This window comes from Pterocles gutturalis, unplaced genomic scaffold (genome assembly GCF_000699245.1).
Source record: "Pterocles gutturalis isolate BGI_N339 unplaced genomic scaffold, ASM69924v1 scaffold40448, whole genome shotgun sequence".
Classification (NCBI taxonomy): Eukaryota; Metazoa; Chordata; class Aves; order Pterocliformes; family Pteroclidae; genus Pterocles; species Pterocles gutturalis.
Window position 1 is genome coordinate 1 of NW_010119430.1, and position 54,383 is coordinate 54,383.

At 40.6% G+C, this 54,383-nt stretch overlaps 1 protein-coding gene across 1 annotated transcript; it reads right to left on the reverse strand.

The window, feature by feature from the left end:
• Positions 1-20,387: 20,387 nt before the first annotated feature.
• EPM2A (epilepsy, progressive myoclonus type 2A, Lafora disease (laforin)) lies at positions 20,388-43,789 on the reverse strand. Its single transcript, XM_010076568.1, has 4 exons — positions 43,696-43,789; positions 42,522-42,696; positions 22,073-22,314; positions 20,388-20,668 (listed from the first exon to the last, which is right to left on the reverse strand). The coding sequence occupies exons 1-4, from the start codon at positions 43,787-43,789 to the stop codon at positions 20,388-20,390; spliced, it is 792 nt and encodes a 263-aa protein (XP_010074870.1).
• Between the last annotated feature and the right edge of the window lie 10,594 nt (positions 43,790-54,383).

Genomic DNA, 54,383 nt, shown 5'->3' on the forward strand with positions numbered 1-54,383 from the left:
ATTAGTGAAAAAGAATTTTTCAACAATCAAATATGTTTGGCAAAGTGACATTTTGTCTCTGTGTACTCATGATGACCCATCAGGAGGCAGCTGGTTTTTGTCTGCCATGTCTATCCTTGGGGAATCTAAATTACAACACCCTCTTTGTGAACCCCAAGACTACCCAAAACGCCATCATCCACTTCAGGGACTAAAATTCACTTTCCCTAATTAGTCCATTTTGAAAGTTAATTTAGTCAAATAGTCTTTTTATATAGAGGCTCTAGAATTAAATTATTACCTAGTAAATGTGAAACAGGCCAAAATGAGTACTGGTATTTATGGAGGCACTGCCATGGACATCAGTGGAGACATATGTATTTACAGAATATACACTTGGTCCAATTAGAACTGATGAAAAGAATGAGACTGCATTTTAATTGACATCCTGACACCCTAATTACTTGGATGATGGTCTGCAGCCATAAGAGGCATGCATCTCCCCCACCTTTGGTTTTACCAGACAGTTTTACACTTAAAAGGAAGTTAATTTCTTTAAGCTTTAAAGATAAAGCTTTTTGCTTTAATTTTTAGCAGGAAGAACTTAACTGTCTCTTACTGAATAAGTAATGATTCAATACATCTTAATCACAGTATATGTCCTTCAGAGACTGAAGGTCTTGTGAAATTTTACCTGCAGCCCATTTGTAATGTCAGTTTCACGAAGTTCAGCATTTGTTTGGTACCATCAAAAATGCAGACTCATTTTGTCATCTTCTCCCTTATGTTTTCTTTGAAGGACATAAAGTTACAAGCCCAGATCTCTTGTCTGGTTTAAATAGGTATGTATAATTTCTCGCAGCAGTGATACCCATTATTTACTACCCCATTTCTTGTATGGTCTGATAAGGTACCCAGTCACTGTTGATCAGTGGTGCGGTGGTTTGACCCAGTAGCAGCAACAAACACCACGCAGCTGCTCAGTCATGCTCCCCCCCCTCCCAGGGAGGCAGAAGAGAATTAAACGGGTAAAGGGAGAAAAGACTTGTGGGTTAAGATAAGAACAATTTAATAACTAAACTACAATAACATTGAAAATAATAATTATGATAATAATAATGATGATAACTATAGTAATATATACAAATATACAAACATACAAATATACGAATGAGTGATACACAGTGAAACTGCTCACCACCCAAAGACCAGTTCTCAGCCCATTCCCAGCTAACGATCCTGGAGCAGGGAGAGTCCTGAAATCACAATTCTGGAAAAAAGATAAGAGCCCAAGCACCCAAGAGACTGAGCTGACCGACAGAACGAGAGACAACTCCGAGAGAGAGGAGGGCAACCCAGAGAGAGAGCTTCCTGAGAGACTTCATCTATATACTGGAAATTATGTGCATGATATGGAATATACCATTGGCCAATTTGGGTCTCAATCCTAAATCTGAGGTCAAATCCCAGGCTAGTAGTTGGGGTTGTGTTCCCTCCCAGCTTCTGCTGCCCCTGCAGACACTGGCACAGCAGAGAAGCTGGAAAATCCTTGATGGTCCTGGCAGCAACTGTAAACATCAGTATGTGATCAGCTTCTCCTCAGCACAAATCCAAAACACAGCTTCTCACTAGCTACTACAAATAAAGTTAGCTCTGTCCCAGCTTAAACCAGGTCAAATGGGAATGTTTTTATACTATCATCCTATATAATTTACATGGAGCTTGGCATCTTTGGCCCTAGTTTTCCATGACAATGGAAATACCTGTTCAAGTGGAAACTCTACTGTAAAGGTTTTTAAAAAACAGTTGTTGAAATATAACTCAATTTTCAATGTTTAGTTTGTTCCACTTAAGAAACTTTAGTTTTCCTCTCCAAGGAATTAGTCTGTCAATTAGTTCAGCCACCCATCCTTATTCAGTGAAAAATCATTAATCCTCCAAAAGCATTTCTTCACAGCATTGAAAGATTTCATCAGATTCTCTCCATTATTATGAGGTGTTTTGGTGGGACTCTGGTAACTGGCAGATATCAGCGTACCATGGACATGTTCACCAGCAACTTCTGAATCCAAAGTGCTGCAACAGAAGCTGAGAGCTCAGCAGCCCAAAACCTTCACTGAAAAATAGCCAGTTCAGTACAGCAAGTGAAAAGTCAGGAGCTTCAGCAAGGGAGAGTAATAGATTTGCTTCTGGATGAACATCATCATCCTGCAAAATGTCCCTTCAGACTGATTCTGCACATATGAGCAAAAGGCTCAAAAAGACAAATTTTGACATGCAAGTGAGTCATCGGTCACTCACTCTCCCTCAGTTTTACTGCTGCTAGCGGGCCTCATATGGGTTTTGCCGGCATGCAATGTAAGGGTTTGTGTAGGGTTTTTAAAAGGCTGGATAATTTCATGCAATCATTAACCACCTCTTGCTGCTTGGCATGCTGAAATTATAAGGGTAATTGAATATCACACTTCTGGGTGTACGCTAATTGCCTGCAGGGCTCTGGAAGGATGTTTCTTCCCTGTACACTACATAGCATAATTGGGTAGGTAATAGGCATTATGGGAGCCTTCCACCTTCCTCAAGAATATCAGTGCAGAAGGCAAAATGTCAAGTTAGATGAACAAATGATTTAATCCAGTATGGTGAGCCCTCTGCTCCTATGGTGCCATGGTGAGCAACCAGTTGGATGGCAGGATATGCACCTGCCATTGTGTAATGAGGTCCTGAGTAACCTGGGTTATTATTTTTAACCTGAAATGACAACAAAAGCCCCAAACTTCTCAAAGTGCTTATTTCTATGGCAACCCCCATTTAAAGTATTGTGCAGTTGTGAGTTAATATGTATTTATGCTTAAATGAGAACAAGGAGCAACTATTCCTGGTTTTACACGTACACCATCCCCTGAATCCCTTTAATCTTCTCTGTGTGCTGCTGAATGTCAGGTAATGGAGAGGCACAGTGTGAGCTCAATTAGTTTAAAATCTTATCAGTGTAATTGGGCAGGATGAGCTGTATTAAATTGCCAAACAGGACTCAACACTTTAAAGTTATTTACTCAATTTTGTATTCTTCCAAATGCAATTAATTGCCTAACCATTAGCAACTGCTATTAATTAATTAATGGGGTTCCAACATAACTGCATGTGATAGACATCACCAAATGAGTCCTTTGAGATGACTGGAAGGTAGGGAAGAGGACTGCTGCCATGAATACCAAATCTCCCCAGCAGACTGACTCACCTACAAATCACATCCAGGAACAATTAGAAAAATGGCCAATGCTAAAGACGACTCAGAGCACGCACTGCCATACACATGGCCTCAGCATGGAGATGCGGGGTGCTATTAAATCTGAATAATCTTGGTGAAAATAGGACTCTCAAAAACCTCTCTACAAGAAGGACCTTACTACTTTTGTCTGCCTTAAACAAACAGCATTTCACTGACTTCAAGAAATTCCTGACCTTCGACCTCTGTTTTACTAGCTAAACGTTCTTTGCTCCAATTTCAGTTAATTGGGGCTGAAATCTTTCTGTGCAACATTTACTCCAGGGATTGTTCGCCAAGAAGCCCTGTCGGTGTCTGCCAGCACACCGCTGCTCCGTTTTCTTCCCTTCACCACCAGAACAGCCTCCAACAGAGCAAAGCAAGCACAGCAAAGGTCTGCTCTGGGCTGCCGTGCTTGCTGCCCTGTTTTCTTGTAGACAGCAAGGCAGAGGGTGCACCAGTTACACCACTGACCATCCAGTTGCTGAACTAAAGTCCCAGAATGCTGTTGCTATGATGCCATTAGAAGTGCCTTCGTTGATAGCGGCTGTAACCCCTGAATGCCTGTGGTCATCTCCGGTCCTGAACCACCTTACTCGCTAGAACAGACTGTTATGATCCTGACCAATCTCCTGACATGTGTCTGTCATGCACTGGCTGGGTGCTGCTGTAATGATCAAATTTTTCAGGAGCAAGCATTCATTTGACGTTCCTGACCTGGGCTATCTAGGGAGCCTGTGTTTCGCTGGGATGAGTACGTGAGGTTGACTCCATCAGTACCCACTGATTCTCTGCAAGGACACAAGCAACTCTGAGACTCAGAAAGCACCTCCTACCTAAGCAAATTCAGAAGCAACTAGAAATTAAGGGCTTTTGATCAAAATACTAGCTACGGGGTGTGACAGGTAGACCAGATACCTTTCACATGATACCTGCAGTACAAACAGGCAAAGGATGAGATGAAATGAAATTTATTTTCAGAAAATTATTAGTTGAATATTCATTCTTAGCTACACTTTTATCTAAAGGTTCCCTGCTGTTTCTGCTGGATTCTACCTTGCTTCTGCCCTTCACTGTGGGACAGTGCTGTTATACACAATTAAGCACATTTCCAATTTGTGCTCCTGAGACTGTGGCAGCTGTACTTCAACAGAGACTGAAGACAGACCAGATGGATAGAAGGTGAAGTGCTGTCAGTCCTTTAGGATTGAAGATGCAAAAAGAACCTATAGTTCGTAAGTGAAAATAATGTCCTGACAGTCTGATGAAAGACTAACTCAGAAACCCCTTGTCCTCCCAAAAATTAAGACCTGGGAAGACTGATAAGGGTGCACTGTCAAACACTTACTCTTTTTTGTCCTTTTTTAGCTTTTTTTTTTTTTTTTTTTTTTTTTTTTTGTAAGAAACCATACCAATCTAGCCTGAATTAGGAAAGTCACCTTCCCTGGTACTCGGTTTCAATTTCCTCAAGCGATAGAAATGAAAATGAAAATTCCATTTTAAAAACGTGAAAAGAGGAACATTCTCATGAAGGTAGAAAAAACATCTTCAACAGGCCCCCAAGTAAAACTCCTTAAAACTGTCACTTACATCCTTTAAAAAATGAAACTCTGTGAGTCAGGCTGTTCAAACCCTGATGTGGGTGCTATATACTTTTTTTCTCAAAGACCAGTAGAAACTGCAGTGAATAAATGCATAGCAAGGGAATGCTTGAGAAGGGAAGGAGGGAGCAGAGACAGAGACGGAGTCAAGTTAATTCAGAAGATGATTTAGGAAAAGAATCAGAACACTGCTACTACAGTTCTGGGACTCCCAGTTCTGCACATTGGTCAGTAATGAAAGAAGGTGCTGATGTGTAGATCAATATTAAAATCCATAGTACTTCTGGCAAAGTGTTGCTATTAGCTTTGTGCTTTACTTCCCACTTTTTATCCTGTATCTACTTCACATGCATGCATTCCTATTTCTCATAGGCCAGATGTTGCACATCCAAAGCAGTGCTAAATCCTGTGAGATCAATGAAACTTTTAGTCTGAACTACAAAGCAGGGTATCATTATGTTTCCACGCATTAATCTTTATGATCCTGAGCAAAGCGACCACCTGTGGCGGCGTATAAATTCCCTGATCCCAGCAGTAAGCGACACTTCACCTTGCCAGTTCTAGCCAAGCCAGAAGCAATGAAGTGTGAATGTCTGCTCCCCTGTCTGGTTTACAGATCTGCCCTTTGTGGATATATTACAGCAAAGATTTCCAGTCAGCTAGCTTGACATTCTTCTATGAATTGACTCTGAAATGCTACAGATAAAGGGCAGTATGCCCAGGAATGACCAGTTCAAGCATGGAGAATATTGACTGAAAAGGAATATTTCAGATTATGAGAGGCTTGCTTGGATTTTTCCATAAACACCTGAGACATACTCAACGTTTGCATTCCCCACATTCCCACCTGCTTTACAGACACGCCATCCAGCCCCAGCAGCAAGAGGAGCTCACTGCGCTGGCTGCTCTGTAGACAGAGGTGAAAAAATTGCCCTTGCTCAAAACCATACAGAGAAATCTGGGTTTCTACTGGCTTTACCCAGTTTCAGAGAGGTAAAAGGAACAAAGGAAGTAAATCCTGTGCTGCTGAAGTCAGCGACCTGAAATCTCCAGGGGGAGAGGCTGAGCGAGGCTGGAGGAAACCTGCTCTCACAGCACCTGGTGCCCCGCAGCCCTGGCACAGCTCTGCTCTGCCAAGTGGGATCAAGACAAAGATGCTTTTAGGTGGGTCTCTCAGGAACGTGCCCTTTCCACAGCAAAGCATTTCCCTGCAAAATGTTATCTGAGCTCCCTGGGCTCTCTTGTCAAGAACTCCCCATTAGAGAGTTAATCACTGAAATTATGTGAGGTATGAGGTAAACTGTCGGGGAGGCTCATCCTTCCTCCCTTTCATTTTAACTTAGAGATGTTTTAATGTGAAATATTATGATAGAATAATGCATTATTCACTCAGGAATATCTTGGGGGAAAAGTAGAAGAGAATATACCCGAATTTAAGGAAATTTGCCAGTTACAATATGGCTACTTGCAGAGTAAATGGCTGCTCTTTGCCAAGTGCAAAAACATTATGATACGCTATGGAAGAACAAGTTCATGGCAAAGGCAAACTGTAATCATCACAGAAGGTAATATTAAAAACAGGATCTTCTGTGGATTTCTAGATTTCCCCTAGATCATGTATATTTTTCAGAACAAAATAATAAAAAAAAAGAAACAGCATTTTGTATTTGGGCCTATATATGGTCAGCAGACTTTGATGAGTATGTGGGTGACCGACATTTTTATTAGGATCCCACAAACACAAGGATCTGTAAAGCTAGAGCCTTTTTTTTCACTGCCTTCTCAATATCCCAAACACATTTTGTGACGACTTTCAAAACCTTGCTCACATAAGGAGGCTCGGGTGGGGTTTTTTTTAAGCATCAGTATGTCTCTGGTTTTGTGCCAGGCTGCAAGAGCTGAAATTTCTGTAAACTCTCCCTAACGCTGGTCCTCATGGAAGGATGCAGGGGCACGCCGCGGTGAGCGAGGGGCTCCCTATGCCAGCTTTGCTCTGTTCTCACCTGTGCTGCGCCCCAGGCGAGGAGTCTGGACTGCCAGCGCCCACAACACCGCTGCAGCAAGCACTCCCCAGCTTGGTCCCAGCATACTTAAAGATCACTTACAGCTCTGAGACGAGGGGCTGGTCTCTGCTGTGAGGCTGCCATCAGATCTGCTCCTCCAGCACATGGTGCTTCCCCCCAGGAGGGCACGGCTCATTTGGGCATGACAGAGCTCTCCCAGACTGCAGTGAACTCCCACAGCAACCAAAAAAAATCATCCCTCACCTTGACATCCACTTTCAGGTCATGATTTTGTGTGTCCTGTTTTTCATGAATATATTTCCTGAGGGACTTCATTCTAGTTCCAAATTCCCCCGCCGTGGCACAAGCTGTCTGAGGGCAGCAGATAAAGAGTGTGGGAACTGCTGCAAAGGCGTGTGCCCTTTCCTTTTCCTTCTTTCCCCCAAAGCTATCATTTTTAGAAAACCACCAGTAAACTGGTGTTTTCTGTGACTGCTCTGCAAATAAAGATATAGTTTCCCCTTTAAATTTTTTATTTAAATGTTTTGATCATTTGGGGAAAACAAGAAAAGGACAGCAGGAAAAACAAATTCCTTACATTATAAACCTATAATCTTTCTGTATTCTGAACAATAGCTTTAGCTGGCAGTATTACTTCCCACTCCTCCACTACAATGTAAGTTTTCTTCACCTTTTTCATTCTAGCAAATGTTTGCAAGCTGTTGAATAAAACAGGGATTGCACAGACACACTTTTTTGTCTCTCACAACAGATGACAGCCTCAGAAGGAGCTGAGATCCAAAGCTCCCCTGAGGTTCTGGTGCACCAGCGGTGCTGGCATGGAGCACATACACACCTTGTATACATCAGCCACTGGGGACAGAATCTACAACACTATAAACACTTCAGAGAGCTTAGGCTTCAGAGCACAAATATCACTTACCAGCTGTGGGTACCTTAAATGCTGATGTGAGCGTATGCCACCACTCCTCTCACTTCTTCTGAAACACCAGAGATTATTGTGATATCTTTTTCATAATAGCCTGCTCATAAATACACTTGCTTTGGAAACGAGCATAAAATCTGCAAGTTGCTGTACCAATAAGCTCCAGGCTAGGCTGCAGTACGGTGGGAACAAATCACCCACTGCCCCCCAGCCCCAGCATCATGCATGTCAGAGCTGTGCCAGTGTGCAGAACAGATCTGAAGTTTCATTGGGCCAGAGAGAGGGGAAGCACAACAGAGATATTGATGGTGGGTTCTGGAGAACAGGATGGCCATGGGTGACAAGGAGCCTAGAGGTGTCCTTCCCACTCTCCTGGATGTTTCTGGCTTGTAAAGCACCTTTACCATAAAGTGCCTTCACATGCTATACAGCTCAGCATCTAGGGCCACATCCTGGAGACATGGTCTTGAAACAGTTTGGTCTAAGGAGTGAGTTGATCTTAGGGTTCCATTTTCTAGCCCAGCGTTTTAAGCCCTGGATAACCACAATGAGCACTAAAGCCGTCACCCTCTCCCCACCACCCTGAAAGAGAAGGGTCAGTCAGTAGCTTCATTTCAAAGGAGAAGTGTCTCCTCCAGAGACGATGCTGTGCCCTGTGTTCCAGGCAGGCAGAGGTGCTCAGCTGAAGTTCTTCCAGGCTAGGGGGAGGCATCAGGTTTGCCTCTGCCCTTTGCTTTTCTAGTAGGTGTCTCCAGGTGACTCCTCGGTCAGCACACAGGTGGCACATGGGGGCTGGGGCAACTAACAATATAGCCTCATCCTTGTCCCTAAAACTTACATGGTTTGATTCAGTTTTTAGCTGGTAATTTTAAAAAATCTTATTAAGAAACTTCTTGCTTCCAGGTCTGTAGCGGGGGTATTACAACTGCTGCAGGTCACATACCCAGGAATGAAGCTCTGGAACGGGGACTAGGACACAGACTTTAGGGGGCATTCATCAGAAACATGCTTGGGCACATACACAAGGACTCTCATTCCTTTATCTTCCATTACTTCTAGGTCTTTTATCTATGCACATATGCATTGGGATGTTTATAAACAAAATAATTCACCAGAATTACAGGAGTGCAAGTACCGGAGGAGTGACACAGCAATGCTAATGTAATGATTGCTTTCATTTGGTGGTTTAATCACTCTGAAGCACCTTTTGGTGCCTGCAGGCTTTTTGCATCTTCAGGCCTCTGCAAGACGGCCAGACAAGTGCAGGTGCTCACTTCCCTCTTCATGCTGGTGGCCTCTGACCAGGGGCAGTGAACAAACGGGAATCAGAGGCAAGCAAGAGCTGAAGAAGAATGAAAGCTGTGTGCGAATGGCATGTACAATTTATTTAACACCTTAATAAACCAGAAGGTTTTTGAGGCAGCAGATAACAAATGGGGATAGAGGGGAAAAGTTTGTCTCAAGGAAAGCAGAGGTTTAGATGTGACCTTTTAAATATCTACAGTTAAACAAAGGCTCAGAGCAGGGAGTGCCACTTTAAAACAGAACAAAATGAGCTTAGCTCCACAGCAACACTTTCGGAGCCTGCGTGCTTAGCAAGGCATTTGGGGATGAGCTTGTGTTTAGGTTTGGGCTAAGGTTTTGTTAATTCCCATTGGACTTCATCAAGTGCTTAATACTCTGTTACGTGTGTGCTTAACAGAGCACATGCTTCTCTGATGCAGAACGTGGAGAAAAGATTAACTACACCCTGACTCTTCCAGTACAAAAACTAGGGGCTATGAAATGCACCACAATACAGACAAAATAATGTGGTTATTCCTGCAGTGTGTAGCAGGCTTGTGGAGTTTTTTGCCAGAAGACACTGAAAACTTGAAGCTTCTGCCCACAGGAGACAGCGCAAGCACTTGAATAGAGATCTATTATAGATTACTAAACAGAGAAACTACACGAGCTCCAGAAATCCCTTGAGCTACAAATGGTCAGAGTCTGGGGGGCAGCACAGTACCCTCTACGTTTGCCCTGGTCCAGCTCTGCCCTTGGATTCTGCGTGCAGCCACCATCCAGGTCAGGGTGCTGGGCTGGGCGAACCCTCAGTGCAAGGTGAGGGAGCCTCCCTGGGCAGCTACAGCCTGTGGGACAGCACCATTATCAGCCTCGCTTTAGAAACACAGAAGGCACGATTAAGTCGCAGACTTATCCTGTTTCCAGGATAGCTCCGGGATGCAACTCATGGTTTTGAGCTGAGCAAACAAGGTAGGCCAAGGGATCACCCCAGAAGTCAGAAAAGAAATTGTATTCTTACAGGCTCCTGGGAGACACCAAGTATAAATTAAAGCAATCTCAAGCTGTTGGTCATCAGTTCTCAACAACTGTCCTCCTTTAGCCCCCCACTGCCCTACCAAAGCTCCACTGCCAAAGAGAGGCCCTTGGACTTCTGCCACTGCCCCTCCAGCATGGACAATGGGAGCACAGAGCAAACTCACTGCAGCCCATTGACTGTGCAGCACTTCAAAACGTCTCTCGGAAATCACCAGGTTACAAAATGCTAGCACACCTCTAGTAAAGAGCACTGCTCGTCCTCGCATTTGTGTTGGGTTAGCTGTTAAAAATCTGAGTCAACATTTTATGATATCAAACAGCAGAATAGCCTTGAGCTCGATTCTGTCAGGATCAGGAACTCACCTACACCCTGACTCCTCAGCAATGGGGGGAATCTGCTCCTGCGCAGCCACGGCATGCTGCGCTCACGGGGCTGCTGCCGGCAACAGCCGGGAACACGGCCTGAAGGAACGAGCAGAGGGGAAAAATAACCAATGGCAACCAGTGAACAGCTTCAACACATCTGTGCCCAAACACAGGCAATGAAAGAACTAGATACATAAAAATGTAAAAATAAGCAGAGATCCATTCATAGGAAACTGCTGTAGCAGTTGTAGTATTTGTGTGCGGAAGAGACGAAAAGGCCATTCACAACCATCGCAAGTTGCCAAGCGTTCTTCAAGACTAGCTCTCTTCACTGAAGAAGAAGGAAAAACATAAGACTTTCCTAAGTAGCAATTGGTGTGGAAAAAAACATGCTAGTTCACATTATGTCCTAGCCAAAGTGATGTTTCTAAATCATGTTTCTAGCGTGCTTGTTGTTTCTAGTTGACTTCAGGGTTCTAGATCATGTTCTAGATCACTTGACAGGTCTAGACCATGTTCTAGATCACATTCTAGATCAAGTTCTAGATCACCTGAAAGTTCTAGGTCACACTGTGGTTCTAGATCGGTTTCCAGGCTGGCTCAGGGCTCCATTGGGTTCTGAGGGGTGGAGGACCTACTTCAGGCAGCTGTTTTGGCATCTCACCAGGACTTAGAATACAGGCTGATGATCACAGCAGTCTTAATGGGATTTTTCCTTTTTTATTTCCTTTTTTGATGGAAAAATAATGTTCAACTGTAGTTTTCAGATTCTTCAGCAGGGAGATTTCTGTCTACCTGTCTGCTATGATTTCTGCACATCTCTTGGAGGTGATCCAGAGCCATGCAGAATCATGACACAGGTTTGTGCTTCTCCCCACTGGGTTCAAAAACTATGAAGGAACAGGTGAAAAGAAGGAGCTATGGCACTGAAGTGCAGTATCACTCTGGTATTTGGCAAGTCTGGAACAAGCAGTTACCAAGACAGGGTAAAGAAGCCCATGGAGAATAAGAATTCCACAAGTTTAATAATTTTCCTCAAAATTTCTGTAGTATTTGAGTCTGTTTCAAATGGGTGGAGAAGCTGGGGCAGAAAGCAAGCGGAAAAGTACAAGAGTAAATGTGTAGAGACTAGAGAAATGTGTACAGACTAGAGAAAATCACACGCATAACACAAGACAACTGTTGCTAATAACTGCAGGCTCTCCCCAAGACACTGCAGAGCTCATTTGTGTTTCCAGCCATCATGTATCTGACATGTATGCATTCATTCTTGTTATTTGCAGTCTTGAAAACTCTGATCTTTGGTAGATTTGCTCTTAACTTTATTTCTTTTCCAGGCAGGCGTGTGGCACATGAACACAGATGCTCAGACATTCCTGAAAAAAAAGTTGGCAGATACTGTATTTGTAATAAAGTTCCAACACCTACTATCACCCATTCCCTTGAAAAATGAAGGGATTTCACTTTATCACCTTACACAGCTTGTTTGAGTCACAGAGTCATGTAACAAGCAAGTGTTCTTATCCTTGTCTAAGGGCTCACAAGTTGTGGCATTTGCTGGGGGCATTTCGGTTGCACCGATGCACCAATTTAGAACTTGTATCATCAAAAATCAAGGCGGAGAATGCAGCAAAGCACTTAGGCATGAAGTGTAAAGTTTTCAACTTGAAATCCCCAGGACTATTCTCGTACTGAAATTTCCACAAGCGGTAAGTGCTTTGTTAGATCAGTTTCTATCTAAAGGCAGCAGCCCCTGAGCAGAGCCTTTCACAGCGCAGAAGGAGAATCAGCAGATCATCTGCCCAAACCCACTGCTAAAAAAGGGAGGAAAGGTATGTTGATGTGTGTAAGCATGTCTTCTGTTTGACTTTAACAACTTTTTTCCAAATCGTTTTCTCTCCTGTCTTGTCAAATGAAAAGCAGATAACAGCAGGATAAACATCCTGGTAACCACTGCATTTCTCACCAGTTTGTTTTACAGGTGTGGGGTTTTTAACATAAATTTTAACACAGTGAACCCTGGATTTTCACAGCAGCACAAAAACATGACCGTTTCAGAGACAGTTTCAGAAACAGTTTCAAACCTAGCTGTTTTTTATATTTTCTGTGCTAACCAAGCATATGTTTAGTGTGGAATATAAGACAGTGGTTGGGTAAAAAGAAGATAACTGCACATCCAAAGCTCTGTAATACTCCAGTAAACCAGGATGATCATAATTAAAAACACATAAATTACCCTAGATATATATCATTTACATCAATTTCTGATGAGATTCTTTGGGGATTTTGTGGTGGTTTTTTTGTTGTTGTTGTTTTGTTTTTTTTTTAAATCAGAGTGCTGCTGAGAGACACCTTGAAATTACTGCTATTCAGGAAAGCAAAATAAAACCATGTTTACAGCTAAAATGAAGTTCTTGATTTCAGTTCCATAAGCAGAAATACACAAATGGTAGAGCTCAGCATTTTCCAAAGCATACTCAAGTCATGTTCCCAGCAATCAAGAGAGACCTAATCAAATTTTTTCCTCTCAAAAATAATGATCTTGGCAGATTTTGTTAAATAGCTTGCCAGGCATTGCTGTTCCTGTGGATATTGTGTGCTTTTGGTGATTGCAGGATGCTGAGCTGTATTTGTGTCTCACTGACGCATTTCCTCAGTCCCCGTGCTTGTGTCTGCTAACTGCTGAATGAGATATTTCCATGTGCACTGAAATACGAGTGAGATGTGGCTGCTGTGGTGGCACCGCTGCCGCAGGGAGCAAGCCCAGCTCACACCTCACCTCTGAGCCTTTGCCCCTGCTCCCGGCTATTTCCCAGCCGCTCTCGGTTCACGCAGCTCTCCTGGACCACCTCCACTCCCTGTCCTCAGCCTGTGTCGCAAGCCCTCACGTTCTCCTTTGCTTCTTTCCATGTGACACAAGACCCCTGGAAGACACATCACCTGGCCACTTGCTCTGCCTTGTCTCAGCAGACCACTCCTTTCTGCAGCTGCTCCTGCTGGTTTAGTATATCTACTTACTGCTTTATGAAATGTTTTAGCCCTTTGCATGAAAATTACTGCAGGATAATGCATTTATTTTACCATTTAGGAAGAGTGGAAGATGTCAAAAATTCCAAGCAGCAGTTTCTATTTTAGTTGCCCATAGCTGGGTATCTAAATGACACCACAAATGAGATTTTCGGTGGTGCTGAAAATGATTGTTTTCATTATTCTCTGAAGACGACACTTGGATAAAAAGTGCCATATAAGGCACCCAGAAAACTACAGTAAGTCTGACTGAAGATGATGGCACCTGTTCATGCATCCTTATTTTCAGGTGCAGCCCAGTTGGGAAGAAGGCCAGATCAGGGTCCTGGTTCTCACTGATGGACTGTGTGTTGCCTGTGAGTGCCATCAAACTGCAATACTCACACATGAGCCAGGAAAGTACACTGGGGACACAGACAAGTAACTCCCAGGGAAATTTAAGCAGATCATCTAGCCCATATTAACATCGAGCTGCAAAGTACTGGAAACAGTGTCTGACCCACAGAGCTGCCGTGGCTGCAAGCACTGAGAACAGCCCTTGTCCCATCCAGTCACTGGCAGGGGACTGAGGTTAAGCATCCTTTGTGTCATGTTAAGAAACAGAATAACTCAAGCAGAGCAATTAAATAATCCATTTCACCTGCAGAGTCTAACCGGTACCAGGGCCACAGTTCCAATTCCCTGTGCTGGTGCTCCGGCTATAAGCACCGGTGCTGCAGGGTGAGAGACCTCCAAGAGGCTTCACTGTTTCAGCAACACACATGTGAAAAGAAAGACTCCATCAAGATATAAGTTTGTTTAGAATTCCTTCTGGAGCTATCATTTCAGTATATTTTAAGAGGTGTCCTTCCCATTAGTTCTTCTAAAGCATAGACTTATCGATCCTATCTCAGAACAACCCATCTCTACGCAAGGGATTTGACTGCCAAACCACAGTGCCCCAGCAACCACTTCTGTGCTCAGAAAGCTTTACTGGCCTGAGTACACCCCATGAGCCAGGGTATCCAACTGCTCTGTGTTTGTGAGAGCTTACCCTTCCACATTTCTTTCTTTATACAGCTAAATACTGTAACTGCACTTTAAGCCTAAATAGTTTGGTGGTATCCCTTTAACTGGTTAGTGAACTTTAAATAGCAGCTATACCTTTATGTAACGCACTGATTATGTTTTCAAGCATTGTGGTGTTTGCTACCCCACCACAAAATATTTTTCCCCTTGACACTAGCTAGGATTATATTTGATATATTTTTGCCTTTCTCCAAATACTATCTCTATATTCATTTCTTAACCTCTGTGTTTATGCATTTTATTGAATTTTTGAAGATTGGATTCATTTTCAGCATTTGATTTGTTGCAGTGACTTCAGGCTGGCTGCCCAACTGAACCATGGCTGCTACCCTTGGATGATGGCCTGACTGTTAATTATTCCCCTGCTGAAACTGCATTACCACAAACCAAATTTTGTTGTAATGACATTAAGTAAAGACCATAGAAACCTGCCCAGCATTAGAATTTTTTTTCTTGGCAGCTGTTTTATGCTTTTTTCCTCACATAATTTAAATCAAGGGTGAGACATCATTTACTATTTTACCAGCTCATGAATAAACAGCCCTTCTTTTTTCCTTAATGTAAATATAACAACATCAGCATTGAAGGAATTATCAAATCACAGACATTATCCGGCAATCTTTATAAATTCAATCTCCCAAATAAGACAACATGTTTAAGCATGAAAAGGTTGAATTACATAGGGCTAAGGTTCACAGTGTCACCATCCTTGGTTTACAGGGTATAACGGTTCTTACTTCCTCATCCCCAGACAAGCCTTGATATGTAAAAAAAGTTTAATAAAATATTTATTACTCATCTTTGCAAATATGGCAATTTTTAGCCAAAAAAAAAAAGCATTTCTAAACCAGTCAAGACTGGAATGAAGAATCATGAGGTGAAAGGGCAGAGCAAAAGGAAAATATGCCTAATTAAGGATGAACACCCTATAGGTTCACTGTTAGCACAACTGAACGGACAACAACATGTATTTTGGTTGCTTATATCACAATCATGCAATTATGCTAATATAGGGTAATGTTTTTGCCCTTGAAAAAATTTGTTTCCTCTGCTAATTTAGGAAGAAGATCAATTACGAAGTCATACAGTTTGGTGTTGCTGTTGGTGATGTCGTGTTGCTGAGCAACAGAAAAAGGATTAATTCTGCTACACTTCCACTGTTCCAAAGTCTGCTCCCTCAGAGCAGCCCCTTGCCCTTTAAGCTATGTACACATGAAAAATAAAACACTATTTTTTCCCGAAGAATATTTTTAAAGAAATAACTGCAGAAGTGTTGATTTACCACTGAGAATGTAAACAGTTAGAGCCAGAGACACTCATCTATATCCTGTCCTCTGCTACATCAATGCAATTCCATTTTAGCCAAGGGCAGCCTGATGTTCATTATCCTCCAAGAACGTAGGGCTTGCTTGCCAAATATATGCTTTTGCAGTAGTTATTATGCTTCTAAATATTACTTCATAGTTTCCTGTTGCCCAGTCCCAGTATATTTTTTTAAAGAGTCACATTTTTTTTTCTAACTTTATCATTGGTTTGAAACTTCTCACTGCAATTTTACGATGAAGAATAAAAGAAGCAACAGGGTAATACAGTTACAGCAAATGTCTTTCACTACTTCAAATAATTTTTTTTTTCCTTCTCAATTACAGACTGGTCAAGTCAGTGGGTTTTATAAATTAGAAATCAAAAAGGCCATCATAGCTGGTTATTAAGTAACTCTGACTTTTTGCATTCTTGTTTTAAATAGGGATTTTATTATCTGCTCCTGCACATCCGTTTCCCTTTATCTTTGCCCAAGAGGACTTGTCTGGCAGTCTCCAATTTTAATTTCACCCCCGAGCAGACACTGTTTTGCACATGTTGTTGTGCAGCATACACAACTCTGTTCCCAGCTGTGAGACTTTCCAACTACTCCAGAGTACAGCCTGGTATAAAACCTGCAGTCCTGGCCACGTCCAGAGCTTCACTGTGCTTGGTGCCATACAAACAGTGAGGGAAGACCATAAACTTATAACCCAAGCAACTAGAGCAGACAAGTGCCAGAGAGGTCAAAGTGTGAAATGACAGGTAAGGAGTAAGGGAGAAAGGAAGGCATTCAACACTTGTGCCAGGCTGCATTGCCTGTCTAAAAAAGTCACACAGAAGATTCTCATCACTACTTTTCTGATGTCAAAAGGAAAAATATTCACAAAATGATACCACTCAAAGCCTGACCCATTCCTCAAGGGGCTGTGTTTGTTAACAAAACCACCCCTAAGAGCTAGGATTGCTTACCTCCTCCTCGTGCATAGCCCTGGGAAAGAATATATGCTATTGTTTGGCCTGTTAATGACATTGAGATAATCTAAGTACCTGGAATTATAAATGCTCCCATTTCATGCAGCAAATTCTACCTTCTTATTTCATTTAACAGAGGTAAAAACCTGGCTGTAACAGGGCAGAGAACACTGATGCTCACACCAGCAGAAAGCCATTCTCCCCAGCTGATGCTTCTCAGTGATGAGTTATCAAAATGTTCCCACCTGGTTCCCATTATTGTGCGTGTATTAGTTTGGCTCCTTGGGCCCACTTTAAAATAACCTTTACTCTTTATCTGTTTCCAATTCTTTCTCTAGGAGTTGTCCTTCTCTAAATTTTGTAGCACTTTTATGACTAAAGTAGCAAGGAAATAAGTATATGAAGAGGAGCCTATCTTCATCCTTTCATCCAAATTGCATCAAGAAGCTAGTCTGTGGAAAGAGCTAATGCTCCAGTCACTGTAAGAACATATTACAAACTGGAATTCTATTAGATAATCTCTAGATGCAGATTTATCATGTAATGATACAGATGGAGAAATAGAATCTTTTTATACGATTGCTCTTTTCTGTTGCTGTAGCCTCTTACAATGATCTCTTTAGTATTTAGATTCCTGTTGCATTCAACAGACAAGGCTTGGAATGAATGTTACTCGACAGGATGGCCTCCAATGAGGAAGGCAGGAAGGTGGCAATGAGGAAAAAAAGGATGCTACAAATAGGTACAAAGGGACTGCAAGCTACGGGATCTCTTTGCACTCTTTGTTAACATGATGTTGGCAAGTTGTTTTCATGCAGCTCATCGGCTAATGCAATGTCTATGGTATAGTCCCCCAGCAGTACAGCAGCAAGCAAACTGAAACAACAGTATGCAAAGAATCAAGCAGCTCATGGGCTAATGCAATCTGTCTATGGTATAGTCCCCCAGCAGTACAGCAGCAAGCAAACTGAAACAACAGTATGCAAAGAATCAACAACCCCTTCCTGAAATTACAATAAACAACTAATTAACAACTCCTTGCTAGGGCTTCCTTGAATCTGCGGCTTCGGTATCATTTGAATTCCTGCCCTACAAATGAAGCACCAGTCTGCTTCCATCACCGATAGAATGGGAATTAGGAAATAGCTGCTGCAGCACAGCTATACTTACTTAGTCATGTACTTACTTGTTTGTGCCGCTTATGCACTGTTCAGTCCCAAAAGCCCTAAAAGAGAAATACAGTTACCTGTGACAGAAGAACCAAACCTGTAAGTACTTGTCCCAACATATATCACAAGCTGCATCTGATGGAAAGGGCTGTCTGTCGGGGATCCTTGGAAACACATTTTAAGCTTGAGGCCTCAACTATATCTCAACAGAAAGGTAAAACTTCAGCGAGTTCTGCACTCCACTTCTTATGCCATCCTCCTCCTCTCAGAGCTTGATTTGGAGAAGCATGAGGCAGCAAATTTTTTCTGTACCATTTTTTTCTGTAAACTCAGTCAAGAAAGGTAACTCCTGGGTGGTCAGCTGTAGCTCTGCGTATTTGCACGAGAGCTCAACAGCCAGGCAGCAGCTCTGACACACTCCCTGTGCTCTCTGCAGCAGGCTAGGAGAAAAATCCCTTTTTGTTTGGTTGGTTTTGGAGGTACCAGAGGTTCCATATCATCCACACATCTTTGCTGTGCTGTTTTTTGAGATTTCCTCCTCAACAGCCCATCAAAACAGACACAGCACAGCAGACAAGAAATGGGCTGCTACCATTAAAGTGGCTGGTCCCACCTCTCTGTAGAATTATCAGCCACGACCCTTTTTGCTACTCATGAAATTGGGAGCCAAAGACATATGACAAAATGGGCTGCTGGAATTGTCATTATGTTTTTATTTCTTTTCTCATTCATTCATTTTCTAAACAGGCAGTGTTATGTCAAAAAATCAGAAACAAAGTCATGATCAAAACCACACATACAGAATAACTTAAATAAACATTTTTCCTTTTGAAGATGATTGAAGTACAGAATAAATAATACATATTATAGCATTCTGGACATTGTCCATAAACAGTTCATATCTAATAGTTTCTCTATCAGGTATTCAGATAATCAATTTATATCAGCTAAGCTACTCTGGCACTGACTGGGTCTTTAGAGGAACAAGTTGGCTGGAAAAAAATGAGATTTCACTGAGGAATAAACCTATAGAAATTGGGTTTCTTAATGTTTATGCATCCTTAATCCTCTGTTCCTTAGGAAATGCTTTCTCTCCCTTCTCTCTTGGACTTAACCTACAGTAAATTGGTTTTACCCGAGCAGAGCTGGAAGCTGTTGGTGCCACTTAGTTTAGCTAAGGGACTAAGCAGCACTGGAAAATGTTAGAGACCAACCACAAACCCAACATTAGCCTACTGAGGCTAAGCTCCTGTGAAAGCCTCCTCAGAGTTGCTCTTCCTCCTATAGAGAAATGTATTCACTCCGCTCACCCCAGAGGTAGCCCAGCATAAGCTTCAATCGTCTCTATCTAGCACCTGTGAACATCCACACACTGCTTGCACAAGGAGAGACTTTTGCGATCGTGAAGAAACTACTCTAGGTCAACAACACAGTGGCTGTGGTGTCAACCATGCGCAGACACATGGTTCCTATAGAGCCCGGTTTAGCCCAGTGGTTACTGTTCAGGTTGACTTGGCACCTAGAGAGCCCACCGTGCAGCACTGCATGGACCTGAAGAGAAAAAGGTATCTTTGACTTAAGAGGTAGCCTAGGATAGGCTCACAGCCTAGGATAATGTAACAGTAGTAGTAGTCCTTCCCTGCAACAGAAAAAGACTGCAGTAAAGTGCAGCTGTTTCTTCTCTTCATGCCACCTCCCAGCATAGCCCCAATGTCATAAAAGAATATAGCCATAACTCATAATATTTAACAATAACTAGATGGGCAAAGAAAGCAAATTTTAGTTCACTGCATTAGACATTAGCTTTTTGTTTAAGAAACTGAGCTGAAAAACCAGTTTCCTTCTGGCCTTTCTCATTAATACCACTTGTCTGCAAAAACACTAGAAAACACTTCAGTAATGTACACTCCACCTAAAATAACTGAGCAGCTTTGATGATGATCAGCTCCATCCTAACCTGAACCTACCCAGTCAACCTTTGTATCTGTTTTTCTGAGAATGTCTTCTCTTTCTCTTTTCAATGAAATATTGCCAACGCTAACTACTTCACTTCACATCTTATTTAGTGTCTACCCTAAAACCTCAGTTCCTGTAGGCAGGTAGTTAAAAGAAAATCTTAGTTTCTCTTTGCAGAGTTTCTAGGTCTCATACTTGCAGCAAAAGGCTTGAAAACATGAATCATATCAGCTTAAAGAAGGCAAAAAAAAAAAACCTCAAAGGCACTTTTTTAACAAAATTCTCACAACTTTTATGACAAGCTTATAATCTGAAGAGGAGAGGTAGGCATCTGGCTCATGATCTCTAAGTCTTCGGGGTTCAAATGTTAAGGATTCCTCTTCACCTTCCTTTGCCTCTTCCAGTTTTCTACTCTTGTATTTTGCACGAGGAATGAAGATGCCCAAATTTCTGGTAGAAGTCATCTTCAGCACGAATCAGAGCTTCCTCGTCTATGTAGACAGCTGGTCTCCGGGAAGCCAAAAAGTACTGCACCTTCCGCAGGCTCCAGCCCATCACGTACTTCAGCCAGCCGCAGACAGCAGCTGTAGACCTGCCAACGCCAGCGTTGCAATGAACGTAGACAGTGTGTCCATTCTCCAGTAGCCCGTGCAAGAGGCAGACAGCTTGTGGCAACATCTGTATTCTTCCTAAGGTTAAAATCAAGACATATTAATTTGCATTTGAGAAAGCTATGTTCATGGTTGAGATAATGTCCGTACAGCCTGATGAACTGTGGATCCTAACTGTAAACCTGACATATTTTGTGTTTTTTCTTCTTTTTTTTTTTTACAGATGACCTTCTACCCTAACTTTGTTTTTTCTTGCAACATGGATTCAGATCACACAAAATCTGTAAAATGCCCCAATCTTCTCTAAATATATATTCTGACTAACATTAGATGTGTGTTGCACATAAGTTTCACAGGGACTGAGACAAGGCAGCAAATCACATCAAACAGCACATCTTACATGGCATTAAAATCAGCTAGCCAAAAATGAATGTTTGTTAGTACCAGAGGTTTGTGAAGCTACCTATGTACTGCTGCTTTCCAAAACATCGTAGTGATGGCCATTATGTCAATAATAAGTGAGGGAGGGAGAGAAGAGTATTTTCCTGTACAACTTAATACTGTTACAATTTAACTGTGTACTAAGCATATGGTTAAACAACAAAATAGCCTTCCTCACTCACAGAGGGATGAATATACCGTATTTCATGACACCTTTCTCCCTGTTACCCCAGGAACTGAAGCTGCAGACATCAGAGCCTAACTCTTCCTCATGGAACAGATGAGCACTGACATCAAGCCCTTTCAAATTCCTTGTTTTAAGGTCACCTGTCTTCCCTGATGTCCTATTACTGATATGACAGTTCTCTATTTGTGGCAGCAGTATTTCACTCTATTGAAAGCACTCTATTCTGGTGGCAGGCTACTCATCTGAAAACACACACACTTTCTAACCTACTGGTTGGAAACAAGAGTTTGAACTGAGAATTCCCACGGAGGAATTAAAAATAATACCAATTTATGTTACAACATCAGGTGCTATGGGTATTCTAAATTAATTCCAAATAATTATATAAATGACTCCATGGAGATGCATCAGACTGGGATACTATAGTCAAAGAAAAACTATTTGCTGGGGGAAGGGAATAGCAGACACAGACAGACAGCACTGTCTATTTTTAACCACCAAAGATGGCAAGCTGTCCTGCTGTGCAAGCTTTCAGTCTTCCACCTACACAGCATATTTTCATTATGCAGGCTGAATTCAAGCTGAAAGCAAAAACAGTCAAGCAGTTATCAGCGTCAGAAGGCTTTAAACTCAAATACACATATACTGCCAGACACAAAGTACTTTAGATGGTCTCTCTGCCTACAAGAAAATAATTTGTTAAGAGACAGCACACAGAGAAATTATACCTTGTGTGTTAGCTATATTTTTATGCAAAATTTATATGGAAAAAACCCCCAGTCATTAAAGTGGCAGATTAGTAACTCAAAGGGTTTGTTACTATTAATTTACTGCAAGAGTGGCCTGAGTGTTACCTTCAGTGCTCATGTCTGGTGTTGGCATCCAGACGTAGGCAAGACCTTCCTCTTTATACAGTTTCATGAGGATTTCAGGGCTCATGGGTTCCGGGTAGCGGTTGCAGCCCCAGGAATTCTGGACAATGTCCCATTCGGTCTGGAAGTTCATCACAGCCGTAACACCCAGCTCGTGCTTCAGCTTGACGGTCACGTGCTCCAGCTGCCGAGGGCAACTTCCCAGCCAGATGTTTGGCAGAATTCTAGGATCGAGAAAACATTGCAGTGGGGTTGATTAAAAGATCTTTACAAGGAAACTGCCAAGTTCAGTGGCGTTCCAGCTCCAAACCTGCTCAGCATCATCACACAAACACTGCTAAGCGCAGCCTTTTCACATCATGCAGTACACAGCTTCTTGTTTCATGACACTTGAGTTGGTAATGTTTGATGCTGGCGATTGAATTCCTAACCTACCACAAAGAGCCAGATGGTCCGAGAAAAAATTCAGAGCATAATTAGTAGCACAGGTCTCCAAGGCATCCATCACTAAGCCTGCAGTAGAAGCTTACTAACATCACAGGTCGGAATAAGAAAACTCTGAAGATTCATGCAATTTGCACCAAAAAGAAAAAAAAAATGAGACCTAAAAGATTCACACAATCCAGATCTGAATTACTTTAGTAATAAGTCAAACAAATAGAACTCGTCCAGCTTTGTAGCTACCACTGTAACGAGGAAAGTAGACAGAAAAAAAAAACAAACCAACTTAAACTACCCTTCTGTGAGGAAACTCAAAAATGAATGAGTAATTTTCTTCTCATTTTTCTCTGCTCTTGTGGAGTCTAGTGGGAACCAAATGCAGAATTACAATACATGTCTAGCTTCCCTCGAGGTCTGAAGAACCAGAAATTCTTCAAGAAAACTCAAGACATATGTGTAGGAGGGATAAACATCCATATTTCTGGTACTTACCTAAATCAAACTTCAAGACTTCTACGGTTTTCCCATTGCTAATTATCATAATACTATTGTATACCTCAACAGGTTTTGACATAAATAGAAGCCGAATATTAAGAGGCTTGTTTTCAAATGAGGATGTTTAATCTGCACATGCAATTAAACTGATGGCATCTACAATGGATTATTTATAGGCACAAATTATGAGTGATCTACTTTAATTTTTTTGTTTGTTTGTTTGCATAGACTTCTATTTTGAACATGCAATCCACAAACTACACAAAATATCCCTGCAGTGGAACATACAACTTTGCAAACATTATTTACTGAAAAAAAATGAAGCCAATCTACAAAGAAAGCAAGATCATCAAAAATAAAATATCTGCCATGCATTTCTTATGGTCTATTCGAATTTTAATCTCAGAGAAAATAAGAAAAGTTTTAGGTTTATTGACGAGCAGTTACTCCTATAAACAGCCCTTAAATCATCAGGTAGCTATTTCCATTCCACTGTCACACTAAATAAGGGCTTACTGGCATTTAATTAAGACCTGTAACTGACAATGTTTAAATCCTGATATGATACTACTGAAAGATTTCCAAAAAGAAAAAATCAAATCCAGGATGTATTTTTTATTATTGTTCCCTGTATTTCAGCTGCATCCACAATGAGTCACATAGCAGCCACAAAAACACAGACTTTGGCCTTAACAGCCCCTGTTTCAGAGAGATAACACACTTCATCTCAGTATATGGTAACTGAGTCCAATTGAAACAAATACATTATATAGCAATTAACCATTTCAACTCTGTTTCAACAGTGAGACCGTTTGAAGAGATTTGACTTAGCTGCTGTTTCACACCCATGCTCTAGTCTAGACTGTGGTAAGAGTATTCCCCACTGCCAACAGAAAACACATTTGTTCCTAAGCAGCAAACAAGCTTTAACGCAAAATTTCAAAAATTAAGATTTACACCTTGAAATAATTTCCTTTGTCTCTTTTCTCACACATCTGGACACTACCTTTATAAAGGAGAGAAGAGAGGGAAAGAAAGAAGTTCTAATACATAGGCTCTGGATTTCTTAAGCTACAAATTAAATTCAGTTCATATATTAAGAAATATCAATACTCAGTCAACAGAGGACTCCACAGCAACCTGAACAAAATGCTTCCTGGTACAGGAAGGGAGCTTCTCAAAATTGCCCAAAATGCAGCATAATCAGCTCGAGCCTTCCCAATGACCAGAGGGGCTGACGAAGGTCCACTACAACAACTGCTTCTCTGCCCCACTTCCCGCACGCCAGCCCCACAGCAAACCCCATCCTCACCTGAAAGAGTGACCGCTGTCAGGCTTCTGCCACAGCAATCTGCCGCAATGATTAGAACATCGCAAGGCGGCAAATGTAAGTTAAGGTGCCCTAACAGACACTGATGAATGGCTGGAGATGAGCAATGCCCACAAAACTCCACAGGCGGGAAAGAAAAATGGCAATATCACTAATACCTGGTGACAATATGAGGACATTCTTTCAAGAACAAGAACTAGTATCCTTCCTTCAAAGACTTTCCTGGAGACTCATACACATATAATTCTGTTGATATTTTGGGAAGCATCTAATACAAAAAGTTACCTTGTCAGGAGAGCAAAAGTGTGTTTTCTAGCATTCGATTGAAACAGAAGTGACTGAAGCATTCCTGAGATAAATAAAATTCTGGGTAGCACTCTTGCCTACAGATAAATCAATGCTTTATAATTTTTTCCCCAATGATTATTTAGTGGGCAAACATCATAGCTGCACTATCTGCAAGACCACTGGGATACACACCACTGGTTTATCTTCTTCTTGTAGCCTAAAAGGTCTTACCCATGACAAGACCTCCTGTACTGCACAGTAATAATTGCACTTACTGAACAATCTGATGCATTTCACAAATATTTATCACTATCTTTCCCTGTAATTAACCAAGCTAGTGGTAACATTCAGAGAATGACCAAAACAACATATTTAGGACAGCCAGTTCTTGTGAATTATGTTTCTGGTTGGGTCCTAGAGTTTTACCTTTGAGAGGATCAAGGTGCAGCCTTGACATTGGTCTTCAAGCCTCTTAGACTGTAAAGTCTTGGTCTTGCTGGACACAGCTTACCCACTCTTTTACCAGGAAAAGAGCCTATGCAGAAACCAGTACTGCAGAGCTGTCCTATTGGCCAATTTGTGTAAAAGCTCTGGGATAACCCTACTGCGCAGTACCTATATTTCCATTTGGTTTTATCTCATTCACACCTTGACTTTGTCTTACGTTAGAAGGAAAGAACAGAAGGGTCAGTGCAGATGTGAGTACAGAACTGACAGAGTTTAGCAGCTGTATTTTATAAATGGATTTTTAATAGCCCTACTGAGGTCTTAAATACCCTGAGGACCAGGGAAACGTATATATTAAACAATACAAGAATGTGGTAATTTCATTTTCACATCTCTTTCCTTAATAATATGACTTCTAGTTTTCCTTTTCCTGTGTGGCCTTTCTCATTGAAGTTGCCACGGTACTTCAGTAGCTAGCTAGGTTTTAGCCACATGGGAAAGAGACCTCTTTTACTTTCCCCTCTCAACGGCCATGTAATAGTGCTCTGAGCTCTCCGACAGCTGCTGCCTTCCAGCCCACATGTGGTTGTTTTCCAGCAGCAAATGAAGCGATCATCCAACGTACAGTTCAAAAAACATTTAGGGATTATGTGTGATCAATAAACCTATAAACTTTTCAGCCGTTAACGTCTGTCATTTTCCCCAAATATCACAACAGGATGGTGTTTTAACAAAATTTGACTCAGAATTCTGTTTTAATATAAAGATGGCACTTTGTCATTTGTACACGCTAACTCCCTGTGTTACTGAGGATAGTCAGCTATGCTTGCTCCCAGAAGACATGGTCAATTCAGTCAGTTTAGCAATGAAGATATCCCCCACAGTAACGTCAAAAATACTCAGTTGACTTCTGAGATTAAGGCTTGTAGATTGTCTAAAAGCCCTTTATTTAAAGCTACTTTCTGTAAAGTTCCTTTCAGCCTGTCCTACACTTCAGTTCTCCATCAGTAATGTGGAAATAATATTTACGTACCTTATGGGGACTTTTGGGGATTAAATGAATGAATGAACGTGAGAAGCTTGAATTTGTGGTAACCAAGACTAAATGTTAGGCAGGTGTCTGCTCAGTTTACTTGATTTACAGAGCCCAGACTGAAGGCTGACATGTTAAAAACCTGCCTTTTGACTTGTAAATTGAGAAAACCAATAACAATTTATCATTACCAGGGAATAAATATGGAACACCCTGAAACCACTTGTACGGTTATTTTCCAGCTGTCATCACACTTAAATTATTTTTAATGATGCAGATATATATATCGCACTTGGTTGCTTCCCCCCAGGACCCTGCACAGCCTAGATTAAATTATAACAATTCACTACGAGTGCATCTGAAACAACAAATGCATTCCATTTAATCAATGCATATGCAAACAGTCTTCCCATCCTGAAGGAGCAAACGAGTATGAGACAAATGAAAGATTAGCATTCTGATACTTGTTTTTTTAACGGTGCAGATTGTAATTTTCAGGCTAGAGGAAATGGTCCCAAAGCATGACACAGCGTACCTTTCAGTCTTAGACCTCCACGGATAGTACAAAACCAGCCCAGCAGCTGCAGCTGTAGGGCTCTGATTCACAGGGAGGGTGACCTGCCTTAGGGGAAGATACCAGGTTAACCTGCATCGGGCAGTCAGCTCCTCCTCCACAGCACAGATGTCTTCACTGCTCCTTAAGCAGCTCCTGTGTTACTTTTGTTGATAACGGTTTAAGGCAAATGGGCACCAAATTCAAGTTTCCTTTAAAACGCTGAGCTGTAAGCTGGGATGACTCTGGTACCCTTTCCAGATCTGTTCAACCATCAGGGTACTAAGAGCAAGCATCTTACAATCTCTCCTAAAATCAGTCACAGTTCTTACAGAAAAGGGTAGGATTCAAGCCTTTGGGGAACACATTTCGGCAGGACCTCTATCAGGTACAACATTTCAGATGTCCTCTTATATTTGCCAGCTTTAATCAAGAAAGAGGACTTTGCCAAACTAAGGAAAAATTAAGAAGGTATTTTTAATTGGTTATTGGCAACAGAGTGCTCCATCAACCATGTCACTTGTTTATATCAGTAACATTTTTGACCAAGGTCCAGTGTATGATATTAAACGGAAAGTCACGGATCGATTCATCCTTCAGTGCCAGGTCAAGACGTAGCCTGATGTTAAAGCTGGCAATTCACTTCAGTTCCCTGCAGCAGTCTGTCTCAGATCTCACTCAGCATCTGATGACAGCAAGATGAGCACTAATATATACACATAACAAGACAGAGCAATTTAGCTGAAACAGCAAAGTACTGATTAAATGGGCTGTGTCCTCCCTTAAGGTTTTTATTTCCTAAAGGTGTAGCATGCAACTACAGCCACACACAACTTGCAGCAAACCTTACTCTGCATTCCCAGAAGAGCAACATATAGAATTCAGTCAATTTACCCCCAGCATTTTGTGATGCTTGTATGCATATGGAGTGGTTTTTGTACTCAGGCAGTGCTGTTACCCTGACACCACTGCAAGCAAGCAGCCCAAGGGGAAGGCAGGCCTGAAGTACAACTCTGTTAGAGATGTTTGCAGCACTGTAACTACTGCTTCCACTTACAGTGTACTCCTATTTCCTCCCCTGATGGCACTGGAGTGTGAACTGCTTCAGGATTTTTTTCTAAGGTGGATTTTTAATTGAAAATTATGATCCGTCTGCACCAAAAGCTTGCATTGAAATTTTTAATTGAAAATCGTGATCCGTCTGCACCAAAAGCTTGCATTGAAACATCTACTTTTAACCAAATTTAAACTACTTCAAAGACCAAACGTCTGATAAGAAAAAAGGGAGATAAAGGGATAGCATCAAAAAAACTCCTACCTCTCTGTCCCTCTCTCTCATTTGACACCAAAGAGATTTCCAAAAGTACTGTTTTGGGCATATTCAAAATGAGAATATAGGAAATCCTACCAGCTGTAGCTGAGGTGCTCTTTCCTCTTTTCTCTCCCCTCAGATCACTTTAAATGGTGACACCACTGGGTTATGATGACCCAGAACTATCATCCTGTATGTGCTCCTTTTGCCATTGGCATCCTTTTAACAACACGTAGCAGCTTGTTCTTAGGTACATGCCTGCCTTCCCTGAAGTACCAAATTAGGCATCTCTCTTCTGGGCCTTCCCTGTGCTTTTCTCCTGAACCTGTGGCTATGGAAATATGAAGAGCACTTGCTAGAAATCAGATGAGGTTCCTATACCTTTGTCAGAGCAATCTAGAAACATTACTTAGATTGCTATCTAATGCCCTGAAATGCACTTACAAAGAGAGAAAGATTTTCAGATTACAATTCTGCTCTCCAGTGGAAGATCTGAACACTTTCAAATGTTGCTTGATATGTAGAAAGCACTCTGATCACTATCTTCACCCTCAGAAATATTTTCTTAATGTCCAATATGAATAGCGCAGTCACAGGTCACAGTGACATCTTCTTGTCTCCATAAGGGACACAAAGAACAGATTATTCCCTTCCACTCTGCAAAATCCTTTTATCTATGTGAAAATTACTGACACACACCCCCACACAGCCTTGTATTCTTCACACATACACACACACTTGCTTGTCATATATTCAAAGCATCCAATGATTCTTGTTTGCTTTTGGACTCTCCAGCTGGTCAACATCTTTCTTAAGATGTTATGACCAGTACTGGAAAGAGGTCTTACCATTTCTGAGAACAGAATATTCATTACTTCTTGTGCCTCAAAAGCTATATTCCCCTCCATAGTTCCCTGACTGTCCTTTTACAGCATGACACTGTTGACCTATATTCAACAGGGAATTCTGTTTTCAAGTTAAGATCTCTCACAAGAGACGAGCCTACTCAAGGAGAGAGCAAAAATCTGCCCAAATGAGAATTATTTAAGATTTTATTAGTCACAACTGCCAGTGGTATCAAATAAAAGTAAATGAATATGCAGCAAAGGAGCAGATGAGATTCACAGTTGCTGAATGCATCTCAGTAATACATCTTGGAATAAATAATCTCAGCCACTCACACACATCACTGGGTTTTAAGTTAACTACAATCAATTAGAAAGGGAAACAGCGCATGCTTGCAGTGATACTTGGTGAAAGTGTTACTGTAGAGAGAGGTCAAAGTGGTAATATTAGCCTATACCAAGAAGTGAACTCAAAACAACAGAAAAATGTATAGTAACCCTCCAAAAATCAATAATCCCCTTCATGCACTCAAACTTTCAACTTCTATTAAGTATTTTATTGTATCAAAAAAGATACAGAAAAATTAAAACATTCAAAATACAGTAGATTCCAGATATTTCTTGTGGAAATACTTTCATATGAGGGCAGAGTAAGAATTTAGCATTTTTAAGAGGGAATTGGATGACTGCTTAAACATAAAACCTATGGGAGGGGCAAATCATCTGGCTCTGTCTACACAAAAGAGGTAAAGAATCTCAACTTCCATATAGTTTTACCTATAAAGCTCTACCGAGAGATAAGAAAAATGGCAGATTTTTTAATTTATTTTTTTTTTTTTTAATTATTGCAGCTTGCACCGAAACACTGACAACATAGGAGTCTCTGGTTTGGTCTTGTACAAGAATTCTAGTTTCATTACAGTCTCTTTAAATAAAGGACAGAGAGATCTCTCGGCAAAATACCTCCAGTGAAACAGTAACGTGTAACTGCAGGGCTACACCACTGACATTTCATTGCACATTGCACAGCGAACGTGGGTAAATGGCTGTGGTCTTAATCCCTCCTCCTGCTGACTTACAGATAAAGTCTCCTTGCAGAAGACAAGCTGATGGAGGCTTTGTGATGAGAGGCTTGACTTAAGTAGGATTGACTGAACACAGCCTGATGCACTCAATTGCCCAGCACGCAGACAAGCACTGCTGGCCAGAGCAGGAGAGCAAGCTTAGATGATACTATGGTCTCACTCACAGAAAACCAAGATCTAACAGCCAGGCTTAATAAAATCACTCTTATCAATAAAGATGGAATAAATGGTCATAACCTTATCAGAAATCATCAGAGAAAAGTGTTGATTAATGATAACAATATATCCTACTGAAATGACACAGCTGCAGACCTTGTAAAAACTACATATATTTTTGAAAAAAAAATTGCTTTTACCTAAATGCCAAATGTCAAAGGAGCACAAGTCATTGCCTACAAATTTGTTCTGCTTTACCACTGAAAGAGTGCAGTTTATTGTGAGGTTAAGAATTCTACCTCAGGGCTTTAATGAGGAGAAGTAAATAGACTACAATGTAGTTCCAAGGTAGTTTTTCTTATTATTATTTCGCACTGTGATGAAAAGTAATTAAGCTCTGGCAAATTTTCTTCTTAGATGTAATTTGGACTACTTATCTAGCCTCTCACATGGGAGCAGACTTGGCAACTAAAAAGAAACACCTGCTTTTATCACTTCAGAACAACACTTTGTCAGCTTAGCAATATGCAAAATTTCTCAAGCCCTTGAATTCTGAGTGTTATGCTTAATAGTATCTTATTTATTCCGTGTTCAAAAATTTATGCATGAATAGAGCACCAAGCTGCCTCATTTGCTGATATGCAGAGCAACTAAGCCATTAAGATTTGACCTCGAGCTGACAATGCCAAAATGAAAACAGGTAAGAATAATATCAAACCAGTAACTGAAATATAAGGTTACACAGACACCCAGCTACGAAGCTGTTCCCGTGGCACAGTGCCCTCAGGTTCTGCTGTCTTAGGAGGAGACTTCCGCAGCATCAGCTTGGTGGCACCAAGGGCTTGGTTGTCCCCTCTTCACCCACCAATCTGCACTGACAGCAGGCGGTATGGTGCAGGGTATGAGAGAAGGAGCAGCTATGCTCATGCCTAAGCACAACACAGCTCTCCTTCTCATTCGTAACCTTCTGGTGGATTCTGACTCTGGGAAGGCCTGTAGGCTATGTCTGCTTTACGGATTGTCCTTGTTTGAATGCACCAGAGATACACAGTAAGAAGGATCCACGTGAGAAGAATTAAAGTCAATCATGTAAGAGAAGTTTGGCCTAGATGGATCCAGAAAGCTGTTTATGACCCACTTTCCCCTTCCACGGCAACCCCAAATATTCCCTTACAAGAAGCACAAGAGCTTTATGAGAAGAAATTCACAAAAACATTTCATAAGGACAGCTGCAGAGATCAAGGGCATTTCTAACATCCCATACCCTGCCACAGCAGGGAACGTGTTTGATGAAAACACCTAGACAATTGGGAAGTAAACCATGTCCCACACTACAAAAATGACAATAATACTTGGATAAATAAGCAGTAGCATTGTGCATGAGAGTCACAAAATAATCCTTCTATTGTATCCAGTACTGGTAGACCATCATCAGGATGAATGGGAAAAAGGAGGAGAAACACCTGGAGAGCCTAGCATAGGGTACCAGAACAGAGATCAAGAAGACAAGTTTTCAGAGAAAAGGCTGAAAGAAACAAGGGTCAGTATCAAAACTAAAATACTGAGATGTTCCTATCTCAACCACTCTGTGATTCTGGGAAAAAGGATTGGAGTTTCCAAACATATAAGAGATGGCCAGAAAGGGGAAGGCTACTAATCTGTTCTCCAAGTTTGCTGTGGAGAGAACAAGAAGAAATTAACTTAAATTGCACTAGGAAGACTTAAATTGAGATTAGGAAAGCTTTTTGAATGGAAGAGTAATAGGGCTGTAGAGTCTCATCACTGAGATTAGATCATATTTAATATCAGGCTGGATAAACCTGGAATGATTTAAATGTAATTGAGACTAAGTTAGAGCAAGGAAATCGACTGGATGCTTTTTGAGGTCTCTTTGAGCCCATGATCTATAGCCTATACTATAATCATAAACTTTAATTTCCATCTCTGGGATCACTACCTATATTAATTTATCAAGCTCCATCTTGAAATAATTTAGGTTACTTGTCCTCTCTGCCCTATTTGAAAGGTAATGCCAGAATTCAGACATCATCCCTTTGATGTCAGAAACCTTGTTCTAATTTACACTCTAAATTCATTCAGAAGCAATTAATACCTATTTGACCTTAGAGCAGGTTCAATTTCAATAATTCTTCTTCCTCCTTTGTACTAATTCCTGAGTGTCTTTTACAAATAGTGATATATCATCTTTCTCAGTCTTCATTTAACTATCCTGCCTATCTCAGACACCAGAAGCAGTCAAGCTATGGCAGCACAGACTTCCTCGCAAGCCAATTAATTTTGCTCCAACTCCAGTGTCATAAAAGTTACACAGCCTGCAGAAAATGCCGTCTTTCATTCCAAGTTAGTTCAGGTACCTCTGCTTTTCACTGCAGTTTGTGATGAAGGCGTATCTTATGTCAGGGAACCCCTGACACAGAAACAAAAAAGACTGTTACATCATTTGGTATTTTAAAAGGGTTTGCAAAGCCAAACTTGCTATTACGATTCCTCCCATGATGCAAAGAGGATGTAAAGTTCTCCTAACAAGAAATCTTGGGGATTATTCTTGGGGGATATCTCCTGACCACAAAGTTCCTGTGAAGAAGTCAAGACAAACGAGGCAGTGTATCCCTATGAACAGTGATTGCACCATTACCTCGAAGGTCAATTGCTGACAGATGAAATAAACCAGCATGATACAGCTGATCTCTTCCATGCCAGGACTAGAATATGTTCCAGACTTGTCTCCCCTTGAGAAATGTGGGAGATAAAATTTTATCCTTCCTGCATTCAAAGTGAAATATCTTCTGTCATATTTCACTATGTATTTCTACTGTGAATATAAGAATTTAATCATTCATAAGCACACCAATGTCTTGTAGGACAGGGTGTCCAGATCTAGCCCTACAGGACTTAGCCAGGCTTCACCTTCAAACACACGCGCAAGGTTTCTACTGATGCCTAAGGAGCACACTGCATGCAGCAGAAAGCAGGATTTGCCTTTGCAGGGAATGACTCCTTGTACTTTCATTTCTATAAACACTATCTGAAGTGAACGATGTGTCAATTACAAAAATACAGCCCGAGAAGAGAATCGGCCAAGGCTTGTACTGAACAACCTGGAAGGGACTCCTCCGTTGGCTTGTGAGGATTAACGCTTAAATGCTCCAATTATAGATTCTCGTCTCATGCAGCCATGGTTGCCAGTAGTTACTTGGTACATGTATCCCGGTTAGGTTGCCAGCATTCCCATTTGTTTTGAATTAGAACAAATACTCGGAAACACAAGAACAACAGGCTGCTAAACTAAGCCAGATCGTAACGAGCCGTGAGTCTCTTGGCATTAGGAATGAAAATTTCTAACATTAATGCTTAGCAATGGGAATGGTGCCACTGCTGGAACCTTTAAGTTAAAGCATCTTAACAAAGTTGACTTAAACCGCGACAGATGAACTTTAAGTTAATGCCTGTGAAGTTTCAGGAATCGCTGGTAAAAGTATCTTCTGTCTTCTTTCAGAGTTCATTTATAAGCAGCTGCTTAGAAATCTAGACTGTAAAAATAATGAAAGATAAATCCACTTTTCAAAATGCAGGATTTCAGATCCAATGGAAATGCTTTCCAATGCTTTGGAAACAAGCACATATTAATGCAAATTACATCATTGCAAAGCACACTTCATTGCAAGGTGGCGTTGTGACCCACACGGCAGCACATGCACATGTACAAAATGCTGGAATGCCCTCAGAAGGACTGCAGCAGCCAGAGGAAGAAGCACATCCATCCCTTGTGGTATGATCCAAACACAACAGTCCTGATGGGCTCTGTATCTGTCCACGTTCATTCCAGTTAAGATCTTTATCCATAATTTCTAAACCTGCATCAGTTAATTTATATTAAAGAGGGACAGACACAATCTAGAGTACTACAGGATGGGGCACAACATCTTAGAAATATTGAGAAAAAGTGAATCAAAGCATCACCACAGTCAGCTACATAAATATTTAAAAGAATGTCTTCCCAAAACAAAGTCAAATCAAAGGGACAACAGCTGCACAGTGCTACCATAATAACATTGTCAGAAATCTTCATTTCAGCTAACATACCTGGTTACTAGATCATAAACATAAAATTAATAACCCCAGTGGATAAGTTGCCAACCTCAAAGGCTGAGGCTGAGACTGTAACGGAGGTACTGAGAGGCCCCAGAAGGACCTGTGTTAAGTCTTTTCAACACAAAACTGCAAAGTATAGTGGGATTTCTTGAAGAAGTCTTGGATGTCAAAAGGGAAAAAAATCATCTGACTTAAATTTTATGAACTAACAATGCTGCAGTTTTTATTGGAGCCCATAGATTGCCAAGAACTAGCAAGGGTTGTCTATGTTTTTAAACTGCCATTTTTTTTCAGGTTTCTTTCTTTTCCTAGCAATATAATTTCACTTGCTTGTAAATTAGAATTGCAGCTATTTGAATAAACGTATTAGAGTGATCTACTGTTACTGAAGTTTATGTAAATGTGTTTACATTCTCCGCTGAAGCCTGACTTTGTAAATTTGTAAAACATTACTCATACTGGACAGCCTTAATACTTAGAAAACAAACGTATTGAGAAGCTTTTTCCTCCTTTCATCTCGCCAGATTGAAGCAACTCGGTATTACAGGAATCTGAGCAATTCTGCAGTGAAAGCTGTAGCTAGCGCTGTGTTTAGGAACGGTCTGCATACGGCCAGCCCTTCGAGCTGGCAGCCAAACTGCAGAAAAAAAGCAACACTAAAGAAATTATTTTATTAGGGAAGCGGCATATCCATGGTAGATAAACTAAAAAAATAATTTTAAAAAAGGCTCTAGAAGCCCACCAACATCCACACATGTATATTACTGCCTAGCACCCAGCCCTTGAAAGGAAAGACGGAGCCATGGAGAGTCTTGTTGCTGGCCCATGGCTGATGAACGGACTTTCTTCATGAATGCTACCATCCTATTCCTCCTGCGCTTCAGTCAGTTGCTTTCAATTGTAGGTAGGTAAGTAGATAGATAGATAAATAGGAAGGAAGGAAGGAAGGAAGGAAGGAAGGAAGGCTTCTACTTCATTATTGATCTTATTTATATTCTACGTTGTCTTGTCTCTGTATTAAAACTGAAATGCATATTTCCCCTTTTTCCTCTCCTTGAACACTTAAAATAATTTTTTTCACATCAAAGAAAAAACACATTAAACTTAGAAACCATGGTGTCTATTGAACCAATAAAGAGGAAATTCACATTTCTTATAACTTGGCGACATCTATGACATTAGACTCAATTTTTATCACAGTTCATAAGAGGACATACATTAAACTTCTGAACAATATCAGGGATTATGTACCTGACTCCCTGAAATTAAATTTCCCAAAGTATAAGCATTAAAGGAGGGAACAAGATTTTCAGTTCAGCCTCTTAATGTGTTCCCTGGGAAGGCAAACACAGTTCATTTCTTTGTTTTTTTTGTTTTTTCTTGCAGAGAGAAAATTATATATGGGAAAATACAGCAGAAATTCGATAATCTCTATTTACTCTTGGGAAATAAAATACTTATGTTTCTGAGACAAACATTAAAGCTTCCTTTCAAGTTTCCTTTCTAATAAATCATTTGCTACCCTTTAAAGAGGATTCTCTGTATTTTTATATGGTGGAGCTTTTTTAAAATGATCTTGTAAATACCTAGAGCATTTAAACATGAAAACTTGCATTTGTATCTCTCAGCATTTATAGGCATTATTGAAGATAGAAGTCATAACTTACCAGCTGCAGCTTGCGACTGTTTTAAATGAAGTATCTTTTACACTTTCCCCATTTCATTTGAGTTGCAACAACTAGACAGGTTTTTATTTCATATTTTTCTGACTTACAGGTTACTTATTTCAGAAATACAGTATACACTGAGTAAGGAAACACCAAACTAGCTGGTGGTAATAAACTATGTGATGGTGTCACCTTTGACACCTGGGGACTGAAAACTCTCGTTTTGAGGCTTTTTTTCTGCAGCAGTTGGCTGCAGGCTGGCTGGGCTAACCACGAGAAGGGTAGGCAGAGCTGGTCTGCACTGCAAACACAAGTCCCTCCCTGGTTCAACAGTTTTATGAGCTGTAAATTATGGAGTTCTCTTAGTGAAGTTCTTCTGATAACAACCAAATATCTGAATTCGCCCCCTCCCAGTAAACTAAATAGCAAAAAGGTTGAGTACAAAATCTCTGCTTTTGAAAAAGAGCTTCTGCTATCTTTAGGTAAACTATATTAAGAAATGCCAGTGATTACCAGGCACTTAATAAATGCATGTAAAAGCTAACAGAAAATAAAAAACTGTGGGACAACTGGAACAACATCTTTGGTGAAAGAGCGATGCTGTCCTTTCCCCAGCACCCCGGCTGTGAGCTAAATTGCCCAGGATTTCACAATCTCAGTCAATTTCGTTCACAGCCGGCAACGCTGGCAAATTGCTTTCCAATGGAGACAGAACTTTACTCCCTCGCTGACAGCCTGAATGTTAAAGAACAAAGAGGCAGGAAAAGGGGCTGAAGACTTCCAGAAGAAATACAGATAAGAGGCAGGGAGGCACAATGAAACAGAAAGAGAAATTAGAAGCAACAATAGTTTTTGCTCCCTAACAGTGATTCCCCAAATAAAATTCATATTTACTAGACTATCAACATTTGTCTGTTATATCCCACTGAGAAAAACAGAAAAATAAGTATGTTTACTCCGCAAGTTTTTTTCATGGAGGGTTCCCAGTCTTTCTTCCGGTGTTACTCCCAGAATGACACAGTAAGTTTTTCTTAAGAAATAAGGAAATCATTTTGTGCAGCAACACACCTATGAAAAGATCCAATTCAAAGAGCAACAGTAGTTTTAAGCAAATATTACCCATTACCAGCTAGCTGATGAAAGGCTTTCATCTTGCCATCAACAGCCAGTCTCTGCTTGCTGCCATTTTATTAATGAAATACTCATTCCTGAACAATCACCCCTCTAAAGAAATAATTCCCAATCAAATGCCCATCCCAAATGTGACATATGAATGGCAGAATGGTAAACAAAAATACAGAACAAAGTCCAGATAAAACTCACAAGACTATCCAGACAGCATGCTAAGCTCCCCTTTAGCTTGCTGTGTAAACTTCGTGTGTTAAAAAAAGTTGTGTTACTTCCAGTACGTTCTGAACTGTGAAAATACTGTGTTTCATTAGAAATACATTGGTCTTCATCAAAAGTGAAATCCACATACCAACGTGATTTGCCCTTATTGTGCTATCAATAATTATTCTAATTGTTCTACAACCTAAAGCAATGTAAAACATCACGTTAAATCACTTATAAAATGTTATGCTCTTTAGACTATCTATATGAACAGTTCAAAATTATTAATTTATCAATAATGCTGACAACATACATTGTAGCTGTACAGAAAGAGGAACATGAGAGGAATACTAGGCTTAGAATATTTTCATTATTTAATGCATAAATGGCCAGACAACTTTGCAGTTAGAGACCCAAGTACCGAAATCAAAGGTCAAACTCCTATTGATGTTAAGTATTTTTAATCAGGATTATTTTACTAGAATACAATCAAAGACTTTTGTTCCAGAGCTCATTATTTCTTCTTCTTTTCTCTAATACCACAAGTATTCTTTCCGCACACGGGACAGCTAGCTCTCAGCTTTTAATGTTAATTATGGTAATCTCTATAGACATCATCACCTCTTCTCTTAATTCATAACACACGCATAAAGTATCAGTTCAGCTTTCTACTACAGCAGCATAGTTCACTGCACTATGGGAGGCTTTTGGGACAGCTTCCTCTTTAAACCTTTTTTTATAATTCAGTAATAAAAAAATTGCTTCAGGATTAGACTTAAAACAGAAGGGTATTTTATTTTGTGAATTAATTAAAAGCAGTAAGTCAGAAGAGAAGTCAAAGAGTAAAAATGAAGCGCGTTCTCTTGTATTTTTTCCGCTCACATAATTCAAAGGTAATTCTGACTTATGGATACTATTCATTAATACAAGCTAGGGATGGGATACAAGATCAAGATGAGGACACCTAGCCCTGGTTATCTACCAACAGGTGTCTTCAGGCACAGCAATGCTCAATGCATTGCCTAAGGACAGCTTCCCACCAACATCTGAAACATCCTATAGCATCTGGAGCATCTGGATAGGGCTCACAGATATGTCCAACGAGCTATAAGAAACCCTGTTCCTGAAGTGCAGCAGCTGGAGGCCAGGCAGTAAACTCTAGAGCATCTCAAATGCTCACTAGACATCAACATTCAAGCAATCAGACAGAATAATGTCCCATTTCAAATCAATAGAGATCTCATCAGCATCGTCAGTGGAGTTTGGAAACCGATTCAATTCTTCAATTCACTCTAAAGTAGGCATCTAGTCACCAGTGAGTTGAATTGCTGTATATAGACACACAAATTTAGTCATCTTAATCTCAAGCTGCGTCCTGCCACAGATGTCTTTAAGTATATCTTTATATTCATCAACCCCAGCAGTGTTCTAACACTGAAATAGCAATAACTGCGCCTCGTATGACCCAAATAAGTTAACAGAAGTTTCATTATTTCCCTCCTCCAGTGATGCTCATGCAAAAAAACACTCAACCAGCTTCTTGTCTTCCACCCCAATTAAAGACGCATGTCAATCACGTAAATGCTTATTTTCTTCACAGGAAAATTACTGTGGACAAAAGGAAACTCGGTGTTCATCGGCAGAATACTGCTTTAGTGCCTCCAGAAGGTAAACAAGAAGCATCTGGATTTTGCCCTGGATCATTCCTCATAAACTCACCTATCTATGTTAACATCTTTGTACCAACCAGGAGCACACATTTCATGTGACTCTACCGAACATCCCCGCTTAACACTTGACTTCATTTATAACCTACATTACTATGGCAGCGCCAAAGGAAACCATCTTACCAACAAGCTACAAAGCATTTGTAAAGACTACATCATAAATTAAGTTTAATCTTCTACCATCAAGAAACAAATGAACAAAAATAGTATCTCCAGCACAAGGGTTCTTTTTTCTATTATCTGTTGCTTTATTTTGTCTTACAGAAAAAATTAGGGACATAAACACCGATGACAGCAACACATTCATCAACTCCACAATTTCTTGGATTATATCCAGTTACAGGAACAGCCCACTCACTCCATAAACATTAAGTATTACTATTTATTTGCCTTAATATTTAAGTGCAAAAAAGCTACTATAAAAACTGTACCTCAAAAAATTGTTGTCAGGACTCAGTGCTGCTCCCTCATTACATAATTTTACATTTAAAGCTGACGGTGTGTTTTTCTTTGAAATGCTTAGCAGCCGTAGGAATACTTCAGTTAGAGATTAGGTATCACTGTTGTCTGAGAAATTCACTTACAGAATCCAGTTTAGTTGCAGTTTACATGCAAAGCATGTAAAAAATATTTTTCTTCATCAGATTTAGGAGGTATGACCCACAGAAAGCACACACAAGGAATAAAATGATAGTTATTAAGAGAGTAAATTTGAAACACATATTATTAAAAATTAGACACCACACATGGCATCAAAGTATATGTCCTAAAATGAAGAGGTGGCAGTCATATACCATATGCAAATGAGTGGGCAAAAACTATGGGAACTTACTAATTATCGGGATGGATTCGGGAACCTAAAATTAGTCTGAAAATAGAAAACTGCAACTAGATGGCTTTTCCTCTCAGTGATATTCCTCTCGGTGATATTCATTCCCATAGCACCTAGTTCTGCCATAAAGCATTATTGTCTCCAACATACTATTTAAGGATTTTGTAATTTAATGTGTCACTCCCTCTCTTGCTCTTATGCACTGCCTTTCTTCTGAGAATTGCAGAGGGTTTTATATAAACAATACGGTACGTAACACCTACAAATTAGGAAGTTCCACCTTTAACAGATGGAACTGAAACAGAGCTAACATACCCCAGACTTACAAATTTTCTGAAGTCATCTTCCCCCTGAAAAGACTACAATAACTCTAATTTGCTTTGGAAAATTACTGTGTCCTAAATGAACTCTCCTGCAATTTGAAGGCATCTTATTGCAGTAATACCTAACAGGAAAGAGACTGTTATTTTTTCCTGAATCAGATTTCGGTGATATGTGTCATTACATGTCCAAAACAAATGAACACTAACACCATGAAGGTATCTGTCACGACTCTGTAGCTGCGGGCAAGCTCCATTTCACACTCAAAAAAAAATAATTCAAATCCTGCTATGCTTAAAAAGCACATAATTTACTCTCCAACCTGAATGACCAACACAGAGTTCTCTAAATACAAGTTTAAACATAAGTTCACTGCTTTATGAGTGAATACATCTATACCGAACAGAAAAATCTGATTCCTGAGAGCATTGCTGTCAGCCTCAGTACGATTCAGAACGATTTCTCACACAGCAGGAAGCAGGCTCTTCTTGTCCTGCTGCAGCCCAGGTAAAGTTTTAAGCACACATTATATGAAGAAGCAAGGTGGTAGCAAAGCTGAGAGCAACTCCTTCTAATTCTTTTTTTTTTCTTTTTGGCAATATTAATCTCCATACTACTCTTCTGAATCAATAATCCATTATAATATAAACGCATTTTCATCAGCTCACTTCAGCTGCTCTGCCAAAAATAAAAACCTTAATTAAACAGTATTTTTGGGCTGCTTTGTAATAACCAGCAGAATGGTGAATCTGTCCCCAACTGTTAATAATTAAAAAGTCATTTAAGGCTGCCTATCTTCAAAGTATTGAAAATAATTATGCAACAGGACTATTATGGGGTATGCCCACTTAATATAGCCCAAAGACATGAGATAAGAATTACTCAGTGAAGATGTACATTTAAGGTTGCCTTGCAATGAAGGGGTGTGTGTGTGTGTGAGACAGGGGAAGGGAGGAGAAGATCTTCATCTGGAAAAGACTACACAACTCAGAAAATTTTCTCCAAATATTCTTTAGTGGAATCTGTGCTTTTTACCTAGTCTTAGAAACATGTAGTCACACAGATAAGGCAGTATTAAATGGATCACTGCTGCCTCTGGAAAGAAAGATAAGTTAGCTTTTGGTGCTTAGATATTCGCTTTCTGACAGCTGTTCTTTCTCATAAACTTCCTCTGCCAAGCAAAGATTATTTGGGATTGACAAATCCGTGCTTTGGTATAAACAAGATCTTTTCTCTGATAGGGTGTTGGAAAGGGATGCTTAAGATACAGATAGCAGTATAGTCTGTCAGGTGCATTATACAGCTTGAGGGGGTCTCAGGGAAAAGCCACACAAATACCTACATATACCTAACAGTGTTTATGAATCCGTATTCTTTCAAAAGATACCACGAGAAGGAAATGTTTCCCTCATACACTGCAACTGTGACAAGAAAAAGACAATTCTGCTTCCTACCCTGTGGGAGGGTGGAGATGAAAGAGTAGAAAGAGGAGACAAGATGGTTAGACTGGAGTAGCTGAAATGGTAATCTGGAGAAATTCACAGAAAGCAATGCTGAGACCTAATTAAAGCATGAGCTGGTTTGCTTTCTTAAAAAAAATACATGTCCCTTTGGGATCACTAACTGCTCTGTAATCAACACCAGCTACGTGGTGTATCAGGGCTGCCAGCATTCCGGCACCCGTTATCAATCAATAAACCTGCTGCCACATCCACGACTGGGGATGGGGAAAAAGTTACAAATGGTCCCAAATCCCTCAGTGCCACTTTGTTAGCCACCAGTGCTAAAGCTGCTGCTCCAAACAGCCCGGGCTCCATCTGCAGCCCTAACCGGTGGGTGCCCTCTTTAAGCTCTATTCTCTCCTAATTCAGGCCAGGATGCTTCACTGGTGAGGCAGTGGACTCAAGTGAGCACCACGGACGTAAAAACATTTTAAGACTTGTATAAGTTTTAGTATTTTTTTAAATGAATGTACAAAAGTAGAAGTAATCTATAACCCTGTCACTAACTGCAGTTGCTGTCGTACATGAGTGATAACGTGATGCCCTAAAGTTCTAGTGCTGGAATATATTCTTTTTGTTTCCCAGGAGATGTTCTTCAGCAAGATAACCCCAAACCAAACACATTACATACATGCGTATTTACATGTGTATGTGGACGAGCATTTGAAAATTACAGTTCCTCATAAATTTAGCCAGAAATTACTGCTAGCCATTTGCAGATGGGGTGCAACTTAACACACCCGTACAGGCTGCAGGTACCCTTGAACTCAGAATCTCTCCTTTTTATTGACAAAAGTGACATTTAATTGCAAAGAGGTATTGAATCTTTGTTAAACTTTACCGTTAACATACATACTACCACTCGCCACTTCAAATTCAAAGTTTGCTGACATTATACTGGTACAGATTTTCTATTTGAATACTTGACACCAGCCAAACCCTGCACTTTTACCTGGAGTAATGGATAGCTTGATGTCCTGCAATATTAAAATAGAAGTCAGTTGTATGTTTCATCTCATCAGTATGTCCAGAGACTTCAATCCAGTGTGCTATGGGGAGGCAGTAAACTCCATCTACTATGTTGCTCTGGTTGTAAACACAACTTCGATCGTGATGGGGCCCATTGCCTAGAACGGAAGAAAGGAAAATTGCAGGCTGTGTATCTGGCAGATCTTCTGAAAGATTTGCAGGAGATGTGAGCTGAGTATTTAAGGCAAGGAGTGGTGGTTGCTGCCTGTTCAGACTGCATTTCTCACAACACATTATTAACATCTGAAAGAGCTGTAACAGAAGCGCTGCCACAAAGCAAATGTTCAGCATTAAAATAATTTTTGCAAATTATTTAAAAAGCATTAAAGCTGTATAAGACTCCCAAATCATCAACAGTGGCACTTACAATTTCACGAATAATTAATTTCATTTAAGTTTTTCATTTGATGCCTGATGATGTGACCTCAGTGTTTAACGTTCCTGCTGTGTGACCTCCCTCGTGGGTTCAGCCTGCCGTGGCCCAAGGTCTAGCTGTGACATGGCACAGCAGTGTCACCGTGCCTCTGGCTTACTTCTAAGGAAATTGTCAAGCTATGAGAAAGGCCTTGGAGAAAGAACAGAGTGCAACTGTGCAATATCAGAAAGGTAAAACCCCAAAAAAAGGTAAGACTGGTGACACTGGAGTTGCTACCAGCTGAAGGACTGAGGTGGAAAACACCAGCCTGGAGAGGCACCACATGCTGAAGCAGCAAAGCTAGCAGGTGGCAGGCAGCAGTGAAGACCCGTTTCAGGGAGCAGAGAAGGGTGGTCCCCCTCCACCTCATTCACAACTGCCTGGCCAGCAAAGGCTCTTCAGCTGTCCTGCCAGGGACAGGACGCACACCGATGCCTAGCCTAGGAACTCATGAAATCCTACCTGTCTTTTATGCTTGCTAACCGATAAACAATCACTTTGTACTCTTCTACTTTGCACATGTCACACTCACAAGGTTTGCTCATACACATTAGAAGTTGCCCAAAGTGACCCAGAGAGAGACAGTCACAACTGCAATGCCTGCTCATCACAATTACCTAAAATGGCCCTGGCTAAAGTAAGAAATTTTTCTTACAGTTTTCCACTATTTAATATCCATTACCACCTTCTACCCCCTTCAGCAGTATGAGCTTTAGTACAGAAAACCAATTTTTAATACCATTCCAGAGTAAGCAATTTGAATTGAACCGGGTCATGTCGTCAATCAAAAGGTTATCTAGCTCCAAAAATTCAGTACACGTATATTCTCCCCCCCCTCTTTTACACACTTATTGTGATACTAATTGCCATGTAGGAACTATTGCGCAGATTAGAAGCAACCTAGTCTATGGCTTGCTTTTAATGTAAACCTGTTACACTTATACATTATTAATGATGTTAAAACATTTCTGAGTAAAATGATGCCCGAAGGAATATACTCAATTTCAAGCTGCACATATATGCATGACCAGCTTCCAAGCACCACATTTAGGGAAATTTGATAAAGCAAGAGCATTTGGGGAGATGTATTAATGCAATGATTAGAGAATAAGACTAACATTTAATAGTAAAGCTCAAACAATCTCCTCGTTTACAGATGACATGCAGCACTTTCTATTATAATTGTGAAATATTATTATTTACTAAAAAGAAAACACTAGGCAGAAAACTGTTTTCTCATTCTATACTGCTAAACCATTATGCATCATATGCAATGGTATGACACAGCTTTTGATAAGTAAGGTGAGTGAGATCAGTATACAGCTCCTGAAGCTATAAATCTTACCACTGTTTTTATCTCACATTTCTAATATTTTACACATTCTTACCCATTTTAAACAATATTTGAAGACAGCAGCATACATCAACAAATAGAACAGCATAACAAAACCTACTGATGTTTATGACACTTCATTGACTTCATGTACGCAGTAAAATCTTTACCATAAATGATACACCTTGCCTTCCCCATTTTACTCTGATAACTGTCTGTAGCGATGCACATCACCACAGCCCTGCCCTGACATCCCAAGGCTGTGTCTGATCCTGACCCCCACCCACGCATGGGTAGACCTCTCGTCCCAGCCTCAGCCCTGTCCCCAGGGACATGCCCAGTGCTTGGGCTGCCCCAGTGCCCCCAGCTGCCCGCTCCTGGCTGGCAGCCCCGTGGGGTATCCCTGCAGCCCCCAGCCCCAGGGAGGCACCAGCCCTTGCTGCATCCTGGCAGTTTTGAACCATGTTCTCGGAATCCCTGGCTCTTTTGCTACTCCCAGCCCTATTTCTCCTTGTACGCAGGCGCCCTCGTACCCATGCGGGCTCCCTCAAGGACGGCCCCTTCCATTGCTCACAGCTGTTCCTCCTCTCCCACTGGGGTTTCTGCATGAATTTTTGCAAGCACAGTCTATGATCTCTCCCCCTCCTGCTTAATTTCTTCTTTCCTTAAGGTGCAAGTCAGTCCTACAAGACAACAAAGCCTCACTCATCTTTGTCTTCATGATCTCAATTGCACTGCTACATGCTTCCCACTTTCCCCATTTCCAACCGCTGCTGCTCCAGGTGCACGTACTTCTGTCATTTGCCAGTTTTACTGTCCATCCTCTTTCTCATCGCTCTCCTCCAGCTTTAATTTTTGGCTCTATTTTTCCTTCCTTCTCCATCACCTTCCTCCTTGCCTTATCCCCTTTTCACCTTCACCATCATTCACTCCCCTACCTAGCCTACAACCACATGTGAAAGCAGGGCCAAGAGGAAACTGCCACAAGACGTTTGCTTCATTTCTTCCCTCAAACCGGTTTTGTCAAATCTCATTCTGAAAAGCTTCCTTCTCTAATTGTTATTTATCGCTGTTGATTTTTCTGCACCACTCCACCTCACCTTCCTGCTGTGACCTACAGGCAAAGAGGAATCTCAAAAGGTATGTTTCTGTTTTGGCTGTAATGCTCCGGTAAACAATAACAGCTTGCATTTGTAACATTTTTCATGAGAATTGCACAGCTCTTTACTACTCACATTATATACTGATCAATGAATTAACAACCCTCTTACTGAAACACGATGTCTGTGCAACAGAATGGATATCAATATACATCCAACATATACATATATTCATGTGTGTATAGCTATATTTATGTGTTTGTTGAATATACAGTGATATAATTTCCGACAGGAAGGGGGGAGTGCTACCATCTCCAATAAATACTTATTTAGAGAACAGTATGATCACACTGAACTGTCTGGGAAGCTGAATTCTCCATTCCCCTTGCGAGAGTTACGAAAGAAGGCAATTACCACAGACAATCAGGATCCCACTACCCAGGTAATATCCAAATGACACACAACTGCTTCCTGCCACAGCATGCCTCACAAGATGCATTTAACAAATAAGTTTCAAAAAAAGAGAAATTTGTTGTATCAGTTCCCATCATGCTTCTGCTAGCACAGTTTGTCACAGGAGAACAATAATATTTTGGACTTTCCCATGCCCAGGACCACAATCTGGGCAGGGTGTTAGCTACCCTCAGCCACCAACAGCACCAGCTCGCTCTCTAGCACAGGGCTGTTGGCGTGGCTGGTTAGACTGGGAGGAAGCAGAGCACGGGATGAAGGCAGTGGGACCACGCTCGGCAGAATCTGACTCAATGCATCAGAAATGTGTTGCTGCCCTTTCCCTTCTGCTCTGGCACCAGAGAGGAAAGATAGTGGCTAGTGCAGGCAGAAGTGCTCTGAGACTGCCTCTATGCACAGTCTGGCCACACCTGCTCGTGTCTGAAGCAACTGATACCCACAACAGCTTCCTACTCCACTTAAACCTGAAGTTTGCTCTACCCCAGGAGTCCCCATTATCTGCTTTACCTGAAAGGCCACTGCACCTTTGGATTTTCTAAGTGACTTTGCTAGGAAGTCAGACGCAGCAGCCCTTCCCCATAGAAACCACACTCAGCTCTATTGCTCACTTCTCAAATGCACAAAGCATTTCATAAAGTAAGCTACCAAAACTGCAGGCCTAGTGCTGAAGTTTAGTTTCTGCACCTGAAGTTTGGAAAGGCCCCACCTTCAAGCTAGGAAGAGGCTACCCTGACCATGCTGGGCAACCATGTCTGTCAGGGTGCCTCTACATCACCAGGTCCAGAATAATTTTACTTAAATTCCACCTTTGTGACTCTTCCCAGCAAAACTGCTTTTCTGAAAGAGAAACATAAAAATACATTTCTAGGCATTAAATTTATAAAATCTCATTGCTTTTGCAACCCACTTGTTGCTCAGTCTACTGCGGATGGCTGCGCAGGGGAATCCACCGATGTAGGCAGGGAAATGCTGAACAAAGCCATCAGCAGCTCTGCTTACAGCTCAAGCCTCACTGCGGGCTCTTTCACAATCTGCGTGATTGCCACGTGTGGCTCCTGGTTTAATGCATGTGAAGGATGATCAAAGTGGCAGACAAAGGAAGCTGGCCACACAAACAACTAAATCAAAGATTAAATCAAAAGATCCCCACGTAACTGATAGATGGCACTGGGAAGAGACAGAGACAAGAATGAAACAAAGGAAAAAAGCAGATGAAGATAGAGTAAGAAAAAGATATCCAAAGGTCAAGGACTGGAAGAAGATGAGCAGGGACCAGAAGAGGTATCTTCTGAAATTAGAGCTAACCACAGGCAGTGACAGAATACAAAGAAAAACCTTCAGTTACAATTTTATTACAGCTGTACTGCAGGGATGGAAAAAGTATAATCCAACAGTCTGGCACCAGCACAGACTCATCTTGACTGGGAGGACAACAGCACACAGATTGCATAATGTTCTGCAAAAGTCATACTGGTGAAATTATCAGCTTGTCTTAAAAGACGAGCAAAATCTGTGTCAATGAAATTTCTCAGCACTATTAAATGTGGTAAACAAAACCAAAAAAAAAAAAAAAAAAAAAAAACAACAAAAACCAAACCATGAATGAAGAAAAAAAAAAAGAAGATTGCCTCTCCCACTGTCTCCACAGGGCTCTCTGCAGGAAAGCTCTCCCAGCTGCTGGCTTGCTGCATACCTTGCTGGAAGTTGTGGGGTTTCTTCTGTTTTCTACGGTGTGGGGGAAGGTATGTAGAAACTCCAGGGCACAGCAGCAGCTACAGAAGCACTGTGTATCTCATCCCTGCCTTAGTCAGACCCTAAACCATAGGCATACAAACTCCAACCCTCCAAACCCCAGCAAGCTCAGCGTGTTTCTTGGTTCACTGCTACCTTTGAAAAAACCACAGGGTTACTTAGATGACCTCAGATACGCCCATTAGCTGCAATGGCAACTTACAAATCCAAACAGCAACCAGCCAGGCAATTTTCAGATCACTTACTTACAAATCAGTAAGAGCAAAGCCTCACTTTTTTATTCTTTGTCATAAATTTTGCATTAACCAGCAGGCTTTTGCATTAACACATCAAGTCAAAATTTTAAGTATGCCAAAATACTATAAGTAATTCCATTTGAAATATCAAATTATGTCCTTTAACAAGGTAAATGAACATCTTGAGTTAATGCTTAGAAATTCCCCTAGAAGATTTTAGTAATATCATAAGCACTATAAACACTCGGGGCAGAGGACTGGGGAAGGGTTAAGGAACAGAAGATTTTTTTTTTTTTTTTTTTAAATAGTAATAGAACAAGAACTAAAGGAACATATGGGGGGAAAAAAAAATCCAAAATTAAGGATTTGAAACATTAAGTACTTTCCAGGTTCCTAATCTTTCACACCAACATTGGAACACGGAAAAGCCTCCAGTCCTATTTTGGACCTGATTTTCGGAGTTGACAACGTGCAGTAGCACATTTGGATATTCTCAGACATTACTCTATCTGGACTTCCATCACTACACTTGCAATACCCTTTACACCAGATTCTGTCACAAAAGTCTCCCTGCTGCCTAACTGTCTGAACAAAATTCAATCTCTGATGTCTTGAAATAGAATCTTTCTCAACCCCACCACGGCTGAATTGCTATCGATTGTTAAAAACCAGAGGTAGGGGAGGCTGAATTCCCCTCACTGGAGCTGAGCAAGGTCAGGCATTGTGGCAGCCTGAGTCTCCCGCAGGCTGTTAGACCGGAGTCCCACCTTCCTGAAGTCTCAGCAATGCCCCTCAACAGCTGCCCTTTGTTTTTACACCTCTGACAAACAGCACCAAAATAACGCATTTGAATTCTGTATGTCATGTACTAACCCTTAGTCCTCCGCTTCATAAAAGTATACTTACTCTGCTTTTCAGTGCTACTTTTTCTGCTATCGATAAACTCTCTTCCCTTTAGATTCTGAAAACAGCAGATGAATATATTGTATTACTTACATACCTAATGTTACTATAAGACAAAACGGTTAATTTGCCATACCCAGTTCACCAACTCCTTCTTCATGACTGGTTTGATTTTCAGAAACGTTTCTTTGCATTTGCCAGCCCAAGAGATACCAAAAAAGCAGAAGACCATCTGTATCATACACCGCGCGTTTATTTTCTACCAGACTTAAAGGAGACACTTTAAACTTCTCATTTGGTAGGGCTGACATATATAGACAAGGAAACAAGTTTTAAATCTATGAAAATCCAGGTTAAATTCAAGATTTTTAGTCTATTAGTCTACTCCTAAGAGAATTATTTTAATGGATTTTTTAAATTATGCCAGAATTACAACTAAATGGTTTACAAGGAAGCCCTCCTCAGCACTCAGTGCTCTTAATCAACAAGGCTTTTTTCTTTTTTTAAATCAGAAATGAAAACATAAGAATTTTCAAAGGCAACTTTCAAAAATGTGTTTTATTTCTCTCTCTAGGTCTGCTTAGGCACAGATCTTTCTCAGTGGGAGCTGCTACTGTACTAAGAATTTTAACCAAATGCCCAGTCTAATGACGTAGACTAAGCCAGAGAAAAGCAACCAAAAGTGAATCAGCTCATGTAAAGGAAAGGGTCTTCTCAGACAGATGGTGGAAATAAGAAAAAAGGAAACACAGATGACAGAATGGCTTATAGCAACAAAATGTATAATGTAATACAGTCTTCCTAACTGCTTTGAAACTCTCTATGGCATTGTACTGTGTATTCCTGATTGTTACTTTCTACCACACCAGAAGAGACTACGGAATTACAGGCAGGAAACAAGCCTATATCAAAATAGTAACCATGGCAAAATCTTAACCAGAATATCATCCCAGCTACTTCACTTATCACTCCTCAGTGCTTCTTGCCACTGAAAATAAATTTTCCACCTATATTGCATGCTGCTGTCACTTGAAAGCGAGGGCAGGGAGTGAACCGGGGGATGGGAAAAATGGTAAATAAAGTATTTGCATAAACAATGCATTTACTGTAGTTTTACCATTATAACCACAAATGTTTTAATTAGGCTCTCACAGCAGTCAGAGCTGGTCCCCGATGATCTCTGTGGGTAGCAAATGACACACACCTGCCAAATCCAGAGGAATGCACGTGTACATACCTATTTTTATTCTTCTGATGTTGCAGTTTTACGGGCAACTCTCTGTTGCTTTAATAATCTGCTCAGTATAAGTTATAGGAAATGATGAAAAGCTTGCTACCGATTAATTATACCACAATCCATGCCAAGTATACATCTGGAGGTGGCTGAAGAACAAAACACCAGGAGCTATTGAACTTTGTAAACAAAAGTCTCTCTCCATTCATTAAAGAGGTATTGGGTACTAGATTTCAAAGTTAGCCACTTTTACTCATAAAGTTTCCTCACATCTGAAAGGTGTTAAGACATCTGGCATTGTCCAGGAAGCAATAGCCTGTCACAAACAAAATGCATATTTTGCACAATTATTCAACTACCCACATCCAATTGCACTTTATGTTCCTTCCTAGTCACTGCCTACTTCAGAACAAGACTGGGACAGGGGAAGCAAGTAAAGCCCTGGATTATTTTCAAAAGTGGAACAGATTACACTAAATACTGATGAAATGTGCAAGCAGCTGCAAGGAACTAGGCAGTCACGGGCTATACACAGGTAAAACGGCGACACCCAGTGGGAACAATGCTACCTAAAATATCTGCATTAAAAGAGGTATGAAGAAATGTCATCCTGCTACCTAACTTGCAGATATGTAGATTTGCTTTGGGAAAGAAATAAAGAGAGATGCATCTCAGTTACAGAAAAATAATGTTGCATCCAACTGTGCTTCTCCAGAATGGCCTCAGAGAATTTTTACTTTGCTTTATCCTGCTCTAGTTTAGCACCAAATATTTTTTGTTCTGTTATAGTCTCTCCAACGCAAATGGCAACTAGGTATTAACTTCTCATACAGCTTCTAAAGAATCTCCTTCTTTAAAATAAGAAATTATACCTGTTTTGTTCCACAGAGTTGAGAACAAAAAGTGAGATTGTTTTAGCTTTCAACACACTGCCACTTTAAAAATGAAATTTTAATGTGCCTTACTATCAGCAATGTTTTCAGACAATCAAGTTCTTGACCCTTGAAAGCTATGAGTAAATTTTATTTCTGATATTTTCACCAATTACAGTATTATGAAAACCTTTCTTATGGAGTAATGCTCCATAATTGTTCCAGTCTTTCTGAACTACCATCAGAAATGTACATGGTCCAACAGATGGCTTAACAAGCTCACAGGAGCGCGAACTGGAAATGTTGGAAAGCCACAGGCTGTACAACTTAACTGTTGCTAAATCAAACTGTGTTGCATTGTTTGTTTTGGGCCTCCAAGGTACCGCAGAGAACAACAGCGGCAGGTAAGTGCAAATAAGACATCTCCTTTCATCTCCTCTCATCCTCCCACCCCAAAACTAGCGATGTTTTGTTTTGGAAGGAATAAGGCTCTGCTCACCTGTACAAATTACTAGAATGTAGGCTGAGCATGCTTTTCAGCATACCCTTAGTAACTCCTCTGTCCTTTTACAGAACATCTATCATACCGTATAGTACCTACAGCTTATTTAGACCAGAGGAAAGGGGATAAAGGCATAGATGAGTGTTCAAGCACAAACTCACAAAAATACATTCAGTTTCATCTTGTATTTATTTACTTTTGACATCAGGCACAATGTATTTTTACTTTCCAAGCTGAAAGAGAGATAAAAACCCAGTTCTGAATAATCTACATCAAAAACAAAGTACATAGAAAGACACATAGGACGCAGCTGGGGTAAAAAAAAAAGGTATACACAATCATTATTTTATCTAATGTGTAAATCTATTCCCAGATTTTAAAACTCAACATAACCAACCTGTTTTCCACAGATACTGTAGCACAGTTAAAAGCCTTCCTGGATAACAGGCCTTTCAGCTGAGCTCATGATAGATAAGCAAAGTACCACCCCTGAAGAAACCCCACTTGGGCCAGAACACATACAGAAATCACATTACTTGAGCCGGAAGAGCCCAGTGACTGTAAGTGACAGGCCCTGGATGCAGCATCATCACCCTCCAACAGCAGAGGTAAGCATCCAACCCTTCAGAAGTATAAGAGTCTCTTCTCCTACCCCATCCTCCTAGAGAGGGGAATTAGTTCCCTCCAGCCACAAGCAACAAGCCAGAAACCCTCCCGCAGGCCAAGCCTTGCCTGAAGGTTACCTACCAGACCACCTGGCAGAACCCAAAAGCCACGGAACACTGGCCCGTGAGTTTGACTCTTCTAGCCCAGAGAAACAAATACCCCCGCTTTATCTTCCAGTTTCCCCATTGCACTGGAATGGCTGTAAGGGTGAACTAAATTTACACTCAAAAAGATGTGATGCAACACGTCCTGCAGTATTATAAAAATAATATTCATTACTAGTGGAATTCTCACACTAAGTATACTAACAAAAAACTGGGAGTAATTTTCTTAAACATGGCAAATTATTTCCCATCTAATATATGTAAACATCTGACATCCATAATTGAACAGGAGTTTCTCTGGTTACAGATGAATGCCTCAACTCATAAATTTAAAGCAGGTATCATTCTGCACTTTCCTCTATCTCTCGTGACCATGTCTTCAAAATTGCAGACGTTCTGTAACTGCTAAATGTCTCCCAAAGCACATTTTCATTCTAAACACATAGGATACTGAACAGCCAAAGCACAGCATTTACTCACAATAAAAAAGGTGGCTTTTTTTAAAAAAAAAGGTAGTTGTCTTTTCAAACTGTAATTTTTACAAGAATAAACAGATGACAGCCAAAACTTTTATTGATCTACAATTGAAAATAAAAAAATCATTAAAACAAATTACACAGAAAAGAACTGCAAGATATTGGTTAATTATTGGATAGAAAAACATCCTTAATCTCCCTTCAGTGTTGTATACATGAAGAACAATAAATTTCAGGGTTTAAGCAAATTTAGTTCTTTCCTGTAAATAACAGTTTAGAAAAAAAAGGTTTATATGAATGACTAATTAAAAAACTCCTCTAAATTTGGATGATAAGCCTATTTGGTTTCTATCATTCTAACTAAGCAATAAGCTCAAACCGCTGAGCATTCACAATAACAAGAACAAAATCCTACACAAGTTAATTCAAAAACTGCATTGGTAGCACTACTGCCAAAACAGAATATGTGTACTACTCAGACTACATTTATTAAACATGCTCCCAGGTATGGACAAATACCCTGAGATGTCATGACTTCCAAACTAGAAAGTAACCATCACCTCACGATTACAGATTCTCTACAGACTGGAACATTCTATTACATATTCTGTGTGGTGAGGGCCTCTTTAAACACCTATATCACTGGCATATTATGTATAACTTGCCACCTTCAAAAAGAGACCCAATTCTGCTTCCTTGGACAGAGGCAAAGATTTTTATTCCACAAATTCAATTTTCCTGCAAAAGAAAAACACAGTTTAAACAGGCAGAAAATACTATTTATTTTAGCTGCTAAATAAAACAATTACTATTACATAGTGGAAATAGTACTGGATGATGTAATCTTCTGTGAATGCACTAGCAAGCAGTCCCTTATTAGTGTGAAAAAAAAAAAAAAGCAAATGCAACAGTTATAATGACATGCATGTTTTAGTCTATATGACAGAATGGCAGTGATACGTATTCGTAAAATGAGTGCAGAACAACTGCTCTATAATGTGTTATTTCAGTATAGAGATTACAAAACTATTTTATAAGTTAAAAAAAAACCCTTCACAAACTACCTAGTCATCTGTCTTCCTTTCACCAACTCCGATCCATTCCTCAGTGATGAGGTCTATTTAGAGCTTTATTTGACTCAGTGTACAATTGTAGGAATGTTCTCTTTTATTTAAGATACTGAAGTTAAACATACTAGAACAGCACATGGAAACTGACTAAAGGTATTCAACACCTGACAACACAGAACGAGATAAAATCAGGTGGAAGTACTACTGAAGCAGGAAGAAGAAGACTGGAAAAGCTGTGACAACCTTCCCCTCTTTTTTTTTCATCAATTCCGACAGTGAAATTTACCAGCCTGAAAACACCATCATGGCATCTCAGCTTACTGAAACAGAATAAGGAATCACACCTTAATGCATAAGTAGGAAACCGTGAGGTTTTTACTTCTGGGGAAAGAAAGAAAAAAAAAAAAACCCAAAAACATCGTGACAACAGATGCTTAAAGAAAAAAAAAACTGAAACTGTTTCAAAGAACTTTTACCAACCTAGAAGAGCAGCTTCCTTCTGCATTCACCCTCCTCCACCAAACGGTTAAAACCCGTTTTTGCCCCGGAGAGCCCACGTCCTGTCCCGGCGGCCTGGGAGCCTCTACCTGCAAGGATAACCCAGGCCTTCCCGGCACAGGCGGCCGGCTCCCCGACACCCAGGGCGCCGAG

Coding starts and splice junctions, on each gene's coding strand:
- EPM2A (XM_010076568.1), bottom strand. CDS start 43,789: ATGACCCGGTTCAATTCAAATTGCTTACTCTGGAATGGTATTAAAAAT. Junction 22,315..42,521: donor CAAGCTATCCATTACTCCAG/GTAAAAGTGCAG, acceptor TCTCGATCCTAG/AATTCTGCCAAACATCTGGC. Junction 20,669..22,072: donor ACCAGACATGAGCACTGAAG/GTAACACTCAGG, acceptor TTTTAACCTTAG/GAAGAATACAGATGTTGCCA.